This window comes from Sminthopsis crassicaudata, chromosome 1 (genome assembly GCF_048593235.1).
Source record: "Sminthopsis crassicaudata isolate SCR6 chromosome 1, ASM4859323v1, whole genome shotgun sequence".
Classification (NCBI taxonomy): domain Eukaryota; kingdom Metazoa; phylum Chordata; class Mammalia; order Dasyuromorphia; family Dasyuridae; genus Sminthopsis; species Sminthopsis crassicaudata.
The window spans coordinates 274,700,192-274,772,280 of record NC_133617.1 but is presented as its reverse complement, the minus strand read 5'-3'; the positions used below and the strand labels follow the sequence as shown (position 1 = coordinate 274,772,280).

At 33.9% G+C, this 72,089-nt stretch overlaps 2 protein-coding genes, 1 long non-coding RNA gene and 2 other non-coding genes across 6 annotated transcripts; 4 read left to right on the top strand and 1 right to left on the bottom strand.

The window, feature by feature from the left end:
- The first annotated feature begins 1,465 nt into the window (after window positions 1-1,465).
- TCF24 (transcription factor 24) lies at window positions 1,466-15,708 on the top strand. Its single transcript, XM_074278821.1, has 2 exons — window positions 1,466-1,855; window positions 13,389-15,708. Exons 1-2 carry the CDS (start codon window positions 1,466-1,468, stop codon window positions 13,500-13,502), a joined length of 504 nt encoding a protein of 167 aa, XP_074134922.1. The 3' UTR covers window positions 13,503-15,708.
- A 17,490-nt stretch (window positions 15,709-33,198) lies between these two features.
- On the top strand, window positions 33,199-36,788 carry LOC141549350 (uncharacterized). Of its 2 annotated transcripts, none has more exons than XR_012484333.1 (5): window positions 33,199-33,357; window positions 34,334-34,377; window positions 35,024-35,098; window positions 35,580-35,664; window positions 36,341-36,788. It is a non-coding gene; the product is annotated as an uncharacterized LOC141549350 (long non-coding RNA). The 2 variants fall into 2 exon arrangements; XR_012484334.1 differs by having other exon boundaries at window positions 33,200-33,357; window positions 35,033-35,098.
- LOC141552379 (small nucleolar RNA SNORD87) lies at window positions 34,180-34,262 on the top strand. Its single transcript, XR_012485174.1, has one exon. It is a non-coding gene; the product is annotated as a small nucleolar RNA SNORD87 (small nucleolar RNA).
- LOC141552378 (small nucleolar RNA SNORD87) lies at window positions 34,866-34,953 on the top strand. Its single transcript, XR_012485172.1, has one exon. It is a non-coding gene; the product is annotated as a small nucleolar RNA SNORD87 (small nucleolar RNA).
- A 322-nt stretch (window positions 36,789-37,110) lies between the features above and the next one.
- MCMDC2 (minichromosome maintenance domain containing 2) lies at window positions 37,111-71,362 on the bottom strand. Its single transcript, XM_074278812.1, has 15 exons — window positions 71,186-71,362; window positions 70,143-70,304; window positions 69,914-70,044; window positions 69,789-69,848; window positions 69,365-69,560; window positions 67,784-67,906; window positions 67,554-67,658; window positions 66,976-67,104; window positions 57,506-57,743; window positions 55,786-55,991; window positions 51,677-51,843; window positions 49,363-49,542; window positions 47,686-47,828; window positions 39,048-39,157; window positions 37,111-38,179 (listed from the first exon to the last, which is right to left on the bottom strand). Exons 2-15 carry the CDS (start codon window positions 70,234-70,236, stop codon window positions 38,013-38,015), a joined length of 2,049 nt encoding a protein of 682 aa, XP_074134913.1. The 5' UTR covers window positions 70,237-70,304; window positions 71,186-71,362; the 3' UTR covers window positions 37,111-38,012.
- Between the last annotated feature and the right edge of the window lie 727 nt (window positions 71,363-72,089).

Below are 72,089 nucleotides of genomic sequence, written 5' to 3'. Positions count from 1 at the left end.
TCATATCTTTTGCTATCTGTAAATGTGAACTCCAGGAAATAATTTCATATCTCTGAGAGACAATTTCCTCATCTATAATAAATGGGCATAATCTCTTTTACATTCAGTTCCTCAGACTTGTTGGGAAAGACACATTAGGCAATGGGTAAGAATTTTGGAAACACTGAATAAATTCATTTGGGTAGAATTGGTTGAAGGTACTAGTCAAATAAAGGCAGGAATTAACAGAATGAAATGAAAAAGTCAGCTTCGAAAATTTTATTTAAGATTATGAAGTTCCGTGGAACCTACAGTAACAGGACTAAGTTCACTATCTGGAATCGATCATGCATCTATAAGAGATATGAGACTTGTCAGTCAGATTTGGTGAGCTTTGTACCATACAAGTACCTTAATTATGCCTCCACTCAGTCTGTTACTTGCCCGTCATTCTGGGAATAACTGTCATCCCCCTACTTAAAGAGTGTAACCAAGTCTAGCTGTTCCGAGCCAGGATTTAGGTGTTTTTTCTTTCTGCGGATACGGCTCAGAGCTCTTTATCTCAGATAAAGTACTGCAGAGCCACCTTGAACCACTTTTACCCGGGAGGGAGAGGAAATGCTCAAAAGTTTCAATTAACTTTTTTTTTTTTTTTTTTTTTTTTTTTTTAATGCAAAGATAGCTTTCATCATTCACGTTTGACAAACCTTCCTAATTTTTCTCTTTCCCTTCTTTCCCCTTACCCTCTCCCCTAGAGATCAAACAATCCGACATCTTCCATATTCAAGACAGTTAATTTTTTTTTCACTAGAAGTTTGTCTCTCCAAAAGATCCAAATAAAAATGTCTCATTAAAATAATTTAATTTTTATCTTTTAAAGCAAGTACATGATGTGCAAATTTAGAGACAACTCCTTACCAAATATTCATATTGACGATTTGAGATCTACCTGGATAGAACTTTCCGACTTTGTGTAGTTTGATCCACTACAGTTAGACACACTGACCCAGACATCTTTTTGGTCCTCTTTAGATTATAAAAGAGAATTACTAACACGTAGCCTGAGGTGTTGGGTAGGTTTTCCTGTGCCTAGATAAATTGTTAACTGAATTTGCAATTCGGCTTTTCTCTGGATATCCAAGACTACGTATTTAAGAGTTATGTATTCGATATAAGATGGGACTTGAATTTACCAGGAAATTAACAAATTCAGAAACTTCTGGCTAATCCAGAAGCCTGAACTGTGCACGCCGGAAAAGGCCTAGTACTAGTAAGTTCTTTTATAGATCGGGGAATAGATGGGTGGCAGTGCAGGGGAGAGGGGCTCTGCTAGTCGGTCCACCTGCCATGCCACTCCAGCTCCAGCTCCCCTGAACGAGGAAGAGACCCAGGGGGCACTGACCCCAAAAGGAGCTCATTGCTGTTTCTGTCTGGCTGCAGGTTGCAAGTTTCAGGACGCTCAAGTTCAGTGCCTGAGAAGACACCTATGGACTGCAGTAGCAGTGGCTCTGGGAATAGCCAGCCCAACTCCAGCCCGGAGCCCGATCCACCGCTCTCCACCACGGCAGCCACCCGGGACGCTGGCAGTTCTCCGGCCGCTCCGGGGCCGGGGCCCCGGGCCGGGAGCGGGAGGCCGGCGGCTGCGAACGCTGCCCGGGAGCGTAGTCGGGTGCAGACTTTGCGGCACGCCTTCCTGGAGCTTCAGAGGACCCTGCCCTCTGTGCCTCCAGACACCAAGCTCTCCAAGCTAGACGTGCTGCTGCTGGCCACCACCTATATCGCCCACCTCACCCGCAGCCTTCAGGACGAGGACGACGCGCCTTCAGACCCGGGGCTGGGCGCTCTGCGCGGTGATGGCTACTTGCACCCGGTCAAGGTAGGCTCCCGCAGCCCCGGGTTCCATCTGGGAGCTTCAAAACCAGATCTCCTAGGAACGAGAGCGTTCAGTCGAGGCCCGTCCAATCAAAACCAATTCAGTTCAATAAATATTTCTTTAAGCTGCTCATGAGTGCCACGCTCACTGCCCGGAGCTGGGAGAGACCCAAAGCTTAGCTAAGATATTACTTTTAATTCTTAGTCTCAGCCTTCCAGGGAGAGTGAAATATTAATAGATCATATTAGGACTTCGAAAGGGGACAAAAGTAAAGCATTATGTTTGCCGGGCTTCTTCAGTAGGTTTTGTGTATTTTCAGGCTCTCACCTTAATATTCTGGGCCCCATCCCTTCCCTTGGAAGTATTTTTATGGTCATATCCTAGCTGTCCACAAGCAAGGAGCTAGCCGTTACCGCTGGGGTAAGGGTTGTTCTCTCAGGTGCTGTAAAGTACTATTACAGGTTTGAGCATCTCGTGGGCTGAGAGTTCTGATCCCATTTCTGCTACATAGAAACTAATTTTAACTAAGCTATTACCTTTCAGTGTTATTTCTTTAACTTCGATTTATTTTTAGATGACATTGGTTTCCAATATACATCGTCGGCTACCCGCAAGTTAACTTGTTGGCGGTTTTCACATTTGTTTTGTTTTTACGTATGACATTATTTCCTTTCGTTAGAATGTCATCGAAGCATTTAAATTTTCCAATATTTAAATGAAATATTGCTCACAGAATCCTAGCTATCCGAGAAAATTCCCTTTATCTAATGGAGCAGTTTAGAAACCAGAAGACACATGATATATTTAGTATTTCAAGCCATTCCTGCCACAGATTGGGAAAGCTCCAAGGACAAATTAAAACAGCGCTTTCTGTGGTAGTAATTATCAGTCACAACGGTAAGGAATTGAGATCTTGTTGATGAAGAAAAAACAACAAAGAAGTCACGAAGGTTTTTTGTTTTTTTTGTTTTTGTTTTTGTTTTTGTTTTTTTTAAATATTTTGTGCATATGTCTTGTCTTTACATTATAAACACTTACAAATTGCCCCACTCCAGGAGAGGTAAAACTAACAATCTAGTGATTTTATCAGAAAGTGCACAGTAAAATTCCACAGTTGTGGCACTTCCCTTTCTTTTTTAATTAATAGAAATCTATTTTTATTTCCTCCCACATCCCATCTCGTTTTAAATAAAAACAAGTTCCCTCATTGACTGTATAGAAACATACACACATATTTTCATTCTGCATAAAAAATCTATCACCTCTTAGGAGGTTTCATTATCTGTCTATTAAAACTCTGCATGCTCATTATATTTATGGTGTTATATAAATTGTTCTTTTGTTTCTCCTCATTTCATTGTTCATCAATGTTTGTTAAAATCTTCAGAATTGTTCATTTTTATAGTAAAGATGTTGTAATATACTACAACATAACAAGTCAATTATTTTCAGAGTATGATCCAGGGCACCCCTAATTGTCTTTAAGACTCTTAGGGGATCCCTGAAGTCAAAAATTATTATGATGATGATGCCAAGATGTTTTAATTTATAATAAAGTAAGTTTCGCTATATATAGCGCATTCAAACAAGAGTTTTTTGGAGTTCTCAATAATTTTTGAGGGTAAAGGGGTCTTAAGGCCAAAAAGTTTGAGTACAGGTGTTTAAATTGTTTTTCAGGTTTTAGTTACTTCACCCTGCATCAGTTCAATATATGTCTATCTGTATAAGTCTATATTCAATATAAGTCTATAATATCTATTTCTTCATTTCTTACAGCAAAATAGCATCACATTCTATACCACAGATTATTCTGCCATTCCTCAATTCACACATCTTTCAATGTATCATTTAAAGTAGAGACCTCCAGTTCTTCATCAATCTTCAATGCTGATGACATTATAGTACCAGAGATGATAGAGGACAATAAGGCCAAAAAGTTTGAGTACAGGTGTTTAAATTGTTTTTCAGGTTTTAGTTACTTCACCCTGCATCAGTTCAATATATGTCTATCTGTATAAGTCTATATTCAATATAAGTCTATAATATCTATTTCTTCATTTCTTACAGCAAAATAGCATCACATTCTATACCACAGATTATTCTGCCATTCCTCAATTCACACATCTTTCAATGTATCATTTAAAGTAGAGACCTCCAGTTCTTCATCAATCTTCAATGCTGATGACATTATAGTACCAGAGATGATAGAGGACAACATAGTGTAGAGGCTTCAAGAAAAGAGAGAATTCTTCCACATGTTCTACCAGCTTTTTTTTTTTTTAAATACCAATTATCTTGACTTTTCTGATAAATTCTGAAAATTTGGAACCTGTTATTTTCATTTTATTCCAAAAAGCTCTACAGGTTTAAAAAAAAAAAAGATATTTTCATAAAGTATGAAACTGTAAATATAGTAAAAAAAATTCTAAAAATCATTTATATCAGAATGTTAGTGCTCCTATCAGTTCAGGAGAAAATTGAATGAATGACTTGGAAGAATTTTTTATTTATGACATCTGTGTAACAAGCTGAAGCATATTTTAGATATATGGCAGTATCTTTTTTTTTTTTTTTTTTTTTTAGTTTTAAACAATTTCTGTAACAATTATTCTGTGGCACAATTGCATTCCTTTGCAAAATGAGCCAAAATAATTCTCTAAATACCATAATTACATATCCCAAAAATGCCCCAGCTTTTCAGTAAAATGGTATGACTCATTTAGTCACTGAATCCTACTCTTTCTCCTATTGATAATTTTTTAAAAGCCTTTATCTAGGTATTTGTCAAGAATATGTCATCTTCATAGGTTTTCCAAAGTTTAATTTTTAATTTTAGTTTTCCCATTTCAAATCTATTTTTTAGCAAAAAAAATTGAAGTCAATAGTTTAAAATATTCTATAATTTTCAATTTGGCATTGGATTCAATGAACAGAAGGAGAAGGGGATCAATGAATGATTCATAATGAAACTTTACAATCAGTGAATGAGGACTTGATGTTAAACAGTTCGTGGAGAAAGATCAAGTTCCTAACTTGTTTAACATCAAGTCCTCTGTCAGTGTTCAACCAGAAATAAGTAAGAACTAAACCTTTAATAATCACTACAGTTACTTCAAAGGAAAGCCACCAATGGGAACAGTGACCTCACATTATTGGTAAATTTTGATAAAAGGGCATTATGCAAATGGAATACAAGAGATTAATAAATTCAAGCCATTTTTTAAAAAGTATAGAAACTTGTGATATTTTGTTTGCTTAAGTGGGGGAAGGGTGAAGAGGAGAAGGGAAGCTTAGGCATAAGCATTCCAAGATGGTACAAATTTAACAATCATTGAATAATTCATAAAGAAATTATAATATTACATTGTAAATGTTTCCATATATGTTAGATTATTATTCAACCATATTACTGTTAGATATATTAAAATAGTATTGACATATAGTATAAAACAAAGTGTACTTAATATCAAATACACTTAAATAACAATCAAAAAGTATCCATTAAGCATATTCCTGCGCACAATGTAATTCGCTATAATAGCAAACATTTATCCAATAATTTCCTCAGATCAATCCTATGGGGGAGAAAGTAAAGTAACATGGTCTAAACTCGTGATTTCATTGCTGTGAAGTCTTTCTTCCACTTACAGAAATCTGCAACTCATCTATAATACATAATTTAAGAGAAATGACTGGGATCCTGAGAAATTAAGTAACTTGCAATGATTACACAGCAAATATGTCAGGACTTGAAGAGGCGGAACCAGAACCAGAAGCAGAAAATCTCTCTGTCTGAAGTAGTGTCCCCAAAATTTTAGTGCAGCTTTAAGCTCCAATAGCTAAAAACTGCACTAAGAATTTTGGTTCTCTCTGTATTATCTCCATTTTACAGGTGAGAAAACTGAGTTCAGAGAAGTTAAATGACTCACAGAGTAACAAAGCTAGTGGCAGAGCCAGAAATCTAATTCAAGTCTACTAACTCCATATTCTGTACTTTCTATTTACTGTCACCACCAAGTTTCCTTTCAAAAGAGTATTTTTTTCCTTGTTTACTTATAAATGTACTAATCATCTTCAGAAACAAAAAGTTAGGTTCTTGAGAACAGAGCTTGTTTCATTTTTTTGTATTTGTATAACCAGAACCTCCTAGCACAGTGGAGGAACTTAACAAATCTATGCTTTTTTTTTTTTTTTTTTTTTGATGATGTTGGTTATGATCTTTGTGTTTATACAATAATTGTTTGACATTTATGCACTATCTTTGTTATTTCAAATCAAAAAATCATATCTGACTTGTCGACTCTTTTTAGGGTTTTCTCGTTAAAGATACTGAAGTAGTTTGCCATTTTCTTCTCCAGTTCATCTTACAAATGAGGAACTAAGGCAAACAGGGTTAAATGATTTGCCCAGGATCATATAGTTAGTGTCTGAAGTCAAATTTAAATTCAAGACCAGCACTCTATCCACAGTTTTACCTAGCTACCCCATGCACTATATTATACTACCTTATAATTTTAGAAAAAAATTCAAATTGTTTTCACTTTTGATCTATATGCCAAATAATTTTTGTAGTCCTTTAATACTAGTCATTGATAGTTTTTTTTCTTTTCTTAATTCACTTGTGTTATTTCATAAGAAAATTGCTGACTTTTGGTGAATAGCAATAGTTATTTGTTATTAACACAGGAATTAATCTTGAAATAGGTTTATCCATTCAACAAATGTTTATTGAGCTTTATTAAGTACTTACACTGTGCTAGATCTTCTGAGAGTAAAGAAAATGAATGATTTATCTCTCCTCAAAATGCTGTTGATCTAACTGGGAAAACAAGACAAAAACCTCAGTAGTTGTAATACAAAAAAAGGAAGAAACCAAATACCATGGAGGTTCTGAGCAAGAAAATTTTACATACTTGAAATAAACTGTTATGAGGCTTGGCTTTTAAAATATATTTAAATAACCAGTGTAAGCCATTAGCTGTAATACTTAATGGTTGAGTATATTTCATTAACCTGAAATTTCCCATTTTACTGAGATCTCTTCTGTAAACCATGATAGATAGGAGTAAGTCATTTTATATTTTTAGTAAGTCATTTTGTATTCTTAGTATATGAAGGGAGATGAAGATGAATTCTTTTTTCTTGATTCTTGATAGTCTCATAGCTGCACAGGCCCTCATTAATCAACCAACAATTAAATTCAATGTGCCTATTATGCCCATCACCCTATGGGAGATATCCAGCAACTAGCAAAAAAATAGAAGAATTCTCATGGTAGAAATACCAGAGATATGATATAGAAGATGTAGGCTAGGTCTAGAGGCATATTCCTAAAGATTATTATTGATGTGGGTGATGTAGATACCAGATGATGGCAGTTTGGATCCAGGCATGTGAAGGATTCACAATGGACATTCTCTTTGGCAAAAGGTAGATTTATTTAGCAGAATAGGTTACAGGCAAAATGGAAAGATACAGATGAACTGGGGATGGTAAATATGAAATAGAGTGGGAGAGCATATGAAAGACAAGTTCCTCAACAGAACTCACAATTATCCAGTAGAAAGGGAGTGCCCCATGAGGTTGGGGCGTGTCCTTAGCTGTGAAGCTAAATCCTAGAAGGAACTTAGCACCCTGAAAGAACTAACCATAAGTAAGAAGTGGAGTTGAGAAGCATAATGGAGTTAGGGGAGATACCATATGTTGTGAGGGAGGGGTAAGGACAAAGACAGCATGAGGCAGAGTGCCATGGTGGGTTGACAAAAGAGGGCAGCATTGAAGTCATGGCCCATAAGTAGATTTTAGAGGGAAAATTTAATCTTAGAGACATGCTTGGGATTTCTGGCAGGGCATGGCAAGGTGAGACTGCTCAAGATCTCTATGAAGGGTGGGTCTCAAGGGTCTGACATAACTTGAATTCAGACTGGGCATCCTCCCCAGCAGGTGGAACTATGGAGCTAAATTCATCTCTATCAGAGCCTTCTGTCTGCTTGCCTCAGGGATCAATTCTTTAGTTTCTCTCTGTCCAACACACAATTCAGGCCTCATCAATTATTTTTGTTATTATCTGTGAATTTAAAATATTTTTCTGTGTTTTTTAACATCATTTGGCTTATCTAAAAGTACAGTGCATAAACATTTACAATATTTAAACACTTAAGTTGAATTCTGGACAATTAGAGAAATAATTCTGGAAACTTCCTCTACTAATTTAGAGCATCAACTACTCTGCATTTTATGTTCTGAGAAAATAGTCTGGGGCATTGAGAGGTTAAATGTTCAGAATCCCCAAACTCCCCAGTATGTGTCAAAAGAAATTCTTGAACCTAGTTAGCCTGAGTCAGACTGGCCCTTGAAGCACTAAAGCAGACTGCCTCTCAATTAGGGGTTTGCTTTATTTCAAAAAAGTATATGTCTTTCCAGGAAAAATTCCTATTGGGATTGTGCTCATTTATTTCATTTACATGGTTTCAAAGGTTTACAAGGTTTCAAAGTATATGGCACCTTTAACTTATGTGATTGAACTTCACAATAACCCCTTGAGAAAAACAATATAAATATTATCTCATACATATGGGGTGACCATTTGTTGTCACTAACAAAATGCAAACTCAGATTTTCTGGCTCCAAGTCGAACTTTTTTCCCCATGGTACGACTTCTGTCTACTGCTTCTCAAAATGATGCTAAATAATCATTTGAAGGGTGAAATTAGTTCGTTATTTTAAATCAGTTAGTTATTGTTGATAAAGACTAGCCAAAGTAGTGAATTCATTTTCTTTGAAATGTCTAGTTTAGAGTTTCCACATTTCTGGCTCATGATCAGTTTACTCAATTAACTGAAGAAAAAATAAACAAAGTTGTATTAAGCATTGGTACTAAATACTAACCACTTTGCTAAGCACTGAAGTTACAAAGAAAAGTGAAAATTATCCCAGTTCTCAAAAAGCTCACATTTTAGAGGAGATAATAAGTAGATAACTAGTGTTTTGTTGTTCAGTCTTGTCCTGCTCTTCATGACTCCAAAGGTAGTTAAGTGGTTTACTGTTTCCTTCTCCAGCTTTTTGGGTTTTTTAAACAAATGAGGTATTAAGGCAAACAGGGTTAAGTGATTTGCCCACAGTCACACAGCTAATGTCTAAGGTCAAATTTGAACTCCAGTCAGGCTCAGTGTTCTCTGTGCTGTCACTTAGTGGCCCTATAGCTAACTCAGTAGATGATTTATAAAGAAGAGACAGAAGGTAATCTCAGAAGGGAAGACTCTAGAGTGGGAGTGTTGGAAGTACAATTTGGGATCTAACTAAATCTTTTTTTTTTTTTTTTTTTTTTGTATTCATTTTTCCAAATTACCCCCCCTCCCTCTATTCCCTCCCCCCGATGACAGGCAATCCCATACATTTTACATGTGTTACAATATAGTCTAGGTACAATACATGTGTGTGAATATCATTTTCTTGTTGCACAATAAACATTAGAATCCGAAGGTACATGCAACCTGGGCAGACAGATATTAGTGCTAACAATTTACATTCACTTCCCAGTGTTTCTTCTCTGGGTGTAGCTACCTCTGTCCATCATTGATCAACTGGAAGTGAGTTGGATCTTCTTTATGTTGAAGATTTCCACTTCCATCAGAATACATCCTCATACAGTATTGTTGTTGAAGTGTACAGTGATCTTCTGGTTCTGCTCATTTCACTCAGCATCAGTTGATTTAAGTCTCTCCAGGCCTCTCTGTATTCCTCCTGCTGGTCATTTCTTACAGAGCAATAATATTCCATAACCTTCATATACCACAATTTACCCAACCATTCTCCAACTGATGGACATCCATTCATCTTCCAGTTTCTAGCTACAACAAAAAGAGCTGCCACAAACATTTTGGCACATATATGACTCTTTCCGCTCTTTAGTATTTCTTTGGGATATAATCCCAGTAGTAGCGCTGCTGGGTCAAAGGGTATGCACAGTTTGATAACTTTTTGGGCATAATTCCAGATTGCTCTCCAGAATGGCTGGATTCTTTCGCAACTCCACCAGCAATGTATTAGGATCTAACTAAATCTTGAAGGAAATCAGAGAAAGTGTAAGAGACTTAGATAAAAAGGGAAGTCAGCTAAGGCAGCTAAGATAGAAAATGGAGTGTCTTGTGCATAGAACAGTAAGGAGGTAAATCCCACTGTAGAGTAGCCAAAAAAAAAAAAAAAAAAAAAGCAAAAATATAAGAAGGTATCAAGATTATGAAAAGCTTTAAATGCTAAACTGCAGAAGTTATATTTGATCGTATTGGTTTGGTTTTAGGTGGGGTTTTTTTGCTGATTTTCTTTTTCTTTTCTTTTCTTTTTTTTTTTTCTCTGAGGCTGGGGTTAAGTGACTTGCCCAGGGTCACACAGCTAGGAAGTGTTAAGTGTCTGAGACCACATTTGAACTCGGGTCCTCCTGAACTCAAGTTGGTGCTCTACCCACTGCGCCACCTAGGTGCCCCCCTTGCTGATTGATTTTCAATCAATATGCATTTATTAAATACCCACTCTGTGCTATATGAAGGGCAATAAATGGCCCAGTGGATAGAGCCTGTGCTTGCAATCATAAAACCTCATCTTCATGAGTTCAAATCTGGCTTCAGACACTTAATAGCTCTCTGTAATCCTGGGCAACTCACTTAACATTCAGTTTCCTGTGTAAAATGGGCTGGAGAAAGAAGTGGCAAATTCTTTCCATTGTCCTTGCCAAAAAAAAAAAAAATCCCAAATGTGGACACAGAGAATTGAACATAACTGAACTGACTCAACAACAAAAAAATTATGTGAACTGGGCTGGAGTTGAAAACATGTTTGAAATAAAGTATATATCCATCCATTGGACAATGACTGAGTATGTATATATGTATGTACATACATATGTATATGTGCATCTATAAATATAAGAATGAGAAAAGCAATCGGTGAGTAAGCACCTATTATAAACTAGACATTGTCCATTGTAAATGAAAATGAAAATAACAGTAAAATTAAAATGAAGTTCCTCCTTCCTCTACTTGTAAAAAAATGAATATTTGATATCATCTAGTCCAAGAGTTCTCACTCTTTTCTCTGTCAAGAGACCCCTTTGGCAGTCTGGTGAAGCCTATAGATTCCTTTCCAGAATAGTGTTTTTTTTTATATATATTTTTTAATAATATTATCCCTTGTATTCATTTTTCCAAATTATCCCCCCCCTCCCTTTACTTCCTTCCCCCGATGACAGGCAGTCTCATACATTTTACATGTGTTACAATATAACCTAGATACAATACATGTGTGTAAATACCATTTTCTTGTTGCACAATAAGCATTAGATTCCGAAGGTATAAGTAACCTGGGCAGACAGATATTAGTGCTAACAATTTACATTCACTTCCCAGTGTTTCTTCTGGAAGTGAGTTGGATCTTCTTTATGTTGAAGATTTCCACTACCATCAGAATATATCCTCATACAGTATTGTTGTTGAAGTGTATAGTGATCTTCTGGTTCTGCTCATTTCACTCAGCATCAGTTGATGTAAGTCTCTCCAAGCCTCTCTGTATTCCTCCTGCTGGTCATTTCTTACAGAGTAATAATACAGAATAGTGTTTTTAAAAAGCATAAAATAAAATGCATAAGATTGCAAAGAAAATCAATTATATTGAAAGACAGTTGTTAATTTTTTTAAATGTATGCCCCACATTAAGAACCCCTTATCTAGTATAAGTCTTTCATTTTACAAATGAGGAGGTTGTAGAAAGACTTAGGTGAATTGAAGCAAAATGATATGGAAAAAAAAATGTTGTACATTACAACAATATTATTGTACAATGATCAGCTGCAATTAACTTAGCTATTCTTGGGAAAACAATGATCCTCACAACAGATATATGAAATAGATGCTAAAATTATCCCAAAATTATTGGGATATTTATCTCATATATCTTATTTGCAAATAAGGAAAGAGAAGCTGATAGAGATTAAGTGACTTACTTTCCAGATGAGGAAAAGACAAATTGTAAAAGCTAGGTGACTTACTTTCTCCATAGTCACACAGCTAGTAAATATTTGAAACAGGAGTCTTTCTGACTCTATCCTCAGCATTTTAAATGTTAATTAACATAAGCTGCTTCCTTAAAGCCTAAAATATTTTATTGGTATACTTTGTACAGTTTGTCCCTGGAAATGTATACCATTTTCAACCACATATTGGACTAATTTCCACCTTTTTGTATATATTTTTACATTTTAGTAGAATCATGCTACATAAAATTATGAGAGTTGATGACCCCTTTATATAATATAAAAAACACTTCTGTGGCATAATTGGAAAAATAATAGTTATATGAACTTTGTGGACTTCACTAATTGACAAAAGAATAGAAGTGTCTTATTTCTGCTCAGCATTCCCTGCTGCTTCATTTAGCATCCTATTTTTAGGTGGCATATGGAAAAATAACATCCAGAAAACTCTCCAAAGATGGTATTCATGAAAAATACTATAGGCATAGACTATTTCAAGTCACATTACATTATGATCTTTCCGATTATACAGATGTTTGCTATCAAGTGGATAAGACATCTGGATGATTAATTTTTTCATTTTAAAGGTTCAGTATTATGAAGACACCAGGTATAGTTTTAAAAGAGTTATGGGTAGTATTTTGTTGAAGTTTTTTGTTGTTATTGTTGTTGTTTATTATAAGTATGAATCTTTCTATTATACCTTGGCTGGAAGTACTACAATCTTTCCTGGGTCAGACCTCACTACTGATCAGCATGGAAGTTTTGACTTATTCAGTTTCTGACTTGGTCTGGTTTGCCTTTAAGCAGCCCAACGCAGCTCCACCATATGGTGTGTAATGGATCACCATATTGGTGTTAGACTTAGTGTGATCACCTAATCACTTAGTTCCTATCAAACTCAAGCAATTTACCAGTCTCAAACTCTCCAGCAGAAGAAATTTTGGGCCTGGACTACTCTCGGTCTCATTCAAGTCCTAGACATCTAAACGGAAGTTTTAGATCAGATATAGGAATAGGGCCTAGGCTTATGATGTCATTGGCAAAGGATATAATCAGATAAGAAAAGTCCCTCTACCAATGAAAATTAGCACTTTTTTGCAATTTATAATCTTTGAGAGTTGGCTAGGATTCTAAAGGATTAACTATATATGCAAAGGTCTTTCTTTCAACCAGGATGAGTCAGAGGTCTTCTGAGATCTTTCTGGGAAGGCTATTTCTCTATCCAATGTGCCATGTTGCCTTTCTGTCAATAGAACATATAATGAAGATTAAAATAAAAACATCTTGGTGCACATCTGTAAATACATTTGTATATAGTTTAGTTATAGGGGGTTAAAAAAAGATATTTATGATGGGAAAGTTTCCCAAACTGAACATTCTTCTTTCAGAGTTATTGAATATCAGTTACAAAATATATCTTGTTTATCTCAGGAATCAGTAAGCAATTTACATATACATTATAAGTGCTAATATTTTAATATTGTTTGTATATCTTTTTCTTTATTTTAGAAATGGCCTATGAGATCAAGATTATACATCGGTGCTACAGGCCAGTTTCTGAGTCATTCTGTACTGGAAGAAAAAAACAACCCAGGAGATGCTTCAGCAGACTCACAACCTTAGTCTCCCTTTTGCTCTGTAAAGTAGCAAGAAACTTTTATTTATTAGAAAGATGTGTTGAATACATATCTTCAGACAATAACAATTATAATTTCTCCAAGTTTATGAATGGTATTATGTGCTGGTGCTCCATTCTTTGTTTTCAAGCTAAGTAGAAATGAAATTAAATCTTTATTCTAATAAAATCCTCTATTCAGTGTTATCTGTCATAGCTTAGTACAATACGTAGCATTTAAAAACCAACTAAGATTCACATACAATAAAATATGTAAATATTTGTATGTATATATATTATATACACACAAATTCTACTAACTGTACTATATATGACAAATGAAAAGTTAATGTTTTTGCTCAATAATAAGCTGTGTTTATGGACACTCCAACTTTTATGAAGAGTGATTAGTGGCTGCAAGGGATCCAGTAAAACATTTCAATTAAATGTGCTATTGAAATCAGTTAGTTCATTGTATTTGGGTATATTTGAGAAGAAAAAAAAATTTCAGGTATAATAAGGGCACAGAGACCTTCATTTCAGGCTAATTATTTTCCCAGTAACCCCCCCCCCCCAATGAATACTCAATATGTCAGACATCAGAGGGAAAGATGCTTGGAGAAAAGAGTGTTAATGAGAAACCCTTGGGTGAAGAACCCTAATTCTCTTATAATAAGGCAGGAAAATTCTTACTTAGAAGATTGTTTGGTCTAAATAGGAAAATGAGTAGAAACAACCACCCTTGAAGATAGTGTTAACTCCTAAAACAGGGATAGGACCTTGCTTTGGTACACTTAAGTAAAACTTATTGATAAATTTATTGACTTGGTGGATCCCCAGTTTTTAATCTATGGATTTTCCTTCCATTTCTGAAGGTCATAATTCATCTAGGCCTTCTCAGCCTATGTAATTCTTGTCTATAACATTATATTAACCTTACAAATAATATCAACCCAATAGGCTAGAATGTTGTTAGTTTTTTATATTCATATTAAACATATTTGGTGGGCAGAGTTTTATACCAAGTCAATAAGCATTTATTAAAAGCTTACTAGTTGTTAGGCACTGTACTAAACTTTGGGAATACCAATACAAGCAAAAAGAAAACACCTGTTTTCAGGGAGTTTATATTCAAATAAGGGAAGACAAAATAGAAATGAAAATTATTAAGTAGGGAGCAAGGGGAGAGAAGATCCTTGCTGAAAGCATAGGGATAAAAAAAAGCCCAAGAGTCAAGAAAGGGCTGACAAAGGAATAAGGGTGAACATGGCTGGCTTGGACACCTTCCTTATCGTGGTGGTCTCTCAAAGAACTGACCAATCAGATGAAGGGGCCATAGGAGCATCATGATCTTCCTAGGTGAAAAGACTACTGGATTATTGTTCAGAAAAAAATCTGAAGAGTCAGGAGTGGAGCCCAGAGGGGACTGAAGGAGTATGTCAATATTAGCCACTCAAACTGTTCCCCTCTTGTCTGTAATTTTCCACATTTCACCAATCCACCACCTTTCATATATGTCCTTGATAATAGTATCTTTTATACAATAAGTGATTATGGGTAATATAACTTGCCACCTCCCACCATATAGTTTCCCATTACAAACTGTGATTTGAACTTGTAATTCTAACCAAATTTCTGGTTTTCCATAATTCCAAAAGTTCCTAGGAACTACTTAGGCAGATTTTAATCCATCAAAAAGCATGGAATGACCTCTAAGCTGTCAGTGACCAACAGCTTCTGGGATTGACTTGGTAGGATGATGGGAGCCATCATATTATGATATAGTAGTTATGTGTTAATCTGGTCACTGGTTTCAATTTTCTACTAGAACCACGGGAAGGAACAAAATCATAAAAGAGAGAGCCTTACAATCAATATTGCTAAGACAATATGAAAAATATCATCATTTGTTAGGATATTTTGCTGCCCAAAACAGTCACAGTTCAGTGTATTCCTTTCCTCATTTTCCTACTCAAGCTCCTTCCTACTCCCTTTCCTACCGACAAAGTCCTTTTTCATTTGTGGACAATCTTGGGCTTTTAAACTCCTGGCTCTCAATGTAGTTCTCTACTCAATGTTAGTTCTCTACTAGTGAATGGAGAACTGTTTTAAGAACACACATCTGGTCTGTTCCTTCATTTTCTTTAGGTCACCGAACTATTTAAAAACTACCTGGAGCAAAAACTGACTATAGGTATTACTTCACTGATTTGCAGAACCCAAATTTCTTTGTGATTTTAGATATTTAAATGTGAATGTATGTTGTTTACAAAATGACTCAAATCTTGTCTTATTTAAAAAAAAAACATATAGCATATAATAAAATTCTTCCTAGATGATTAAATGTGGTATATATGTTTACATATTTAAACATTGCATGTGTATCCATACATATGTAACATTGGAATAAAAATATAGTCAAATATGCTTTAATTTTTCAATATGAAATCTTATTATAAAAGTGTCAGGAAGAGTCTGCTTTTTGTTTAAAGGAATTCAATGTATTAAAGACTATGTAAGTATAATAACTAATTGGCTCACTGTATGTTTCTATCAAAGCACTTTTCTACAACCTAAAACTCAAATGTCAACTACCAAGGCAGCCACAGTGGTATGACTTGATGTCATGTTAAAAAAAAAAAAAAAAAAAAAAAAAAAAAAGTTCTGGATTTTTAAAAAATAGCATACCTTATTTTAAAACAAATGTTCCACAGAATTGTCATAGGGTACCTGAGACATTTTTTTAAAATCATGCTGTTAAATATTTTATGAAAGCTTTGTCATTTAAAAATACTGCTTGGTAGTGACAAAATCCATCAAAGGAAGTTAGCATTGCCACTGGAAGATGGACTGGATTTGTACCTATTACAAAGCCCAGGCTTGGGGATTCTAGAAGGTGAAATGGTAATTGGGGGAAGGGAATAGGGGAGAGAAGAGTGGAGGGAAAGTATGTGGGAATGTAGAGAATGTAAATAATTACCTAGGTATAAAAGAATTGTGCCTGGGGAAGACAGGAATGATAGAAAATATTATCACAAAGATTCCTTTGGGTATGTAATAAAAAATAAAAAATTAAAAATAATAAATTAAAAATCCCCAATTAAACACTAAATCGGAAATCCTAAAAATTAAAGGCAAAATTAATAAAATGGAATTGTAAGAAAAACATTGAATTAATAAATAAAACTAGGAGTTATGAAGAACCAATAAAATAAATAAATCATTGGTTAATATGATTTATAAAAGAGAATAAAACCAAATTACTAGTATCAAAAATGAAATGAAAAAAGTGAACATACCATTAAAGAAAATGAAATTAAAACAATTATAAGAATTTTGTACAATAAAATGCCAATAAATTGAACAAAATTGAAATGGAAGAATATTTACAAAAATAAAAATTGCTTAGATTAGCAAAAGAGGAAATATAATAAATAGATTTATTTTAATTGAATAAGCCATAAATGAGCTTCCCAAGAAAAAAAAGCATCAGGATCAGATAGATTTACAAGTAATTCTATCAAACCTTATTAAGTATCCATGAAATAATGAAGAATCTAATGAGTAGAACTCTGTATACATAGCAGTATTGTTTTGAGAACAACTTTGATTAAGTTATTCTGACTGTGATAAATATCCAAATTAGCTACAAAGATGAAGAAAGATGTGATCTGCATCTAGAAAAATAACTGTGATATATTGAAATTGGGGGGGAGGGGAAAAAGATATATAATTTTGTAGTATATTTGAAAGGGATAGCAAGTTGTACCATAATAGATCTGCAATTTCCCAATGCAATCTTCTGTTTTTTCTAATTCATGTTGTTACAGAAATGCTTGTTTTATTTCTTAAATTCAGAATAAGACTTAAAAAAAAGAAAAAAAAAAAAAAGGAAAAAAAAACAACCCAAAAGGTGTCATAAAGAGTCGTATACAATCAAAAAATAACTGAACAACAAGAAACCTATTCCGTTGATGCAATGGAGGGAAAAATAAAGACAAAAATCCTTGCAACAAACACTCATAGTTATCCGTATTCATATCACCATACAATTTCAAAATTGAACTACTAGACAGGTCTAACTCCTGAAAAGTGTCAGTAGCTCTCTATTGTCTTTAAACAATAAACCCCTCTGTTCAGTTGTTAAAAATCTTTTTTGATCTGGCACCTATCTTTTTTGTCTAATTACACATTACTTACTACCCCTGGCACAAATGACTTGTTTGCTGTTTCCCATATATGACATTTATTGCTTCCAGCTTTTCCTCTATGCCTGGAATACTTTTCTTTTTCACCTCTGCCTCTTAGAAAATAGGCCCTTTCAAGGCCTTAAAGTGCCTTGACTTAAAGAAATCTTAAAAAAAAAAAATTTTAATTTAATTAAAAAAAAATCTTTTCTTATTTGTAAACATGTCGAATCCTTGTAATACATTGGTTCTCAATCGTTTTAGTTATAAGAACCCTTCACATTCTTGAAAAAAATTGTTGAGGATATTTTGAGCCTTCTGTTGGGAAATTTTTTCTATGGGTTAAATCTATCAGTATTTACCATACTTGAAATTAAAACATCTTATTGTTCTTTTCTTTTTTTTAACTAAAGCTTTTAATTTTTCAGAACATATGCATGGACAATTCTTCAACATTAGCCCTGTATTCCAATCCCCCCCCCACCTTCCCTTATGGGAATCCCCTAGAGGGCAAGTCTTAATATTGTTGTGAAAATAATTTTTACCTTAGAGACCTCTTGAAATTGGGATTCTAAACAATATTTTGGGATCCACTACTTCTTTGTATAATATAAATTCCTTGAAGACAGGGACCCTTACTTTTATATTTATATTCCTAGCCAAACACAATGCTTGGCACATAGCAGTTATCTTAAATACTTATTGATTGATGATTTCAATATCATAATTAAAAGGATTTACAATAAAAATGAATGAGAATAAACAAACTGTTGAATGGATTAAAAAAAAAAAAACCAAACCAACAACATAGGAGCAACATAATCAGACCCATGCTTTATTTAATGTCAATCTAAGGATACTGAGAATCTAAGAACGTCAGTTAGAATCCTGCTTCCATTTACAATCTTCATAGCCTTGGGCATGACCCTTAACCTTAGTTTCCTCAACAATGAAATGAGTGGGTTGGAGAGATGGCCCTCAGTTCCCCTTTAATTCTAAATCTATATTTCTAATCCTTTGATCTCTGAGTAAAGTCTACAATTAAACTAAATAGGGAATTGAAATAACATTTAATAATGAACCAGCCTCAGAATCAGGAAATCCTGTGTTCAAATTCCACCTTTGGTACATACCGACAGTGTGACCCACACAGCTCTTTACAAGTTGAACAGATGTGGCTGACATGTAAGGGTAGCAGAGCATTCCTCACTGGGGGCCCCTTCTACCAATGATGTGTTGCTGTTGTGCAATCATTTCAGTCCTGTCTGACTCTGACCCATTTGGGGTTTCTTGGCAGAAATACTGGAGTGATTGTCATTTCCTTCTCTAGTTCACTTTAAAGATGAGGAAACTGAGGCAAACAGACTTGCTCAGGGTCATACAGACAGGCAGTATCTGAAACCACATTTGAACTTGAGATGATGAGTCTTTCTGACTCTATACACTGTGCCACCTAGATACCCCTAATGAAGTCATGGAGGGGGGAGAAAGGAAGAGAGACAATGACATAATTGGCAATATATAACACTGAGTGCAATTTCTCAATACATAAGTCAAAGGAAATAAGCAGTTTTCAGAAGAATTGGAAATTCTCAATAAACAAATGAAGATAGTCCCTAAGCCATTAATCAAAGAAATACAAATGAAAACAACTGAATTTTTACTCAGCAAACGGACAAAAATGACCCAAAATGCAATATCAATGTTAGAGGGAAGATCAGAAGACAAGTTCACTGCTCTATTATTGGCAGAGCTACAAATTCATCCAAGTGATCTAGAAAACAATTTGAAATTACCCAAGAAAAGTGACTAAACTTCTCATATCCTTTTTTCTCAATAATCCCATTTAGGCATAAATCTATGAAGGTCAAAAACAAGAGCAAATATTCCATACAAAACAAAATGTTCATAGACCTTTTTATGATAGCAAAATAAGTGAAAACAAAGGTTGGTACCCTTCAATTGGGGAGTGCCATAGGACCATTTTGGGAATGTTGCAGTATTACATGAAAGAGGAAAACTTTATAGAAATCTGGGGAGATTTGTAAGAACTGTTGCACAAAAAGATAAGCAGAACCAATAGAATACTAATACCAATAACAATGATGTAAATGAAAAGAAACCCAAAAGTAGATGAGATTCTAAGTGGTCCTAATGACCAAGGTTGGTCTCGGAGAACAGGTAATGAAATATTCCTCTCAGCTCCTAACAAACATGACAGAAGGGAGCCAGGGAATGTTGCAGGGACAGACACCATGAATGTGGGAGTAAATCTAACTTGGTTGCTTTTCTTTGTTTGTTTATCTGAAAATGATTACTGAAAAAACAAAAGCTATAAATAGATATATTTTTTAAAAAGTAATGAAGTAAATCAATAATGGGAGCTTACATTTATGTGATGCTTTAAAATTCACAAAAGCTTTCCTCCCAATCACATTGTAAGATAAACTAGTGTCATTGCCCTCAATGACAATGATCAAAGATCAAGAAACTGAGGCTCAAAGAGAAAAGCTGGACCATGGTCACATAGATAATGATTTGTTTCCTCCTGACTCCAAATCCAGGTTCTTTCCACTATACTAAGCTATTTTGGCACTTTAAAATTTGGCACAAATTTAGAAATTTGTGTGTAGATAGAGGGCTGAAACTCTTAAAAGGTGTGTGTTAGGATTCTTACAAGGTACTAAATCACTGGAATGGATGGAGAAAATAGTTATTTAATTTAGTATGCTTCAGTATGATTGATTTAATCCTACAAGGAGATGTTATGGGTGAGAACTTGAAACAAGGTACTGAGTGGAATTGAGGAGACAATAGTTAAATCTAGTTTAGCATTGATTTAATCCTACAACAAATAATGGTTTTCTAATGATATAATGATTGGTGTGTACTCAGTGTACAGCATATAAGCAAGAAGCTCTCAGGGCCAGACACACAACCTCAAACTTAAGGCTAATTAGCTTTTAAGAAAAAGAGGGGCCAGAGGGTCATTTGGTGGCAGGATGAGGAGGAGAGAGGCTGGACTGGGAACTCCAAAATCTAGGAGAGATCTTTGGCAAGTCTTGTGGCAGTTTGCTTGCCTCCTTCATTTCTCCCCCTAAAGACCAAGGACTTTAATTTATCCTGACTCTGGCTGATCCCGAGGCATTCTAAGGAACTTCACATTTGTGGATGTCACATTTCACAGGAGTGAAAATATTCATTTTTTCACACATATTTGTCAATAAGTTATTACTACAAAGAGCAAAATAGATGCACGATGCAGTTTTAAATATCTTTTAATATTCTAATACAGCCATGTAGTCATCAGTGTGATTAATTTTTCCACAGTAGAGATCACCTCTATTCCCTCTCCACCTTTAGGTCTTTAAACATTTTTGAATACTGGGGTAACATTCAGGCTATTGTTCTATTATGCTGTGCTCTTGCTCCATTATTAGCCGATTTCCTAGACAATATTTTTTACACCATTTCTTGTAGGTGATATTTATAGTCTATTTGCCCAATTTCTTAAATCAATCTTTTAGGTATATAAAGATATTTTGCAACCAGCTACAAGGCTCCAAGTGGCTGGGCCACTTCCCAACTTCTAAGAAATGTGCCACTATGATATCTATTTCCTTATTATACTGTCAAGTTTGGGACAAAGGCTTTGACAAAGAAATATTAAATGTCTATTACTTTTGCTTGATTTATTAGTTGGAGGAGGAAATTGAGAGCAGTAATTTTCTACACATATAGGATCACTGTGTAATGTTTATGTTAATATGCAGCCAGAATGTTTCCCATTGATTAACCATTCCCCGTTAGACTTAATGATTGACAGTAAGCACAGATTTCTAGGCTCTATTCCCTCTCTGAGAGAAATCACTTAAGTCATCAAACACTCCATCTTCTTGATAAGCAGTGAGACATGACAGCCAAAGGCAACTCTGGCTTAGAATATAAATTCTTATAGAACATAATGGTGAAAGACTATGAACCATTTGACTTCATAAAAATAGAAACCTGAGACCAAACTATGATCCCTGTGCACAGAATGTTTCCCACCCTCATCAGAGATGGCTACCATGTAAAAGAAATGGCAGAGCCTCTTGATCCAAGAAAGAACAGTAATTAAGAGGAATGGTGGAGATGCAAGAACTTGAGCCTGAGTTCTTGGTTTAACTATAGAAAGACAAGTAACGACAATTCATTGTGTGTACGCTCATCTATCAGGACCAAGAAGAGGCTGGGAGGGTCAGTGGAAGAGTCTTAACTTTATAGCCTTAGATTGGTCAGAGCCATTTGACTAGACTACTATCCAGAGAATGAGGGATTTTCTGAACAATGTCAACTTCCAAAAACTTATCACACAGCATCTAGAAAGAAAAAGGAAAGTGGTATAGGTATAGGTAGATATAGGTATATAGAGAACACTCTGCAAAGTCAAAGAGCTTCCCTAAGAAGGAACTCCCAAGTTCATTTATCCACCAAAGAAAAGCAGAATTAAAATCACAAAAGCAACCAATCATCTTTCCCCTGCCCCCATTTCTCTTGCTGCTTTTGAGGAAGATAATGAAGAATTAAGCTTCACTGTGACCTCTTATTCCTCCATCTCCCTGAAAGATCAGGCCTAAATTATTCATATTGCCACTACACAAAGAGCTGCCACAAATATTTTTACACATGTGGATCCCTTTCTCTGCTTTAAGATTTCTTTGGGATATAAGCCCAGTACAAACACTGCTGGGTCAAAGGGTGTGCACAGTTTGATAACTTTTTGAGGATAGTTCCAGATTGCTCTCCAGAATGGTAGAATCAGTTCACAACTCCACTTACAATGTGTTAGCACTCCAGTTTTCCCACATCCCCTCCATCATTTGTCCTTATTTTTTCCTGTCATCATAGCCAATCTGAGAGGTATGCACCTTAGAATTGTCTTAATTTGCATTTCTTTGATTAATAGTAATTTAGAGCACATTTTCAAATGACTAGAAATGGTTTCAATATTTTCATCTGAAAATTATCTGTTCATATCCTTTGACCATTTATTAATTGGGGAATGGCTTGAATTCTTATAAATTTGAGTCAATTCTCTATATATTTTAGAAATGAGAACTTTGTCAGAACCCTTGAATGTAAAAAAAAAAAAAAAAAAAATTCCCCGTGTATTGCTTCCCTTCTAATCTTATCTTTGTTTGTACAAAAACATTTTAACTTAATATAATCAAAATTATCCATTTTGCATTCTATAATATACTCCAATTCTTCTTTGGCCAAAAATTCTTTTCTTCTTCACAGATCTGAGAGGTAGACTATCTCTTGTTCTTCTAATTTGCTTATACTATCACTCTTTACGTCTAAATCATGAACCCGTTTTTGATCTTATCTTGGTGTAGGGTGGGAGGTGTGGGTAAAGGGTTAGTTTCTGCCATACTAATTTCCAATTTTCCCAGCAGTTTTTGTCAAAAGTGAGTTATTATCCCAGAAACTTGGGTTTATCGAACACTAGATTACTATAGTCATTGCATGTCTAATTTTTTTGTGTCCTTCTTGGTCGTTTCTTGGTGAAAGTATTGGAGTAGTTTGCCATTTTCTTCTCCAGCTCATTTTCCAGATGAGGAAACTGAGATAAACAGGATTAGTGACTTTTCTCAGAGTCACACTTCTAGAAAGTGTCTGAGGCCATATTGAATTCATGTTTTCCTGACTCTGGGCCCAGTGCTCTATCCACTGTACCACCTCACTGTCCCAACATACAACCTAGTTAGAGAGATAAACTATACAGACCTAAAGGAGCAAATAAGGCAGGTCTTTCTAGGTCCAAGTTCCAAGCTTTATCCCCTGCATCACCTATCCAACTATATTCAAGATGTCTATGTATATCTAACTCAAAATATCTAATAGGCAATTTGAAATGTAAGACTGGAAGTTAGATCTGGATAAATACATCTGAGAATTAGCTGCATAGAAATGATAATTGAATTCATGGGAAACTAAGGAGATCAACAAATGAAATAGTGTAGACAGGACAAAGCCTTGGTGCATATCCATACTTAGTGGGTTCAATCACTAATATAGTCAGAAAATATTAAGAGAAAAAAATGGAGAGGTAATAGTTGCTGAGACTTCTGCCAAAGTCCTGTTTGGGGAAGGGGTATTAGCAGAGTATCCCTGTTGCTAAGACTTTGGTACGAAAAAAGAAGAAAGTGGACAAGTTTCTAATGTGCATCCATGTGATATCAGGTGAATATTGATATCTATCTTCAATAGGCGTGGAGAATACTCAGATCTGTGCTAATAAGTTCATGGTAAAGAGTCATGGCTAGGATGATCTTCATATCTATGTGAGACTGGACTTTATTCTTTTTATGTCATCATGTCCTCTGCCAATAGCCTCCAGATTGTCATGAAACAAGCTTTTGGGAAGCCCCAGGGCATTGAAACTATTGGTCAGGTCATCATGTTTATTCACACAAATCCAAAATAAAGAACATGAGGCAGCCATTTGGTGTAATGGAGAAAGCACTGGGCCTGGTCTCAGGAAGTCAAATTTGACCTTGGACACTTACTAGCTACGTGACCTGGGCTAGTCACTTTACCTCAGTTTAATAAATAAATATTTACTGTTTGATTGACTACTTCAGAGAGTTGTTTTGGAGATCAAATGAAATAACAATAATAGCTAGTGTGTCTATATCATTTACTGTGTCCCAGGAACTCATTTGAGATAATATTTGTAAGACTTAGCACAATGTCCAGAACATAATAATCATTATATAAAAGCTTATTAATGTCCCTTCCCCTTTCTCATTTATACTTTATGCAGAGTTGAATTCAAGTTCCCTGGGTGCCAGTGAACATGAAGTAAGGAGCTATCACTAAGTTCATCACTGATGGGTTGGCGGATATGATATTTGAGAAGCAACTCATTATTGATGGTTGTAGAGATAAGTATATCCTCATTCTGGGCTCCTTTGCCAATGGCAGACATTTTACTCATGAAAAGTGCTAGCTTTAGCACAAATCAAACTATATGCTACTAAAAGAAAAGAATGGAAAAAGGAAAAGCCTTAAATGTTGCACAGCAGAGTCTAACTCATCTTGTAAGCAAAGGGAGCTATGAGTAGAAAAGTGTCATGGAGAAAGTGGTATTTTAGGAAAATCTTACTATGTGTGTGATGGATTCATTAGGACAGAAACAGATCAAGGAGGGTGGTTAGAAATGTAATACAATAGTTTAAGCAAGAGGTGATAAGGGTCTGAACTGAAATGGTATCAATCAAAATTAAAAGAAAAGGATATAAGACAAAGGATGAATCACTAGAACTTTGTTGCTTTATATAGCACAAGGAAGAGAGGGGAATCAGAAAGTGCTGGAGGGTTGAGCCAAATTATTAATAGTGAAGATGATTTTATAGCACACACACATATACATATATGTATATATATATATAATTTTATATAGCGAATATATTATTTTAAGGTCCTACACACTTAACATACATTGTCACAAATGGGAAGAAGGAAAGATTACGTACTTGGTGTCAGACATGTCAAATTTGAAGTGTTAAAGGAAATGTCAGCAGCATCTATGTAGCAATATCCCATGAAAATGTTCTGGAAGCTGGATCTCAGATGTAGAATTCTGTGGGAATTTAGAGAGTAGAACTTAAGAGAGAGATCAGGGTTTTGAATTTAAGTGTCCTTCATTGAGAGGAGATAATTGAAACTATGAAAATTAGTAAGAACTTATAATGTCAAAAGAGAAGGTGAGGACTAATAAAACTTAGTAAATGTTGACCTTTAGGGGTTCCCCTCCCCTATGGTTAGTTCCTTCCCTCTGAAACTACTTCCCACTTATATTGTATATATCTTTCATATGTATGGAATATATAGGGTATTCAGAAGAACAAGCACCTCTAGTTCAAGAGCTTCCTGAGTCCTTTTCAGGACTGCTCATCAAGTTTGGTGTCCACATGATTCACCCAATTCTCACCTGTGACTTGAAGGAATTATAGCATGCACAATGGTCACACCTAGTAAAACCATCTCAGCCGGTGGGCTAAACAAGGTTGAGGCTAATCAATAGGCCTCAAACTCATGGGTGAATTAGGAAGATGTCCACCCCAAGCATGTGAAGACTTTCCCCAGGAGAAAGAGAGGATGAGAATAATTTGTTAGAGTTTGGTCAAACATCAAAGACACCAAGGTCATCTACTGCAGCCTGGGCCACTGATAGTCACCCTGACTGGCCTGCCATTGGACTTAGATAACTCTGGGAGAGTGAGACTGATGAGTGTGCATCTCTGTCTCACTTGAACCCAGTTCACCCCTAAGTGAAGAGCTCACTCCATGATGTTATTGACCCTCTTTAAAAATGAAGGATAAATAACAATAACATGGAATCTTTCCCATTAGATGGTGAGCTCCTTAAGGGCTCTTTTTTCTTTTCTCTGTGTCCCTAAAGTGCCTAACACATAGTAGATACTTAATAAATGTCTATTAAAATGTTGATATCTTGTTTCTAGATGGATTTTTAAAAATAATTTTTAGTTTCTTTTCTCCACATTTGAAATCATTTTCCCCCTTGCACATTTTTAAGTGTTTTATCTATTACAAGATCTAGAGGAGAAAAATAATCTCCAGTGAGAATCATTAGCAATATAGGAGAAAGAAAGGGTCCAATTTTTCTGGGAACCATTTCTATCAGTAGAAAGTATTTCCCTAGACCTTGTGGGCCCACATCACTCTCCAAGAAGTTGCAGCAGGGGGCCAAAGACTGGATGAAAAGTAAAATAGATTAGAAAGTGTCAACCCCAAGCCACTGTAGGGTTTTGGACTGCATTGATTCCACTGTCTATATCTAACAATTATCAGATTTCTTTCTTTCTTTTTTCTTTCTTTCTCCTTTTTTTTTTTTTTTCAGCCAACCATTCCCTTATGTACATGGTGATCTGCATTTTAGAAAGTTTGAAGGGGAGGAAGTTGGTACTGACCTACTTAACTATCCTTGGAAATATTTTCTAAATTTCTAGGTGAGGAAGAGCTCAACTCTGGAGAAGTATGGTATCCTTAAGAGGAAACTGGGATCCCTTGTATCATGGAGATCTTTGACAAAAAGCTTACACGTGCATATGCATACACATAAAGGTATGTGTATAAATATGCACACACTGGAAATATTCAAATGAGTTCACTGCACAGCTGTAATTACAACATTATGCCCTCAGGTTAACTATTCCTCTCAGTTAATATATTCCCTGCCAATCACCAATATTTTCCTTGGAGACATTTAAGAACAGTATATCCATTGTCCTTTTAAAGTGTAACACTGGTAAAAATTGACTAACAAAAGAATCGTTTCTATGAGATTTATTATAACCATTACTAAATTGAATGGAGTGATAATTTCTCAATATAATCTGGATTTAACCCTGATTTAACCTGTTAAGTTAATTTTAAAATTACTTTCACTTTTTGAGCTCTCAAGGTCACTGATATTCTGTTGTAGCTTTTCATTTGTATACTCTATTACGGCTGAATAATTGTTTGTAAAGTTAATTTTGTTTAAGTAAAAGATTAATGAAAAAGTAAAATCCAAATGAATCTGTCACATTGGTTATATAAGCCATGTAAAGCAGTTAGAAATCACAAGTCATGTGAGTAATTTTTACAGAAATGAACTCTGTAAAGTTCATGTACTTTGACTATTTAGGGATTAATTTTTAGCCTAATCAGTGCCTTGTTTTATGACAGATCCAGGTTGCCTTAAACAGATTTGAAACTTTAACCATGAAGAGAAGTCTAAATGGTATTATTGTCTCAAAGTCAATATTGTGTTTTAAAATAATCTCACCTGAAGTAAAAGGATCTTACATAGAAATGCTGTGCAGTTCTGACTAAGGTCACCTTGCTGGCCTAGCACTACTAATGCTGCTTTGACATGCTTAATACTGCACATGGGAAACACCAGGAAATAGTAATCATGCTCTGCTGCCTTCCAGTTACAGCTCAACTTTTTGTAGTGGGCACCTTGGGGACCAGGGAGTTCTTCAAGCCATTCACTAACATGAAAACAGACTGTTGTCTTGTTGGCCAAAGGTATTAATTTACTAATGAGATTTACATATGTCACTACAATTCTCATGTTCTACAGTAACAGCTCACAGGAAAAATAAACACTGTATATAATGGTGTGTGTGTGTGTGTGTATGTGTGTGTGTGTGTGTGTGTGTGTGTGTAAAAGAGACAGAGGGACAAAGACAGACAGAAATAGATAAACATACAATGACAGAGACAAGGAGAGAGAGAAGATTATTTGGAATAAGTTGGAATCTCTAATTTATTTCAACTTTCCAGTGCTTTGCCTGCTCACATTATTCAGAAAGACTTTTTTCCTCTCATCTACTTGTGGAAAATCAGCTACAATAAATACAAACATGTAAAATCTGGAAAGTACTTTATTTGTTCATACAAAGAAAAATTATTCTCTTAATTACCATCTCATATCTATCAGATTGGTTTAAATAACATAAGGGGAAAATGGCAAATGCTTGAGGAGATGTAGAAAAATTGAGACATTAATACATGTTGGTGGAATTGTGGGCTGATCCACTCATTTCGGAGAATAAATTTGAATTATGCCTAAAGAGATATAAAACTTCATATGCCCTTTAATTCAGCAAAATCACTATTAGGCTGTTTCCCATGGTGACCAAGAAAAAAAGGACAAGAACTTATATACTCTAAAATATTTATTACAAACTCTTTATGATGGCAAAGAACTGGAAATTGAGAGGATACTCATCAATTGGGAAATAGCTGATCAGTTCACAACTGGGTGATAGAATACTACTGTGCAGTGAGAAATGATAAGCAAGTTGATTTTAGACAAACTTGGAAAGACTTGCATAAAGCTGGAGGAAAAGAGCAGAACCAATAGAGAATGTTGTATATAGTAACAGCTATATTTTTAAAAAATACCTGTGAATGATTAAGCTATTCTGAGAATGTGATCATTCAAATTAACTGCTTCCAGAGAAAGAACTGATGATATATGGAAGTATGTATTATATGGTTCCACATATATATCTATATCAAATGTTCATCTTCTCTAATGCAGATGTGGGAGGGAGGAAGACAACTCAGAACTCAAAATGCAACTAAATGAATGAATGAATAAATGAATAAAATAAATAAAGAAAATAAAAATTATCATATTGGCTCAGCTCAATGAGTAAGGAATGAGTCTTATGTGAATATGGATAACAATTAGAATTTGGTTTTCTCCATGGAAAATGCTGGACTATTTCCTAACTGAAGTTAGACTATTAAGTAGAGAGAAGAGGGATATTTGGAGCATTGAAGACAGTCCATTCTACGCATTACATAGAAACTGTTTGGGTTTAATGATTGGGGCTGAGAAATCTTCCCCAGTGTCTACCTATAGATGAGAAAAAAGAGCACAATTGTGAGAGGTGTGCTGGAGGTGAAATTGCCCATTCTTGGTAACTATTAGGAAATAAAAATGGAAGTAGACAGAAGAATAAAAAAGTAACACTAGGGTTTTGAACATGGGAGTCTCAGTGAATAGTAATACCAGAAGAGAAAACAGTGAAGCCAGAAGAGGAATAATAGGAAAGGAAATAATTTTAATTTTGAATATATGAGCATAGCTCTACCTCTATATTTTACAAATGAGAAAATTGAGCTCCAGGAAGTAAATGACTCATATAAAGTCACAAAGATTAGTAAATAGTGAAGAAAAATTCAAAGTCCTTTCCAGTTTACCATTTATGTGGAACTTGAAGTGAAAGGAAAGGAGAACAAAATTTAATTACGCATTTACTCTCTCTACTACATTTACTATATTGTGCTAAGGTCTTTAAAATATTAGTTCATCCGATCCTGAAAGATAGTTACTATCATTATCCCCATTTTACAGTTAAAAAGTTGAGTTATACAGAGGATAAGTGATTTACTCTGGGTTACAAACTAAAATGACTGAACAATATTATAAGTCTTTCAAAATTATCTTTACAATATTGTTATTTTATAATTTTTTCTAATTCTGTTTGATGCAGTTTGAGTGGTCTCAATTTCTAGTGGTAATGAGGTTAGTGGCAATAAGAGAGTTGTTAAGAATCCCCTTTAGGGACCTGTATGTGCCAAAATATTTGTGGCAGCTCTTTTTGTTGTAGCTAGAAACTGGAAGTTGAATGGATGTCCATCAATTGGAGAATGGTTGGGTAAATTGTGGTATATGAAGGTTATGGAATATTATTGCTCTGTAAGAAATGACCAGCAGGAGGAATACAGAGAGGCTTGGAGAGACTTACATCAACTGTTGCTGAGTGAAATGAGCAGAACCAGAAGATCACTATACACTTCAACAACAATACTGTATGAGGATATATTCTGATGGAAGTGGAAATCTTCAACATAAAGAAGATCCAACTCACTTCCAGTTGATCAATGATGGACAGAAATAACTACACCCAGAGAAGGAACACTGGGAAGTGAATGTAAATTGTTAGCACTACTGTCTATCTACCCAGGTTACTTATACCTTCCGAAGCTAATAATTAATGTGCAACAAGAAAATGGTATTTACACACATATATTGTATCTAGGTTATATTGTAACACATGTAAAATGTATGGGATTACCTGTCATCGGGGGGAGGGAGTGGAGGGAGGGAGGGGATAATTTGGAAAAATGAATAAAAAAAATAAATAAATAAAATTTAAAAAAAGAATCCCCTTTAAATCAGCCGCAGATTTAGGAGTGAAAGAATTCACTCATTCCCGAATTATCAGTTGCAAAATGAAAGTTAATTGTTAGATAGAAATCAGTTTCTAGTGGGTAATGAAGTTTTGGCACTAAGAATACTTTCTCAATGGGCAGAATGGTCCAGCAAATTGCTTAGGCCATCTGCAAAGACCTTGGTTGAGGAAGCTGCTATATTGGCTATCTTAATCGGGGCTGGGACAGCCCGAGCAGATCAGACCAGGATTCTTGGTGGGGGCTTCAGGAGCCGAGGTTCTCCGGCTTAGATTCTTGTCAGTTTTCAACCCGGATCTTCTATGGGAATTAATAACACTTCAAAGGGGTGCTTTTTGACCAGGATTTCTAATTGAATCAAAGACTCTGGCATCCTGGAAAGATAACTTATCTGGGGGATATGCCTTCCCCAGAAAGGACTGAGATGTTGAAAGGGATCACAGATCAAAAGGCAAAAGGAAATAGTTTCTTAAAGGGACCACTACTTATATTAAAGGAAACAGTCCCTCCCGTTTCATGTTCACTTCACTTTACATCTGTTCATATATCTCTTCCCAGTTTTCCTGAACATCTTTGAACCTTCTCCATCTGAAACCAATCTTCTTTTTTTTTTTTTTTTTTAAGGTTAAATATGTGCAGTTCTTCTAAACATTTTCCTGTATGTCATGTTGCACAAGACAAATCAGATTAAAAGGGGAAAAAATAAAAGAAAGAGAAAAAATCCAGGCAAACAAACAACAACAAACATCTGAAAATACTATTCTCTGAACCACATCCTGTCTTCATAGTCTCTCTCTGGTTGTGGATGTCACTTCCTATTAAAAGTCTTGGATCATCTCACTGTTGAAAAGAGCCAAGCCCATAACAGTTGATCATCACATAATCTTGCTGTTACTGTGTACAACATTCTCTTGGTTCTGCTCACTTCACTCCGCATCAGTTCGTGTAAGTCTCTCCAGGTTTTTATGAAATCAGTCTGGTCATCATTTTTCATAGAACAATAATAGTCCATTACAATTTATTCAGCCATTTTCCAACTGACTGGCATCCATTCAATTTCCAGTTTCTGGCCACTCTCGAAAAGGGCTGCTAAAACATTTTTGCACATGTGGGTCCTTTCCCCTCTTTTATGATTTCCTTGGGGTACAGACTCAAAGGGGATGTACAATTTGGTAGCCCTTTGGGCATAGCTCCAAATCATCTTCCAGAATGATTGGATCAGATCACAATTCCACTAACAATGCATTAGTGTCCCATGAAAAGGAGGGGTTTAGACTATTAATTCAATTCAGTAAACATTTATTATGTGCCAGGTGCGAAATGCCAGGGTTACAAAAAGAGACAAAAGTCCCTGCCCTCAAGTAGCTTACAATCTAACAACAAACAAACGGATAAAAACAAAGCAAACTATATACAGGATAAAAAGGAATAATTACTAGAAGGAAAGCAGGAAATTAGAGGCACAGAGAAAGGAACAGCTAGAAATCAGGCAAGAAGCCATGCCCATTGGATAGGGTTTTGAAAAAAAAAAAAAAGGGAGCGGGGTAGGAAAGCCTAGATAAAATTGTTTTCATGATACATATTTATTTGTGCTATTACAGGTTAGTGAACTTGGCTATATTATTGGTGGGCCTATGAATTGTTCTAATTATTCTGTAAAGTAATTTAGATTTCATATCCTTTGACCTAGAGATCCCACATAGAAAGATCCCATATATCCAAATATTCCTACCATTATTTTAACACTAATAAAGAACTGGAAGGAAAGTAGGTGTCCTTCAATTTGGGAATGACTGGACAAAAACTGTGATATGGATGTAATGGAATATTATTACATCAAAAGAAATGAAGAATTTAGATAAACACGGGAAATTTTGCATAAACTGATGTTGAGTAATTAAAAAGAACAAGGAAAAAGTATACTGTGACTATATAATAATGTAATTTTTTTTAAAAAACGAAGTTGAATTCTAAGTAACTGCAATGAAAACATGCTGGTCTCCGAGAACTGATAATGAAACATTTCTTTTCTCTCAGCAGAGAAAGACCAACATTGGAGCTTTATTCTGCTTCACTCTTTCTGTCAGAACTTGGTTCTTCTTTTCCCCACTGATATTTTGGGGAAGTCACTTGTTCCATTAGCTTTCCTGCAGCTTCTGGCCTTTCCCATGACACCTTTAGCCAGGTCAGTTCCGGCACATTGTTCCAAGATCTTCACACACTCCTCGGAGTTGCAGCGACCCCTCTGGCGATCCCAGTCAAACCCGAGCTGAGGTTACATTGGTTCATCTAAGTTAGTTCCCTGAGTTTGGTACCAACAATGAGAAATACGTGGTTAGTATCTTTGCCAGTTGCCAGTGCTCCCTTCTTCTAGAACCTTCTCTCTCCAGTCTTCCTCATTTTCTTTGGTTCTTGCAGCCCACGTCTCTAGATCACCGGGGGAAGGGGGGAGGGGGAGACAGTGTTTATCTCTTCGGCAACGTAGCCGACGTGGTCCCGATTATAGGCGGCGTTGCTGCGTCTGCCGAGAAGACTCCAGAGGAAAGACTCCACACTTCTACCCCCAGACGAAATTTAAAGAGCGCGCCTCTGGGGCCTTCCACTTAACGCCTGCGCAGTTCTAAAACTACCTAGACAGTGAGGGCAGGGCTTCTCCACACGGCTCCCGGCCGGAAAAGGAGGAGCATCGCCGCTGGAGAAGGCGGAGCCCTGCCCCGGAAAGGGCGGAGCATAATCACGGCGGTTTAAATGCAGGCGTGCTGGACGATGTTCTTCCTTTCTGGTTTGGGAGACTCCTGGTGCGAAATGGATGAACGAGACTGTGGCCTACTGCGCACGGCCGGGCTCCCGGGAAAGCTCGGGGGCCGGGGCCCTCCCTCCTGTTCCTATCAGGACCGATAGGCCTTAAGTGAGTAATGACCCGGGACGGTTCCTGGCATGGGCGGCAGTCCGAGAGCGGTGGGGCAGGTGCCGGCGGTGCCCTCTGAGGGAGGAGGACTGAGATCTGTTTTCGCCCCGGCCCTGCAGGGTTCCGCCGCGGGGCGCGATGGCGAGAAGGGGCCGAGGCCGAGTTAGAGCTGGGATGTCGCGCAGAGTCCTGCTTAAGCGGAGCAACGGGTTGCCTCCGAAGGGGCCTGCTGGGACTGTGATTTGTAAGATTTTTATTCACACAGAAGTTGTATTTTAAATGTTCACGTTTTTAGTTTTATACATGGGCATATTTTCTGTGTATATATACATCATAAACCATGTGCCTTGTGTCGTACATGGCGTCTATTTTCTCCCGCGATGCTCTTTGGCAGTACTTGCACCGGGCACGTGCCATAGTAAAGTCCCTTATATCCGACGCTCTTTTAAATTTAAACTTTACAGATTGGGAGGCGATCGTACGTACTCGACCGCATGGCTCAAAAACTACTTAATTTTCACGTGTGACTAGTTTTAATCAAGTTGAAATCACCAGTTGTCCTAGTAAAACTGCCCATTGAAAGTTAATATTGGCTTTCTTATTCCGGGATTTTGAACTAGAACTTCCACGTGTTAGGTCTGTTGATAATGTGGGATTGCTTAATTGACCCAGAAACAGGGTTTAATTCATTTTGGTTTTTAAAGTGTTAACAAGTTGGTCATATTGCTTTTGAAATTGACCTTTTATGTGCAAGCTGATTAGATTCTAAAACTTAAGAATCTCTTTGTTTTTGAACAAAAAAGGTGGAATCTTAAAGTATTCATTGGCATAATGATGATTTAAAAAAAATGCCGTTTACCCAACTGAGTGCTTCCTTGAAGTAACTTGAAATCTGATGTGCCATATGATTACTTTGAGTAAACTTATCAATCCAAGAAAATTCAAAATTTAAAATGTGTTGTTTTTTTCCTTTTAGAAAATCAAGAGATCTTGCCCAGGATCTGAACCTAAAATGTTGAGGTAAATGTTGTCAGATACTCAAATTTTTCTTGTGTTAATAATAGTTTGGATATTGTAATTTTTTTTTCTTAATTTAAGACAAAACAATTTCCTAATACAATTAGTTAGAAAGGATTTTGCATGTGTAACCTATCTTATCAAAGGACCTACTTCAGGCAGCCCATTCTATAGTTTTTAAATAGGAAGATTTTCCTAGACATCATTATAGAAGCTATTATATACAATAGTCATTCATATGTTAGTTTCAGTGTGACCTTGGAAGTCATTTAACTTGGGTCTCATGTGTAAAATGGATTTATTACACTCAATCTGTGATCCTAAGGTGCAATTCCCTTGTTCCTGCTTCTATCCTCTAGGGCCAGATAATAGAATATGTCAATGCTCTTCAAATAATATATTTGCATTATTGATTTAGATCTGGCTCTAAACCCTCTATTTCCATCCTGCCTTTTTGCCTAAACAGCAGATTAATATTATAATTTAATAGCAATGGTACTATGATGGCCTAATTACTACCTTTTGCCGTTTACCCAACTGAGTATTACTTTGATGCAAATCTAAAGACTGAGTACCAGTAATTTTGAATTATCATATGTAAGTAGCTGGAATAAGATTTTTGTTAAAATAGATATTTTTCTTCCCTGAGATGTCTTAGGTGGTTGTGGATGGATATTCAGATCTTTATACCTTTACAAGACTTCCATTTGTTTTATTTCAGCAGGTGAGTCAAAATAGCTCAGTTTATTCCTTGAATTCTTTTAAAAATTAGACAAATCTGAACTTTATTGCAGGGCACTTGGTAAATAGATATGCCACAATGTACTGTGGTGTTTTTATGTCTTACCTTGGATGATCTTGGGCACGCTGATTTACCTGTCTTGTTCTTCCCATCTTATTTCCCATGGAAATAAGTCAAGTGGGATGTCTTAAGTACTTTGCAACTCTTTAAAGCACTATAAATGCCTATTTCATGTGTTTTGCTTAATTTTTTTGGAGACTCAAGTCTCAACTTGTTTCCTCATTTTTTAAATGAGGCTGTACTGGTCCACTTTAGCTATAGATTTATATCAATTTGTAATTGGAAAAAGTAGATGATTTTGTATGTAAAATATGTAATGTGCACAAACTACTAGTAAAGCCTTGATTTTTATTGTCAGGAAAAAATGGCATAGTGTTGACCAAAATCATTTTTATTCAAACAGATGTTTTTGAAGCTGTGTCAATGAATAGATTCGGGATCTGAATCAACACTTCATAATTTTGTGTACATTTGCATGAACTCATGAGGTAATTTTGAATGTAAACTTTAAGTATTATAAAAAATTGATAACAAAATTAATGTTTCAAGGAAGAAACTTTGCTGGTTTAATGATGATTTGACAAGTTTTTGCCGTTTACCCTCCTGAATATTTTGATGACTTGATAAATCTGAACACCAGCAAAAGCTTTAAACAATACCACCACCTGCTCTGTCTCCATCTTATATTTTTTCTCAGATTTTAATAAACCTACAAAACCTTTAATTACCAGACACCATATAGATTTGCTGATAGATTGGTTTCATGCCCATTAAGATAATTATTCCTTCCATGTAAGAAATTTGTTATACTTAGAAATTCTGATATAACTAGGGAAAGTGTTGAAAGAGGCAGAGGATAAGTGAAATATAGAAGATTAGCTGATAAAAGGGGAATTTATGCTGATACCATCTTTATTCTGGTCCTCATCATTTAATAATGTGGATTATTCCACAGTCCTTCCTTTGTTTTTTTACTTCAAATTGTTTGGCTTTCTAGGCCTTTCATATTCTGGCATCCTCCCAGTACACTGGTTATTGTAACTTCTATCCCTGCTTTAAGTTATTAACTGACATAGCTTCCTTTTATTTTGAAATTGCCAAATTTATTTTAAACTAAAAAGATGTTTCTACTGAATTTTGTCAACTTAATGTTTTCTTCCACAGACTTTCAGCTCGTGATGATATGTAGTAGCAGTAATGCAGTGGGAAATAGAAGACTCAAGATACTTGAATCATGATGTATATTTGATACTGTTATCTTCAACTCCTACACCATTGTCTTGTCTGACAGACTCATGACCCTATGGACCAATGCATGCTAGGCATTTTATCCACTATCTTCTGAAGTCTGTCCAACATGTTGCTTTCATAACACATTCCATCTATTCTCTAATGTCTCCTCAACCTTCCTTTCAGGCTTTCCCAACATCTTTTAAATGTTCAAGGTAGTTTTTCACTCTCATCAAAAAGCTTAATAGTTTGCTTTCTGCCATGATCTGAGATTGATTATTCTGCATTCTGGATTTTGTTTTCCAGACTTTTTTTTGCATGATATACTCTGCAAATTAATAGTGATAATAATAAATAAAGAAGATAAAGTCTTCTAATCCAATTATAGTGTCTTTGGTGTTATTTCTTGACACAGACAGGTTCTTTTATGTATGTATGTACCCAAGTTTGCTGATTTGATGTTAAGTGGTTTGCCCAAGGGCCCAACTATTAAGTGTCTAACATACCTGGAGAGGGATTTGAATTTTTTGACTCTAAGGTCAGTGTCCCATTAAACTTCCATAAGCATTAGCCAGATCTGATCCCATAAAGCATATTATATTAAAGTTATGCCTATAAATATATTCAGTGATTTTGCAATAAGCTTATCTAAACCAGTTAAACACATCAAGTAAATCAATTACTGAGAGAAGGAAATCTTGGGACAATTGCACAAAAGTAATCTTTTATTGAATCTAGAAATTAAGCTTACCAAAGTACAAAATGCACATCAATAGACCACAAGGAATGATTTGCAATATTCTCAACTTTGCAAGGCTGAAGTAACAGCTAACACAAAGGGCAAGCACAGTTCTATGACTGGCGTTGTCATTCAAGATCAATGGAGTGAGATGAGAATTTAAATTTGTTCTCAAACATCTGAATATTTCTAGGATGGGATTTCTAGGTGCGATGTTCAGATTGCACCCCTGTTTTTTTGTTCAATAACTACATAGAAAGCTAGCCTTTGAAACCACGAAGGTCTTTTTAAAGAATTCTACCAATGAAATGTTAGGTCAGGGTTCCCAGAAAATAAGGATATAATTTTGGTTTTTCTAAGTGGAACCATAATTAGAGTTACTTGGAAGCCCTTTTAGTAAATGTGAAATTTAAATTTTGCTATATACCCTAATGTTTTAAGATGACATTTTTTGTCTTAACTGGTTTATCTACATAATTTTTATTTTTTGACTATCTAAAACTAAGATCTTATTCCATTTGGTACTTCAGTTAACAATACATGAAAATTCCACAAATGTTAAGCTTTAGGAATTTGTCTCCTTTTTCGTGTAAATATAAAGTGTAATAATTTCACAATTTAAATGATTCCATCTTGTGGTAGAGATCATAAATTGCAACTTTTAAAACATCCTTTTCATTCTTATACTATCCAGAAATGTTTCTGTTGCAGGCTTATATGTGGCAACTTTGCTTATTCATTGACTTGTCAATTGTAGTGGTCTTGTCATTACATACCATATTTTGATCACTACAAACAGTACCGCTATTTATAGTCTTGCCCTCTCCTCCCCCAACAAACCTCAGAATAAACTTTCACCAAACAAGATTATTCTTCATTTGTAGCAATAACTGATCCTGGTCCATATGCTTCAATAAATTCTTGAAGCTGTTGTTGGCACTGAATTAGATAAGCATCCCTTTCCTCTAAGTGCTCTTCATCACAGAGATCAAATGGAAATAATGCATTTGGAGCTATACAAAATACAGCAGCCCCTAAATTAAGAAACGAAATGGTAGTGTACAACTTTTGAATTACAAATATTCTCCTTAAATGTAAATTGTTTATACCTTTTTTAAACTAAACTGCTAATTGTAACTATGTGACAAAAGTATGTGTGTATAGGTTATAACTTATATACTGAATAGCTCCAACCTTGAATAGCTGATGCTAATAATTAACTCATCTGTATTAAAGGCAGGTTAGTATAATAGAGGTTGACTTTCATTGGTTGAGGGGGTTTCATTACACTAATAAAATCAGGTCAGGTATGGACCAAAAAAAGCAAATCGTAAAAAAAACCATGGACAGCTGAGAAAATTATGGCGGTTTTACTTTGAGTTGAGGGACAGTTTTTAGTATAAATTAATCATAAGATAATATACCCATCATCGAAATACCTTTCTTAAGTGAGAAATTTATGAGAATGAAATGCTTATCTGATTTTATTAAAATTTTTCATTAGAAAAGGATGTCATTTTAAGATGATTGTAGTCTCAATATAAGTTGAGTATAGAAAGTACTAAGGTACCTACTCTGCATACAAAGTGCAATTAGTTATTTTACGACCTTTGTCTAACTTGGGCTGGACTCATAAATGTGTTAAATGCATTCATTACTCAAAAAAAAATGCATATATTCAATTAAGCAAATTAACAGATTTATAGTAATCTACAACTGGTTTTAATAAAGACCTTACTGTTAAGATAGTGATGATTTCTATAAGAGAAAAAATTCATTAAAGTTCACATAATAAATCTAATTTTATGACTTTATTTTTATATAACAGTATGCATTTATAAATACACCACTGTTAAGAAAATTTAAATATATAAAAGTATATAGTTTTTAAAAACTCGTTACCATATTTCAATGTCAGAGATGTTTCAAATAATAAAACTGCAATTAAGACGTCTTCTTTAAGCACCTTATTCCTTAAACTCAGCCTAGCATGGGCTTCAGATAAAGAAACTCTAAAAGAAAAAAAAATAATTATTTTAATCAAGAGTCAAAAGTATTTTAACATTTAGTGTCTTAAAGATCAAAATAATTTTTCTCCTTTTCCAACTTTTAATTATTTCAATTATTTCAAAAGCTAGTTCTAAAATCTCAGCACCAAGAACCCAGTGAGATTTAAAATTATAAACAATTGGTCAAGTGAAAGAACACAATGTGAACATAATTTGACTGACTCCCCCATCAATTTTCTTTACATATATCTACCAAAATTTAATTTTTGTTTCAAAACAGTTTTATTTATTATATTCTGATTTTTCATTCTGCATTATTTCAATCTTTCCAGATTTGTTTTTATTCTTAATACTTATGAATTTTAATTTCCCTATAGATTTTCTTTATATTAATATTCCATAATGTAACCATTTTAGTTATTTATTTTAAAAAGCAGTTAAAGATCATATTGCTATAAATATATTTAAATGGGCAGCTCTTTTTCTTTTTAACACTCTCCTTAAGGCTTATTTCTAGCAGTAGAATTCTTGAGTCAAAGGTATGGTTATCTTGTTAAGTTTGCTAAATTACTTTTAAAATGATTCTTTCAAATGGAAATTCCATTGGTGATATGTTTCTCCACAAGCTTTACAACACTGAGTTTTGAAATTTTTAATTATTTTTGCCAGTTAGATAGGATCTAGTATTTAAAAAGCTTTCCTCCCCCCTCCCCCCAGTTTGCCTGAAGGGAATTTTCTAAAACAGATATCCCAATTATCATTAGTTGCTATTTTCCCAATTCTAATTTTTAAGGAATTATTTTCTTTTGTTCTTTTTATTGGTTTTTTGTGTCTCTTTTACTGTTTGGTCCATTCTATTTTTGTCTTTTTCCTTTTTAAAATTAGATTTATTTAATATTTTATTTTTCCTGATTACATATAAAAATACTTTTGAACATTCATTAAAAATTTTTTTGAGTTCCAAATTCTCCCCTTCCTTCATCTCCCTGTCACTGAGAATGTAAGCAATTTGTTAGAGATTTTACATGTATGGTCATCCAAAATATTTTCATATTATTCATGTGAAAGAAAACAGACAAAAAAAAAGAAAGTTTAAGAGTATGCTTTAATATGTGATCATACTCCATCAATTTTTTTTCTTCAGAGATGGATAGCATTTTTTTCTTTCTTTCTTTTTTTTTTTTTTTATAGCTTTTTATTTACAAGATATATGCATGGGTAATTTTTCAGCGTTGACAGTTGCAAATTTTTTTTGTTCCAACTTTTCCCCTTCTTCACCCACCCCCTTCCCCAGATGGCAGGTTGACCAATACATGTTAAATATGTTAAGTATAAGTTAAATACAATATATGTATACATGTCCTTACAGTTATTTTGCTGTACAAAAAGAATCGGACTTTAAAATAGTATACAATTAGCCTGTGAAGGAAATCCAAAATGCAGGCAGACAAAAATAGAGGGATTGGGAATTCTATGTAGTGGTTCATAGTCATCTCCCAGAGTTCTCTTGTTGGGTGTAGCTGGTTCAGTTCATTACTGCTCCATTGGAACTGATTTGGTTCATCTAATTGTTGAAGATGGCCACATCCATTAGAATTGTTCATCATACAGTATTGTTGTTGAAGTATATAATGATCTCCTGGTCCTGTTCATTTCACTCAGCATCAGTTCATGTAAGTCTCTCCAGGCCTTTCTGAAATCTGGATAGCATTTTTTATCAAAAATCCTTTGGAATTTTCTTGGATTACTATATTGCAGAGAACAGCCAAGTCATTCCTAGGTGATCATTATGCAATATTGCTGCTATTGTGTACCACATTCTTCTAGCTCTGCTTATTTCATTCTGTATCAGTTTATGTACATCCTGCTCATCATTTATAGCACAATGGCATTTCATCTCAATCACATTTTACAACTTATTCAGCATTCCCTAATTGATAGTTACCTCCTCAATTTCTAATTCTTTGCTACCACTAAGAGTGATATAAATGTTTTTATACATATAGATTCTTTTCTGTTATGTGTTTTATATCTTTCAATTACAAATCTAATAATGGTATTACTGGGTCAAAGGGTCAAGTTGCTCTATAGAATGGTTGAATCAATTCCCATTTCCAGTATTTCAATTTTCCCACATCCTCTCTATCATCGGTCATTTTCCTTTTTATCATATTAGCCAATCTGATTGGTGTGCGGTTGTACCTCAGGGTTGTTTTAATGCTTAGAGCATTAGTAATTTATTGAGTATTTTCCTATGATTATAGATAACTTTTATTATTTTGGTTGAAAACTGCCTGTAGTCATATTCTATGGCCATTTATTATTTGGAGAATGGTTCTTTTTATAAATTTTATATATTTGAGAAATAAGATCTTTGTCAGAGAAATTTGCTATAAAAACCTTTTCACAGTTATGATTACTATCTTTCCTTCCATAATATTATTTCTCCTGTTTATCTTTCTCCTTTCACTCTATCTTCAAAAGTGTTTTGCTTCTGATTACTACTTCCTTCAATCTGCTTTGCCCCCTTTTATCTTATCTCCTTCCCGTCTTTCTCTCCAGAGGGGTAAGATAGCTGAATCTGTATGTTTCTCACTCTTAAGCCTATCCTGATGAGAATTAAATTCATGTGCTCCTGCCCACCTCCATCAACTCCCCCTACACTTTGAAAGCTCTTTTGTGCCTCTTTTATATGAGAAAATTTATCCCATTCTACTTCTCCTTTTATACTTCTCCCAGTACATTCATCTTTCTTACCCCTTAACTTTTTTTTTTTTAAGGTAATCATTTTATCATATTCAACTCATACTTCTACCCTCTCTCTATTAAACTCTTTTTAATGTTCTGATGTAGGAATATAAAAGATTTATCCTTACTTTAATGCCCTATGATTTCTCTTTGCCTTTTTAGGTTTCTCTACAGTCTTATATTTGAAAATCAAATTTTCTATTCAACTTTAGTCTTTTTATCAGGAATACTTGAAAGTCCTTTAATTATTTAATATAATTAATTATCTAATTAAATAATTATTCTAAATATTATTAAATATTACTATCCATTCCCCCCCTGGAAGGACAATATTTTTTGCTGAGAAGGTTTTTCTTGGTAGTAATCATAGCTCCTTAGCCCTCTGGAATTTCACAAACAAAGCCCTCTGGCCCTTTAATATGAAAACTTCTAAATCTTGTATAAACTTAACTATAGCCTTGATACTTGAATTGTTCCTGGCTGTGTACACAGTATTTCCTATTTGATCTGGTAACTTCAGAATTTGAATGAAACATTGTTGCACCTCATCCTTTTGTGTATTCTGCTACTCCAGAATTTGTTTTGAGGCATTGTATAAAGTTATTCAAAGGGGAATTTGGGAAAGCTTTTTCTCTATCATCTTTTTTTTTTTTTTTCCCTGAGGCAATGGGAGTTAAGTGACTTGCCCAGGGTCACATAGCTAGTTTTCTATCATCTTAAATCTATCCATACCTATTTAATTTTTGAAGCTGTTATTTTTTTCATGTTTTTTGTACCTTTTTGATCATCATTGACTTCATAATTTTCTTGCATTATTTGCATTATCTTTTCCCAGATTTTCTTCTTTCTCTCATATGTTTTTTAAATCTTTTTTGAGTTCTTCCAAGATCTCTTTGAGCAGACAGTTGGTATAGCAGATGGAGTGCTGGGCTTGGAGACAGGAAAATTCCTCTTCCTGAATTCAAATGTGGCCTCAGACACAGCTGTGTGACTCTGGGCAAATCATTTAATCCTGTTTGTCTCAGTTTCCTCATCTATAAAATGAGCTGGAGAAGGAAATGGCAAACCACTTCAATATCTTTGCCTAGAAAACCCAATTTACATTTTTCTTTTTTTTTTTTTTTAAAGCATTTCCCCCCAAAAAATATCAGGGAACTTAGAAACAGATTTTTAAAAATCTATACTCTTGTAAATTTATAAAAGAAAGTAGACGGATTTAATTTTTTCCTATTAACAGAGAGAGTCTGATGAAACAATAAAATAAAACATTTTAAAATGTTATTAAATGAGATATATTTGAAGTACATATGTTTTTTCTTTTTATAAAATATATAGACAAATACATATTATATAATCATAAATATAAGATAGAAACATGTAATTATTTAGATGGATTTTTAGTGAGGACCTAAAATTCATTGAGAAATCTAGAATTTTTACTTTGATAGCCTAATTTTTAAAGGAAAATTTCTTAAAATCCTTTAGCTTATATTTTTTGTTTTACTCTGCCTTATTTAAAATCTTTGTACCTAATAAGACAATTTTAACAGTATTCCAAAATGGTTCTATAAAGTTTCCAATGTAAAATCCCTCTATATCTGAGCCTTAATTTTTTCTTCTTCTTCTTTTTTTTTTTTTATTAAAAACATTTGGAGATTCCTAGTATCTTCCTTGTTCTACCAAGGATTACAGTGTAAAACTAGGAGTTCAAGCACTCTATTTTCAATATGGAAGTTGTTTATGAATTCCTGAAGCTGACTTCTAGTCAAATAATGAAAATCATTTAATCCCAAAACAAACAAATATATAATTGAACTCAAAATTTCCAAAGATGGTATATTTTCCTTTCTTCTACTCTCCCTTTTTTCCTCCCCTCCCAGAACTGAGCCTTCAAATTCACCAGTAATTTTCCATATTTATTCTATTCTATAGCTTTTATTTCATTGTGCTTTCATTGTAACTGAATATTTGTTTTTGACCTTCTCCTATGGGATTTTAAATTCCCTGAAGATAGGAATTTAGTTTATTCATTTTATATCATCATCCTTTCGAGGGGAATGTGCTTCTGAAACAATAGAGCTGAAAAAAAGTGTTGCAATTCACATTTTTTTTGAGGCTTTGCATGTAGCTATTTTGACTTTGTTGTCTTCTTCTGAATTTGTGTCTTGATCTTCCCTTGTCACTATAGTAACTTGTTATGGTCAGACTCATGTTTCCAAGTCTATTTCTTAATTTTTAACTTAACGTTAAATTTGATCTCTGCTTCTAGGGTGAAGGAGGCACTGTCCTAAGCTCCAAGTCTTTCTTGCAGGAGTTTTGTTTTTTTTTTTTTTTTTTAAGACTTAGTTCTAGGGACTGTAGGTTTTCAGTGCTTCCAAGGTGGTATGATCTAAGATGAGGTGTAGTCATTGCTTTCCTGACTTGTACACTGTTCTTTACTCAGAAAGGGACCTTGTAGCCACCAGTGCTAGCACTTCTCCTGGTCCTGGATTTGTAACTAGGCCCCTTATCCTCTTTCAGTTGAAATTGCTAGTGTTCCTCTCTATCTGGGAATCAAGACCAGAATCCCCACTCTTCTGTAAATAACCACAAGCACTCCTCTCTTCCCTAGAAGAGAATCACTCCTTTTGGTTCTGGGACTGTGCCAGCAAAAGATTTTCTTCAGTCTTCTTCCAACTAGCTGTTTACCTATACCCCTACCTGTGGTCTGAGAGTTCTCCTAAGGCCTGCTGCAGGCACCCTGGTGTAGCCTTTGTTGCTCAGTTGGGTGCTGCTGCTCCAGGCTGGACCGCCACTCTGGTAGGCATTCTTACCAATCTCCTAAGTTGTCTTGGGTTGGAAAATTGTTTCATTGGGATCTTTTGTTGATTCTGCTGTTCTAGAATTCATTTTGAAGCCTTATTTTTAATTTGTTTGGAAAGGAACTTGGGAGAGGTCATCTGAGTGTTTCCATTGATAGCACCATTTTGGCTATCCCTAATTAGCTCTTTTTTTCCCCCTAGTAAATTTATTTATTTTTAATACACATTATTTTATGAATCATGTTGGAAGAGAAAAATCAGAGCAAAAGGGAAAAACCTTGGGAGAGATAAAACAGAAAAAAGAAGTGAACATAGCATGTATTGATTTACATTCAGTCTCCTTAGTTCTCTTTCTGGAAGCAGTTGGCATTTTCTGTCCATAGTCTATTGTGATTCCTTTGGATCACTGAACCATGGAGAAGAACCAAGTCTTTCATAGTTGGTCATAGCACATTCTTACTGTTATCATGTATAATATATTCCTGATTCTGCTTGTTTCATTCAGCATCAGTTTCTGTAAATATTTTCAGACTTTTCTAAAATCACCTTGTTTATCATTTTTTATAGAACAATAATATTCCATTACCTTCATATGCCACAACTTGTTCAATTGATGGGCATCTACTCATTTTTCCAGTTCTTTACTACCATAAAAAGGGCTGTTACCAACATTTCCCTCCTTTAAGATTTACTTGGGATACAGATCCAGTAATGGCACTGCTGGGTCAAAGGGTAGCATAGTTTTATAGCACTTTGGGCTTAGTTCCAAATTGCTCTCCAGAATGGTTGGATCATTTTCCAATTCCATCAATAATACATTAGTATCCCTGTTTTCCCAACATCCCCTCCAATATTTATCATTATCTGACAAGAAGTCATCTTAGCCAACCTGAGAAGTGCGAGACAGTACTTCAGAGTTGTTTTAATGTGCATTTCTCTATTCATTAGTGATTTAACATTTTTTAATATAACTATAAATGACTCCTAATTAGCTCTTAATGAACAAGGTTTTTACTTGATGTCTTTTTTTTTAACATCTTTACAATAAGGAAAGAGTTTTCTGGAAATGCTTCTCATAGATCCACCCTTAAAAGCCTTTCAGTTTTCTACAAGTGTGAAGATCTATCCAACCTCAGAAGTGCAAGAATTAAGTTCCTTCCTACTAAAGCAAAAATAATTTTTATTTTCATGATTCTGTTATGTGTATACGTGGGGAATGGGAGAGATGGGAGAAAGAATTTCAGGGCCTATTTTGAACTATAATGTGAACCAATATAAAATCATCATAATAAAATCACTTGTGCTTAATTTAAATCAATAAGGTAATCTATAAATTAAGGCTATGATAGTTTTAATTCAAAATACTTTTCTATTGTGAAGAAAAATATGAGCAAATATAAGTTTCTCATTTATTTTCAAACTAAAGTCAGAAAGACTGTGGTAAGGTAGAAAGAAAACTCAGTGAGAAAGAAGAGACCTAAGTCTGCCACTAATTAACCGTGGTTTGATACTATGAGCTAATCACTTTGCTCTCTGTACTTCATTTTACTCACATTTAAAACGATGGAGTTGAACTAAATATCTTAAGTTCTCTTCCCTCTTTTATACCCACTGATTTAAGTATTTTTTTCTGTTATTTGAAAATATGAAACATCATGGATTCCATCATATTAAAACACTTTATTTTTGTTTATTATACATGATTATGTTACTATGTCCAGTATTATTCATGTTGTGGATTATTTTCAATTTTTAAATAATTCCAAATTTCAATTTCAACTCCATAATTTAAATGAAATGATGTTTTAATATCATATTAAATATCATATTCTATCTCCGTATTTCAAAATAAAGTGAAGCAATAAAATTCAGGAGAACTGATAATGATTTTTAGAGAACTGACAATGATTTTTATATTAAAGTGAATTACAGGGGTGTGTGTGTGTGTGTATGTAAATACACATATGCTAATGAAGGCAGCTTATTTGCATCTGGAGTCAGGAAGACCTGAGTTAAAATCTGGCCTCAAATGCTTATTGGCTTTGTGACCCTGGGCCAGTCATTTACCCTCTATTTGTCTCAATTTTTCCTCAATTGTAAAATGGGGACATTAATAGTACTTACCTCTCAGAGTTGTTGTGAAGATCAGATGAGATGACATTTGTAAAAAGTGCTCAGCATAGTGCCTGACTAGAGTAGGCACTATTATATAAATGTTTATTTTCTTTCCTTCTTTAACTAAATGTATTAGCCTTTCAATTATATGCCTTAGTTGGAGAATAGGCATTTTTCATCCAGTTATTTTTCCCTTTAGAGAATATTAGTCTGATCTCTTTGGAGTTGTCATGAAATTGTTGCTGAGGAAGTCGTGGAATGTTCTGGGACATGGTGAAATTAGCACAATTATCTGCAAAAAGGAGCTTATAAAAGGCCTCTACAATTGGGAATGTCTTTTTCATTTTAACCCTGAAGTAGATATTCTTTATGATAGTAGCAAATTCCTTTGCTTTTTTTAATGATACAATAACATCAATAATGGGAAGCTGTTGGAGAATTATTTTTGTGGTTGCGTTTATCAAGAAAAAATTTACATGATTTAAATGCACAAGAGAAATCTTATTGAAGAAGAGCCTTTAAATCTTCACTTTCTTCTATTGCCAAATGTTTTTTGTAATCAACAAACAATAACATCAGGATATTATATTTTCTGCACTTTTCAGAAGAACTATATTTAAATGAAGAACTCAAACATGGAGATGATTTTAGAATATATTTCAGTTATTTCATCTGTTATTTCATTCATTTCATCCATGTGGGTTCTCCTCTTTGGTCTTTTAAATTCTATATAATTATTTACTGTGCTTTTATAAAGGAGTATCTTCTAGATGGACCCATCATTGTTAAAAGTTTTTAACATTTTAGTAGGTGGCATAAAATACCTACATGAATTAAGACTTTAAAATATGAAAATTAAATACCTACAAACATTTCAATGCTGATGCCGATAGCTTTGATCCATGTATAGAATCTGTTCTGATTCTCCGACTTGCTAGGTAATAGCCATGAATCATATTTTCTGCCTCCAAACTGATCTCCACATGAAGATTCTTTGCAAAAGCAATGAGCTAAAATTTAAAAATAGTTTAAAAAGGTTGAAATTTTATAAATCGTATAAAAATCCAAAGTAGTCATTTCTAATAAATGTTCATTTATGCAATTTATATTAATTTCTAGAGGTGATATGAAATTGCTATTTAATTTCAATAAAATGAAGAATACTGATGTGTTGCAGTAGAAAGAAAGAGCACTGGATATGGAATCTGAGTCTTTCTTCCTCACTTCTTACTGGTGTAGTACAATGAAAAGATGGGAATTAGAGAACCTAAGTTCAAGTTCCAGATCTGCCACTTTATATTTCTGTATCCTCAAACATATTACTTAACTCCTCTGGGCCTCAGTTATGTCATCTGAAGAATGAGGGGATCAGACTAGAAGATCTTGGAGGTCTCTTGCAATTATATGATCTTATGACTCAACATCTGGCCTTCCTGACTTCACACCTGAATTACCATAACTGCCTCCTAGCCAATATCTCTCTCTCAAATTATCTTACATGTTGTTGCCAGCCTGAGCTCACCTAACACTGTTGAACTCACTAAGCATTATTAAGTATTTATTACATTCCAAGTTCTATGCTAGGTACTATGAATACAAAATCAAAATAGTCCCTGATATCAAATCTACATTTGTTTGCCTGGCTTTAACAATTTCTCAAAGACTTATCTCATATACTGATTCAACTTATTTCCCATGACTTGTCAATGTACACCTTTCAATTTAGTTAAGTAGGTAGGTACACAATTCACTTGACATGCTCATTCCTGCAACCATATCATTATTTATATAAAACTATTCCCTGAAATAACTTCTTGTTGAAAGTTATACTTCACAGAATCTAGACAAGGTCTGTGTATACCCTGGCCAGTTTTCTTATCCCAATGTGGAGATATTTTCAATTGAAATAATTTAATAGTGAAATTCTTCAATCCTTAAAAAAATTAGAGATATCATCATCAGATTCACATTGATTCTACTTTCAAAATTAAACTATTTCTTTAAGCATACTAGGCTTGTTTTCATCATAGCAGATATAGGATTTAATAATTACTTGCTTCGCTAATCAAATAAAATTTTTGTAGAATAATTTAACAATTCTCTTTCATGTCTTTATTTATAAATATGTATATGTTATTTGTCAAACAGATTTGTCAAGTTTTCTAGATGTACAGATAGTAATTTTTGACATTTTGCTCTGTTTTTAATTTTTATAATACTATCAAGACTTTGGTGATTAAGTGCTTTATTTTAAAAATGAATGGACTTATAAAAACCCACCTCCTGAAAACTTTAATTCTTACCTGATACAGTTAATTTTTTATTATATTAATTTTAAATAATATATTAATATTCTAAAATTAAAAATAAAGATATTGGGAAATAGGATCCATATCAAACACTAAAAATCAGTGAAATACATGCTAAAATAAAGAAGCGCAGGGAGAGCCTAAATGAAAAGAAATAGATCTTTAAAGAAAGTCTAGTTTTAAAATCTGAGAGTCATTACTAAGAATCTTCTATGTAGTCCATTTATTCAGTTACCTTTTCATAATCTTGTTCTGAAAACTTTTTAGAAGTTTCATAAAGTACTTTTTCAGGATCAATGGATTTTTTTAAACCATGTTGTACAGAAGGAAGAACTGGGTGGCAAGGAGATGATTCATTACAATAAATCAACAGTCCAAATGCATCCATAAGGTTAGCTGGAATCAAACTGAAATCCTATGTCAAATAATAAAATTTTATAAGTCCAAGATTTTTCTCAATTTATAAATCATATAATTAGGTGTAACTACCTAATACTACTAAAATGTAGATAACATTTTTCAGGTTTTAACCTGATTTTGTGATTTCATAACTGTAAGGAATTCCCTTTATAGAAGCTCTTCTCATGAATATGACATATTGGCCTTTTATGTTGGGCTTGAATGTGAGGAACATCTGCCTCAGACATATTTTGTAACCCTCAGCAAGCCACAATTTAATTGCTCTCAACTTCAGTTTTCTCATCTGTAAAATGGGGCTTACAAGGGAATCCACATTACAAGGTTGTTGTAAAGATGAAATGCTGTAAGTATGCAGTAGCTTTGCAAATATTAATGCCTTATATAAATGAGAGCCATTATTTCAGATCAGCAACTCCTGAATTGAGGCTCTGAAAGGATTAATAACTTGTTCCTGATCATATAACTATGTGTCAGAGGCAAGGCTTGGACCCAGTGCTTCTTGCTCAAAGACCATACTTATATCTACTATTCCATGCTTGTTATATGTCTTCAGTATAATAGTCTTAGTGTATTTAATTGATCTAGACTTATTTATTAAGAAGACAAGTTTAAAGAATTATTGAGAGTGTTGACTATTAAGTTTCAAAATTGCCTTGCACATAAATATTAGAATTTCAACAGCATAAGAACAAGTCCTATGAATAAATTAAGTAGGTTACAATAATTGTAGTGTGACTTGGGAGACCCCATAAGCCTGTCCTCTAAAATATCAATTCCATTCAACATATTCTCCAAAATCCCCATTGCATTAGCCTACCTAAAAATTTCACTTAAGATATACATATTTGGGATAAAGCAAAACAACTTTTCTTTCTTTGGTTATGAAGAACCTTTTTATTTTCATAAAAAGTGTTCATGTACACTCTCAGATAATAATAGTTGTACTATCAGTATTTGTGATTGAGTAACTGCAAATGGCTGCTAGGAATTCAGTAACACTTTAAAATGAATTTCTATTTTTAGCAATGACACATTTGAAAAACATTCATACATATATCATGAGATGTTTTACTCAGTCCATAGAAAGTATCTTTATTTTACCAAATTAGAACAGATGCTTTGTTGGATCAAAATAAAGATCAAAATAACTATGCCTAGTGAATATATACTGTGTTCATGGACTTCAGATCACAGATGAGAAACATTAGATTAAAGCACTATCTTCAGAAAGTCTTTAATTATGTTTCCAAGGAAGGATAATATATTAACAGAGTAAAACCCATTATTATCTTATCAAAGAACTGGGAATATATGATATGTACATATGAGTGAATATATCTATTATATATATATATATATATATATTTTTTTTTTTTTTTGATTGGGCATAGGGGTAAGGATGTACATAAGTAGATAGTGAGGAAGGGCTAACCTAGGGTATTGTCAAGAGTGGCTAGTCAAGACTAGATGATATCTAAAGGGACTATAAGTAGCAATGAACATGAAATCATTAAGTATCTAGAATGGGACTCTAAAATTAAGGAGACCAGCAATGAAGAACTTTGCTTTCTTCAGAATTTTGCTTAAGGATAACATTAAAGGTGAATAATTTCCAGAAATTATTCATATTCATCTGTGTTGCTGGTGCAAGCATTTTTATTTTCTATTAGATTCTTTCCACTCTTTATTAATGTTGGGTATTATTTTGCAAGAAGCGTTATTTCACTTTAGACAGAGAATTGGTCCCCTCCAAAAAATACTTCTAATATATACATACTGATTGTGTGACTGGACCAATCACTTAACCTCTCAACCCTCGGCAAATCAAGAGTATAAATTGTAGGGAAAGTATTCACCTGCATTGATAAAGACAATTTCCTTACGAAGGCATCATAGTAAAATCATAAATGTAGTCTCTAAAACTCATTTTTTACTTACTCTTCATTAATATGATTCACTACCTGTTCAAAATAGCTAGAAACATCTGAAATAGTTTTTAATCCCAATTTTACTATTATTCATCTGTAATGTTTCAAAGATATGGAAGAATTTTATACTGAAAGGAACAAATATATAAGCTGTAACTAAATCTACTTGTAAAGCATTATAAGAAAAAAGGTTATACTCACCACTTGACCAATTAAAGTGCTGTTTCTATGAACATGTCTCTTTGAGGATGAGTCCACATCAATAAAAGACCAAAAACTGGATTGAACTGAAAAAGTAACTTGCTGATCAACACCATCTCCATACTTCTTTCCAGGAATATATACTGTAATGTTTCTGCTTTCTAAAACTGATTTCAGACATATTAATAATTTGTGATTTAAGAATAACACTTTAATTTCCCAAAGCTCTGATTACATGCTTCTTGGATTATGTTTCTGTAATCCAAGTACCAGTATTACCAAATTTGCAAAAGTCACCAGAGGGTTGACTACCAAGTGATAAACATTTTTTTATTCACAACTCATGAAGATATCCTATTAAAATGGAGGCAGGGACTGAGAGCTAAGTGGAAGAATACATATACTAATGTAATCAAACTCAGGTTAGTGTGATTATGCATATTTGGTACAAAGGTTATTATTCTGGGGGGGGGTTGTTCCTTCTTTCCCCCCATCTCCCTCAACTAAGAGTTTGGGGCAAAATGGGTTAGGTTGCATTCCCAAAAGGGAAAAAAACCAAATTTTAAATTATTATTCATATTTTTATTTTTAATATCACCTTCATTTAAGAACATAATTTCTTTCTCTTTTCCTCCCCAATGAAACATCTCTTATACCAAAAAAACTAAAAAATAAAAGAAAAAAAAAAGCTTAGTAAAACTAATGTATTGAGGATCAGCTGACAGTATCAGCTATGTTTTATATTCACAGTTCCTAACCTCTGCAATCAAGGGAAGTTGGTACTCGTGTCTTCTTTGAGAACAAATTTAATACTTATGATTTTAGACAAATATTCTCCCAAATTATGAAACGTAATTTTTCAAATATTCAAGTGGAACTGTGACCTTATCAATTTTATCAATATAAAAGTGCCTTCTGTTATGAAGATATCAACCCAGTCATGCTTTCCCATACCATCTGACTCTTTTCCATATTCCCATATAAGTTTGCCACAGAGAGTCAAATTAATATGCTGCAGGTTTTCCTTACTTCAGACATTGTGAAGGTACTGTTGTTCCCCGTCATCCCTTCCCCTTGCCACATGACAAGTCCATCTTCTCTTCCTATTCTACAATTTCTTGGCTATATTTTTCATATCTATTCTTTGAAATTCCTTAGTGGTTTTTACAGCTTGCTCATACCCACAATGTGCCTTTTATTGCTCACTATGTGACTTTCATTCTTGGTTTTTTTAAAAATGTATTTACTTATTTATTTAAAACTTAAATGCAAAATAAGAAAAAACAAAATAGAAAAAGATGGAAAAAGAAAACAAAACCAAAATATTTTCATGTAGCTAGCAGAACAATGAGGATGATTCATAAATTTCCATTTCAAGAAAGCATATATAATAGAAGACATTGTATCCATAACTGTCCATTTTTTCTTTGCTTTCTTGTACATTTTCTTTTGTTTTTTGCTATGCATTTTTACTTTTTTTTTTTTTTTTTCTTTTCCATCCCTACTTCCCCCAAGAAGGCTACAGATAAGCACAGGTATATTTATGTGTATGTGTATATATATATATATATATATATATATATATATATATATATATATATATATATATACACAAACCTGCACTCACGTATATCTACCTACATACACACACATATATATATGCACATTAATATGACTGACATACAATATAAATTTCTCTCGACTTAACCTTTGTTTGACTTTGAAATCAATGATTACTAGTCGTACTTTTTTTCCTAATAAATTCTACTCCTGATTATTGTTATTGTATTTGTATATATATCTTATTTCCTATGCCTGCTAATTCTTCTACTTAACTTCTATCTGTTAACTTTTCTTGTTCTTATATAACCTTCACACTGTACCCCCCATCATAAATCCCTCCCTTATCTTTTCCCCCACTTTTTCCCTCCTTCTTTATCCCATTCTTATTAATCTACACAACTTATCCCACTCTCATTAATTTAAACACTCTTCCATTAATCTAAATATCCTATCTTAAACTATTCCCCCTTTCCCTCCCTCTTTATCCCTTTTCCATCATTTTTAATTGTTCAGAAACTGTTGTTTTCTGTTTTACTACCAAATTTTAACAGTGTAGAACATTGGTACTTTTTTAGATGGCCTTTGCTTTTTGTGAGAATCTTATCATCATTAAAGGAGATTGCAATTTATTGAAGACAATACAGCCTGCTCTTTTTCTCTTGTTCAACTCTGAATCTAACCTATCTACCTACCTACATATATATATATATATATATATCTTTAAATTTATTTATTGTATCGAATATAAAATAAGAAAAAATAATAGAAAAAAGAGAGAAAAGGAAAATGAAAACAAAACAAAACATTGTCATGTAACAGAAGAAAATCAGGGAGGATTCAAAATATATAACAATAAATTTCCATTTCAAAGAAACACATCATATAATGATAGAAGAATGACCATCTTTTTAGTTTCCTTGTAGATTATTCTTTTGTTCTCTGCTATGCACTTTTTTTTACTTTATTCTTTTTTCCCCTTTCATTCCCCCAGACCTTCCCCAAGCAGGGGGAGCCTGCTTAAGCACAGATATTTTTATATATATACATACCCATATATATACATATATATTCATATTCACACACGTACATATCGCTATATATATGCATATATATATACATATATACACATACCTAGAACTGCATGTATAATACCTATATATACTCACACACATATATACATGCATTTACCCATATGTAAACATGTATCTAAAACAATATTAATATGGCTGACAGATTTCTCTTTTGATTAAATCTTTAAGTTTGACTTTGCTAAAATCAATGATCATTAGCCCTCCTTTTTTTTTTCTAATAAATTGTACTCATGATCCTTCTTATAATGTTTGTTATTTCCTAACCCTGCTAACTCTTCTACCCATTCCTGATGTAAGTTTTCAAAACTATTAGCCCTTCTTCCCACCTAATACGTCTGTATTGGTTCTTCTTCTGCACCTTATTTGTAAATACTATTTTTACCTTTTCCTAGACAGTATTGCTTTTTAGAATCAGATCATACTCAATTCTGTCCCAAACTTTCTTTTGAGCTACCCACTTACTGTTGTCATTCTTAAACATATGGTATACATTTCCATGCATAACATATAAATGTTGAGTTTTTTGATATTATCCATACTGAGTTCTTTGAAATTAATCTTTGATATTGACTCTTATATGTTAAATTTTCTATTAAGTTCAGGTTTGGGTGAGACAAGTCCTGAAAATCTGCAAGTTTAGTGTCCATTTTTTCATTCAGTATTATAGATGATTTTGCTGGATATGACATTTTTGATTACAGGTCTAGTTTTGTTTGTTTGTTTGTTTGTTTGTTTGCAGAGGCAATTGGGGTTAAGTGACTTGCCCAGGGTCACACAGCTAGGAAATATTAAGTGTCTGAGGCCAGAGATGAACTCAGGTCCTCCTGACTTCGGGGCTAGTGCTCTATCCACTGTGCCACCTAGTTGCCCCCTAAGGTCTGGTTCTTTTGATTGGATTGCTAATATTTAATATTGTGGCTGCTGATAAGTCCTGACAACTCTAATTATAGTTCCAGCATATTTGAATTGTTTTTTGTTTATTTGTTTCTTGCAAAATTTTCTCTTTGATCTGGGGGTTTTGAAATTTGGCAATAATGTTTCTATGTATTTTCCACAAAGGATCTCTTTTAGATAGTAATCAGTGGATTTTTTTCTACTTCTACTTTATCTCATGTTCTATCACTCTAGAACAATTTTCTTGCATTATTGTGCAGAAGAAAAGAAAAGACTTGGTATTTCCTTTTCTAGTTGGTTAACTTTTTTTTTCATAACTTTCTTATTTTTCTTGGATTTTTAAAAAATTTTTCCTCAATCTCTTTCACTTGATTTTGAAAATCTTTTCCAAGTTCTAAAAATTCTCCCTAAGTAGATAGCCATTTAACATTACTCTTTGAGATAGAAGAGGTTTGGTTTTTTTTTTTTTTTACTTCACTGTCCTCCTCTGAAGATGAACCCCAGTTTTCCTTATTTCCATAGTTGGCCAAGAAGCAACTCCTTAAAAGAATATGGACTTACCAGATTGAAGAAGGTCAAGTTTATCTTTTCTATGTGATAACAAATCTCCTATGTAGCATATACCATCTTTAGCTAGTAAGGCACTGCAGGCTTGAATGCTAGCAACTCCAGTTCCATATTTATCTCTGGATAGAGTAGGAAAAATTTCACTAGATGTTGGATGACGTATACCTCGAGGCACAAGACATACACAGAAATTCAAAAGCCTGGGGGGGGGAAAATTGACATTGAGGTCTACATGACAATCTCCTTGTATGTTCCACTGACTTATATATATATATTATCAATAAGTAGTCAGATCAGTTTCATGTAAAGCCCTCCCTCTTTTGCCTAAAATTCCAACCTGACTAGAACAAAGGTTCCTGAAGGCAGGAGTCATTTTATTTATATTTATATTCCTTCTATTCATTTAAAAATCCTATCACAATGAATTTATTATACATTTTGTTGTTCAATTGTTTTTCAGTCATTTCTTATCTTTACAACTCCATTTGGAGTTTTACTGGTAAAGATACTGGATTGATTTGTCATTTCCTTCCCCAGCTCATTCCACAAATGAGGAAATTGAGGCAAACTTGCTTAAGTGACTTGCCCAGAGTCACACAAGTGTCCATATATTATCATATAAGAGGCCATATTTGAACTCAGGAAGATGAATGTATCTAACTTCAGGCCTTGAATTTTATCCATTGTGCAACATAGCCTTACACATATTATGTGTTTTATGTGTTGAATGAAATTTCTAATAATAGTTGACATTTATAGAGTTCTTTAATGTTTTCAAAGAACTCTATAAATTATCTTATTTTTTCCTCTCAACAATCCTGCCAGATATTTGCTATTATTATTATTATCCTAATTTTTCCACTTAAGAGAAAAGGAAGCTAAGAGAAAATAAGTGAGCTAATATCAAAGGAATTCTACGAATTAAGATTTTCCTGAATCCAAGTCCATCATTTTATCCATTGTATCACCTGGATGTTTTATTATAAGTTAGATAGAATGACTTAAACCATTCTAGTCAGGTGAAACAGCCCTATTTTAGATTCTACATTTTCTTTGGGATTCCAGTATTTACCAATTATCATTGTCATATTCTTTATACCTAACTTAACCTTTCTTCATGTTGTAATATATATATATAATTTTATCTATAATAAAATTGGAGAACAGTTAGTTAAGCTATCCACTAACCCTTTTTTTCAGCTAAATATTTTTCAGTTTTCCTTTTTCATAACTGTTATTTTCTCTATAAGTATCTCTATGTTTTCTCTCTGAACCTCTCCAAATTCTCTTACATAGTGAAATTCATCTATTATTTCCATTCTAATTTCCAATTCACTATTTATTTCTTATGTGAAGGCAATTAAGAAAAAAAAACCTAACATCTTCCTAGGAGGGAAAAGAAAAGGATGAGGGAGAAAGAAAATATGTATTTGATTGGAAGAAGGAAAATAAATTGAGAAAAGATGTATGCAAGAATGAAGTGATGAAATTCGTAAACATTTAAAGACCATTTCTTATATCTCAGCTTCTTAAAAAAAAAAAACAACTTTCTTTAATGACAGTAGCAGAAAGATTTTGAATGCTTTTAATATTTAAATAATTTAAAGTTATTCTGTATTAATACTTATTAAAATTGCAAATATTTTTTAATATTTCAGACTATAATTTTATAAAAACATCATGCATCTTTACCTGTAACATCATGCATCTTTACCTGTCTACAAGTAATGTATCACTTGTTACAATTAAAATGTCCAGGCAGTCTTCAACTTCCTTGTTTCTATCATTTGTCTGTACTAGACTCATCAATAAACAAAGTTTTAACATGTTGTAAGTCCCTGGAGGAACGATCTGTGATGCAAAAATGTTGGCTAAGATAGCTGTAAATTTCCAGCATGAGTGTGAAGTCAAGGACAGGAGATACCTGAAGTTGTCACTAATACCAGAAGGCACTGAAAGTAAATATTAACTATTAAATAGTGTTTTAAAACAAAAAAAATGAACATTCTATTTAATCTATTTAAAACTGATATAAAGCTTTAAATATCATGAAAGGTATTCTATTAATTTACTTGTATCAATACTGCCCAAAAGTTCTAAGAAATTATTTGATATAAGGAAAAATTCATTGCTATGGCTATAGCAACCTGATTTTATTTTCTGTGGGAAAAATAAATCCCTTAAAACTTAAAAACTTAAATTAGGACAGGAAGTTTTATTAGTAATGGCATTATATAATTTATCTGAAATGTTAAAAGAATCTGCCACTCAAATACCATCCAAAGCTATACTTTGAAGGCTACATTGGAATAATCCAAGTTTTGGCAGATCATACCAAGCTGAAAAAGTTTTGAATACAGGCTTTGACAAATCGAAGGGCGTGGCTGTCATTAAAGGACCAGTCTTACAAAGTTTGGGGAAGATGTCACCAGAGGATTGGCCACTAGGTAAAGAATTGTTTTTACCCACAGTAACTCTTAAGCAGTCTATTAAGGCATGAATAAGGTATTACAATCTGTATCAGTGGAAGAAGGTGAAATCATATATTCTTGAAGTACTGAAAAGAAATGAAAGGATAATAATGGAATTTTCCAACTTAAGGAATATAATTCTACAGAGTCTTACTCTAATGTTTTGAATATGACTCAACAATAGTTTGACTGCTGTTTGAGAAACAACCCTACTAGATGTGGAAAGAGATTCATACCATAAGTTGGCCACTAGGTATACAAACTTTGAAAAAGAACAATCCATTAAATCAAGAACAATTTTAAAATATTTAGTCCTGTGTGACCCTTTTCAACTTTCACAGGCTGATAGTAATGTAATAGAAGAAAAGTGAAAGAGGATTATAAAGAGCACATATTTTTCAGACAATCTATAAATATTTAACTTACCTTTTGGTACTCTGCAAGATCTTTATCAAATGACCAGTGATTTGATATACAGTCTAAAAAACTGAACCACATCATTATCAATGATGTAACTATTAGGCAAAAGGAAGTAAATGGAATATAGCTAAATGGGAAAATGGCCATAGTTTTCCTTAAAAATGCAAAAGAGCTGAATTTTTATTTTCCAACAAAGTCTTTAGGAAATAGCAATGATGAGATACTTAGTCATCTTATCTTGTGGTACTCACAATTATCATGGATTAAAAAAAAAAGCAATATGATGCCTTGCAAATACAAAAATATTATTATAAAACCATAGTAAAGTCCTCCAAACCAAATGTCCTAGTTTTGAGAAGCTAATTCTAACGATTGAAGATCAGTCTCTTCCACTCATTCCTAAATACAGCAAATTGTATTTAAATGATAGCTATGGGGTACTACCACTAGATCATTAAAAGATGGAAACAAAATACAACACATAATTCATTTATATGGAGTTATATTAAAGATTATAGTACAGTTGGATGAACTTCAGTAAATACAGAAGTGGTGAAAGCTGCCAATACTTCTTGGGTTCTCCCATATGAGGAGTATGTTCTTCTAGACCTACAGAATTACTGGTCCTATGTCAACTAGTAACATATTGATAACAAGTACCAACGTAAATGTCAGGATTCCAGGATAAATTATTTATCTAAGAGTGAACTAGCACACATTCAGCAAAAATGACAAATTTTTTTTCTCTATGATTTTTCTTTGTAATTTTACAGTCTTTTAATTTACAGTGTTTCCCTTATGTCAGTTGGTATAATTTTGCAGACTTTTTTGTATTTATTGATTCATTTAATATCTAAATATTGTTATTTACTATCATACAATACAGAATTGATGTTGAGACTAATATGAGAAGCATGGAATTTCTATCACTAGATTGCTTGTGCCTAATTTTAAAAAGTTAATATTTTTCTTTTAGATCTGTTTAAATAGACCTAGATGGCTTATCTTATTGTGACGTCCATATGTACTACAAGTCCATGGAGTAAGGTTTATCTATGTACCTAGATACTGAAGTAATTAATCCATACTGCTTAATTCCTTTCTGGGGGATTATTACTCATTTTTGGGGCTTATTTGACCTTATTTTCTCTAAGTCTATTTGTCCTTTAATAGGGCGAGTTTAGAAATGGGGTACCCTTCATTGGCAGGGATCCATTGAGGAAAATTTTAGATGCTCTTTGGAATAGGGGCCCAGAGAAAAATTGCCAATACATCTAAGGTGATTATTAATGGTAAAGGAAAGGGACACTTAGGAAAATTTGGCCTGTCTCCAATTGGATGACCTTATGTGCTCTGAGGGGATTATGGAAGTGTTTTCAACTGGAACAGTTGATTTTGCAATTGAGAATGAGGGTCTCTAAAATTCAAGTGAAGAATCCTGCATACTCTAGGACTGCTGAAGGAATCCAGAAATTTGATCTTATTTTCCTTTGCAGTTAATAAAACCACTGTATAATAGAGCTTGAGTCATTCTCTTTAGCTGCTTTATCTTATTAGATTTTTGTCCTTAGTTTGATTCCTTTGCTGATGATATAAATGAAGGAAATTAATTTGGAGGCATAGACCTTTAGAAAACCAGGAAAATGAATCATCAGGACATACTCTTAAGGAGTCCAGAAGTGAGTTCATGTTGGTTTTGTAGCCAGCCCAGTGTTGATGCCCCAAGGAACAGAGAATAACTTTTGGGATCCAACTGAGTGAGAGTCTCATCTGGCAGTCATACTGCAACTTGGTTGGATCAGTACTAGATAGAAATGTTGCTAAGTTTGGGTCACTTGCCCCAGAGACTGAGGTGGCAAAGAGAAGAATGTGCTCTTGAAAAAAGTGGTTTTTTTCTTTTTTTTTTGTACTATACATTTGAAGCTAAACAATGTTAAGTGGTTAAAAGGAACCTTAGTTCCTTAGAGATAATCACTGGTGGCTAACAGTGGGGGAAATGGAGACAGGCTTGACCTAATAGCATCAGATATCCTAATCTTTTAAGGTACCCCTTAAAGCCAGCCTAGTTCTAGGATATTGAAGGCAGAGAGTACTAACTACATTTACATAGATAATAGCCTCTGCTTCGGACTTCATTAACAATAAAAAGTTTCTTTTTGTGATAAGCTTAAGGTTTTAGAGTAATAATTGACCAGGACACTCTTGGATGAACTCATGTCTTTCAAAAGTCATGATAGATCATATGGACAACTCATTTTGGGCATATTTTCAACACCCTTAGAAGCCTCAGCTGCCATTGGCTGATATCTGTAGAGATGGTAGTGGAGAGAAGGGAATCCATAATAGACTCATAAGGATGATATATATTTAGTATTCTATAAAGGTAGTTAAATCAGGTAAATAGCCTTGTCCAATTCAGATATATAATTTTGTAAGAAGCTAATATATTTCTGAGTGGGAAAGCAGGTTAAGTAAATCCAGTAATATTTCAAAGAAGAAAAAAGAAAATGTATTAAACTTCTGAGAAATGGATAAGATTACAATAGTCTATGCTTCAAAAAAACTATTAAAGCAACAAGATTTACTATAACCTATACTTAATTCAAGAAAAACATTTCCTCAAATGAATGTTATAATTCAATCACATTTAATAGCCTACTTTCTACAGGTAGACATTCATTTAATAGCTTCTCAAACCACGAAGTAGGTCAAAGCAGTCAATTAAAAAAACTGGCACTGACACTGGCAGCATCTACTTTGGTGCTTGGTGACCAAGTGAAGGTAGGCATTGAGTAGAATGATAAAAATGTTGGAAAATATGGCTCAGGTATAAGAAATGAAATGGGCCAAAGGATTGTAGATTACTCAGATGCAAAAAAATACTGTGCTCTGCCTTAGAAAATAAGTGAGGGAAAAACCTATCCATTTTCTTTTCATATTTTCATTAGAGATATCCCTAACATATATATATATATATATATATATATATATATATATATATATGTGCATATATATATATATATATATAAATCATTTTTATCACAATTTTATAAAAATGAGAAAATAATGTATAGGTTGCTATATGTAGTATATAGTCAATAGAAACTTTTAAAAATAGACATTGTGGAACTGATGAAATATAAATTTCAAAAATATTACTAAGGTACTAATAACTGTATAATACTATTATAGATGCTTTAAGTAGAAGAGATCTTAGAGACTAGCCCGATCTATTTTAAAAGATGAGGAAATTGAGTTGTGACTTGCCCAAGGTTGTATATGTAGGTGGTAAGTAGAAGAGCTAGGGTTTAAGCCTAAGAACATATGATCTTCTGATTGAAAATTCATCAGTCTTTCCACTTCATTATATACCATATTTAAAATGATGAAACATTAAATGCAGTGGTCTGATAGTGAATGTAGTAATCCCTTACGAATCTACTTGCACAACTCCCACTTTTATTAACAGGTCAAGTCCCCAGAACATGACTGCTCTGCCTAAATATTTTAAGAATAACCCTGAGGATTACTGGAATTTCTGGTGCTATTGCATCATGAGCCCCACTAATGTCCTCCACATTATCAATTTTTGGAAAGGTTATTTACTAAGTAGTTATAGCAAGAAATGTTATAGAACTAGTCCCTTCAAACAATGGGCATTGCATTCATCTCCTTGTACAGATAAGGTCCCTGAGAGTGGGATCAAATTTAGGGAGCACATATGGACATGGTATGAACTTATAACTCGTTTTCTGAGAATCCTTCTAGTCTTTATGAAGTCTTCATAAAATTCCCCTCAAGTGCATCTGTTCGGCTCAGTGGCTTATAGAATCCTAAATTTGCTTTTTAGTATATCTTTCTATTTGATATATACTCTGCCATCAACCATTTTTGTTCCATGGACGTTGCCAATAATAGCATTGTGTTCTCTAGATCTTCCCAGTTTTCACACTTCACAAGGTTGTCACATGTCAAGATTGAGAGAAAAGGGAAACAAATCTTTCTCAATTATAACTTCCTTTCCTGTGTCTTTCACCACTGGACTAAACTGATACTAGTTCCAAAGTAGCCTATTTTTGTACATATCCCCACAAAGTATAGAAGGAAACAATTAAGCATCTACAATATTAGGCACTAAGCTAATGTTTTACCAATCTCATTTGATTCTCACAATGACTCTGAGATAGCTATTATCTTCATTTTACAGTTGAAGAAACTGAGTCAGAGGTTAAATGACTTACATAGCTAGTGTCATATTTGTACTTATCTTCTGACTCTGGGGTTGGTTGAGTGGATAGAGTGCAAGAGCTTAGAGTCAGGAAGACCTAAATTCAAATTTGGCCTCAGATACTTAGCTGTATGACCCCACACACTTTTTACTTTAATCCACTGGAGAAAAATGACAAACCTTATGAGGATCTTTGCCAAAAAAACATAGATAGTCCATGGAGTCATGAATCAGATATAACTAAACACCTTCCAGACTCATCTACTCCTTAAATTGTGATTCATAACCTCATATGGCTCTCATAAGTGAATGTGGGGGTTGCAAAATTATGACTTATCAGTTATATGTATATATTTTATATACCTATAGACCTGGGGGTCACATAAAAATCTTAGGTGAAAAGGGGTCATGAATAGAAAAAGCTCTGATATAGGATAACTTCTTAAACAGGTAAGTACTGAGAGCCAGCAGCCATATTTTTAACCTCACCATGTATGGTTTCTGGTGATTCTAAATATCTTTCAATAAACTTTACTAGAATATAATAAATTTTACCTGCATGAACTATCATTCCTTTGGTATGCTGGCAGCCTTAACTTATCATTTTAGAGAATATTTGCTATTAATAGTTGGCAAGATTAACTGTGTCTCTATTTGAAAATAAGCCTTAGACTTGGTACAACTTATTTTGGGCACAAAAGCTATAAGTCATTAACCCATGCCTTAGTTACTTAAATCATCTCTGAAAATTTTCACTATTTTTGACATAGCTTACCTTCTTTTTTGAATGACTCATGTTACATTTGTTATAAGGAACATGGAAATTGGCCTTTGAAGGCCAACAGATCATTTGTTTCCTTTCACAAAAGACTATGTGTGTGTGTGTGTGTGTGTGTGTGTGTGTGTGTGTGTGTGTGTGTGTGTGCGCGCGCACATACATACACGCATAAATTTATTGACTATACAAGATCTTCAGGGGGATGACTAGCCCCTTTTCTAGAGGAGTAACTTTCCTAGATGATGGCTATAAAGAACTGGATTATAATTAAAATTCCTGTGCCTATCTTGATTATTGGGTTCAAATCTCACTTTTGATGCTTACTGCCTATGAGTACTTAGGTAAGTTACCTAACTTCCATGGGTGTCGGTTTTCTCATCTGTAAAATGAAAGATTAATTAGCTTCAGAGATCCCTTCAAACTCTGATACTTTGACTTAAAAATACTTTTATATAGCTTCAAATGTTCAGTGATCCTTTTTGTTACATTCATCTACTTTCTAAACTTCTAAACTCACACAAAACAGGATTCCATTTTGTCTATTTAGATTTTTTTTGCCTCTGACATTTTTCCAATTCTTTTAAAAAAATTGTTTTTATTTTTTAATCACCATATTTTCCCCTTTGCCTCCCCATCCAAGAGAACCATTTCATTTAACAATACTTTTAAAGACAATAGAAATTGATCTGTATAGCTGATCAACATATCAAAGATAGTCTGAAAATATATGCCATGTACATTACTTGTAGACATTTTATTTCTGAAAAAGAGTGGGGTAGGAATCTTCATTATCTCTTCTTTCAACTTTTGTTCCTTCTAATTGCAACTTTGAGTGTTGATTTTGTGTGTGATTGTTCTTTCCAGCTTTATTGTTGGTTAATGTGTACCTTATTTTCTTGATTCTACTTATTTCATCTGGTATAAATTTATGTAAATCTTCATATACTTACCTGTATTCATCCCATTCATCATTTATTGCAGAGCCTTTTTGTTAGTGATGTCTTTGGGGTATATATCTAGCAGGGTCAAAGGGCAAAGGCATTTTAGTCCTTTATTTGTATAATTCCAAAACGTTTTCCAAAAACTGGTTGCTCTTATTCATAGTTCTACCAACAATGCAGTACTGCCCCTATCTTTTGACAGCCCTTCCAATATTGACTATTTCTATCTTTGGTCATCGTTGCCAATTTGTAGGGCATGAAATAAAACCTCAGGATTGTTATGATTTGCACTCTTAATTTTAGTGATTTAGAGCATTTCTACAGTCTTTTAAGTAATGTTTCATTCTCACTAATAAGTAAAGAATTATTTCTTTAGTTCTTTTAGCTTTTCCTCCAGAAGGAAACATCAATGTGCACTGTGTGCATATGTAGCTGTTATTTGTTATCAGGAAAAAAAGCACGTAAAACACTCTCTTCAGATCGGCAAAATTCCCTTTGCCCATAGTTGGTAGAAACAAAGACTCTCAGATCTGCTGTCCTTTTGGCTGCTCTCTCCTGTGGACAATATCTGCTTACTTCTTGCTTTGAGGACTTTGTAGTCCTCAAGCTTCATAGTAAAGGTACTTAGCATAAATTAAATGTTTAATAAATGCTTGTTTATTGATGCTAGTTGATCCCTGTTTGCCTTGCAAGAAGTTATGTCACTTAGCCACCTTAAATTGGAAATTAGATTCCTGCCAAGATCTAAAGTAAAAAGTAGCACTCTCAGGTGTGATCTGACAGAAGTTTTAAGCCAACATCTAATTAGCAGCAAGAGTTTAAATCTAATTTGTTACCTTTCCTCCCTGCTGGATTTCAGTTCCCATGTCGTTGCTTCTCTAACCTAGAATCCCTTTGTTCAGTACTGGAAGCAAAATACTTATCTTATATTTCTGATTCATACTGCAGAATGGTAGGTACCCCTGCAAGTTCCTGTGCTTCTATGGGAAGGATAGAAAATTCCATTAGACTGTTAGCTTCAGGAGAATGTAAGCTTATTGAGGCCAGACTGGTTTTTAGTTTACATTTTTAAATTAAAAACTTGGCAAATATCAATGAATATCAGCATTTCACTATCCAAAGAAATTGTGAACTTCTCTTTTATAGTTTTAATTTTTTTTGAGGCAATTGGGGTTAAGTAACTTGCCCAGGGTCACACAGCTAGGAAATGTTGTGTCTGAGGTAAGATTTGAACACAGGTCCTCCTGACTTGAGGGCTGGTGCTCTATCCACTGAGTCACCTAGCTGCCCTCTTTTATACTTTTAAAATTAATATTAAATTTTAAATCATAGTAACAAAACTATCCTGTTTGTCTGTCCTCCTTCTGAATTATCTGCTCTGTTCTGTGTATTTGAAAAATGTTCATTGATGTTCTTTTTATGCATCACTGTAACTACCCACCAAATTCTCCCCCAACCATCTTTACCACACTTCCTTACATCCTCCTTCATAATACAGTCAAACAAATAAATTCACATATTAACCATTTGGCACAGTATGTCTCATTCTACACTTCTAGTCCATCCCTTGTCAGAATGCAGGGACAGTTTTTCATTTTGGTTTTGTATCTCCAGTTCTTAGCGGAGTACCTTGAATAATAAATGGTGCTTGAATTGGGTTGAATATAATAAGTTCTGTTAAAGAACAATGAGGTTTTGCAGTGTTTCTATGATTCACTCAATCTCCTGAAAAGGTAAACTCTCTTCTTTCCTCCTTTTTGTTAAGATAAAGAAAAAAAGTATAGTAACATTTTGAAATTCTATTGGCAAGAGTTATAATTTTTTTATAAGTATACTTTTTTTGAGCCTTGGAGGAATTGATGATATATTATGATTCATGTTTTGCTTAAGTTTTATTATGTTTAGTTTTTTTTAATACTTTGATCCATTTATATGGAGTATCCACTTTTCCAAACTTGTCTCTTTAATCCATAGCAATCTTCTAAAAGCATAGATATTTTACAGGCTACAACCCTTGTACACCTTACAGAATTAATACCTTCATGGGTTTTTGTGGCTAAAAATAATAAATGTGGTAGCCCTCTGGTAATGAATCTCCCTGAACTTAATTAAGCTGGTCCCTTGAGAAGAATTATCTCTGGCCAAGACTATATAGGAAGCTTTTTCAGCTTGGCAGGAACTACCACATCTTGTTCTTTGTCAGTATTTTGATCGAAAATATTACTTCTGTTCTGTGATGTAATCTTAAAATAGAACTTTAATGCCTTTACCATTGTAAAAATTCAAAAATATTTATTGATTGAAGTATATTAAAATTTATAAAATTTATGATGATATTTTTCTTACCTTTTGGACTGTACAAATTTATGCTGTTGGCCTCTATACAAACAATGGTTTGTGAAGAGTTTTTAACACAAGTTGGAATTCCAATAATTACATATTCACTTCCTATTTTGATTTTATTGCTCAATTCATCTAAAAATTATGAAGGAAATAAAAGATTTATTCATTAAATAAACTTTGTATATATTTTATGCCTAAGGGATTCATAATTAGTACCAATTCATGGTAAACTAGCTATGGAGAATGATTTTTTTTACTATCTATAAATGAGAGATTTAAAAAAAGTTTGCCAATTAACTTTAGTATTTAATTTGAAGGAGCAACTAATGATATTCAGTAAAACTGAACCAAGAGGACAAAAATGTGAAATAACTATACTCAGATTCTTCATTCTACAAGAAGTTTGGATGGTTGTAAAACTATAAAATTCAATGAAGGTTTACAAGGAAATAGAAGAATTCAATGATAAGAAACTTAAATTTACAAGCTTTTTTTTTTTTTTTTTTTAATAGAAATACCAAGTAATATAAGGATCTTTAAGCAACTTAGTTAATTGTTAAGTTCAAAATAAGCTTACCAACCTCTTAGGAAAACTGTAAGAGACTGAAATCTCATTGGCTGATTGTTGGGACATCCTTGAAAAGCAGTAAGTGACTTTGCTGTAATTATTTCAGCTATCTGTTTATCTTAATACCAAATAACACAGTTATTATTGGAATATCTTTCAAACTTAATTTTGACACTAATAAGTTTAAAGACATAAAATATATTTTAAATACTATTACTGAAAATTTTTAAATTATATTTTTACCACCAAGTACTCTAAATTTTCTGTCTTCTCGAAGTGGGGAAGTACAGAGATTACAGGAAAAATCACTTCTCACTGTTGTAGATTCTGTGGCACCAGGCACATGCACTCTTATATATCGAAATCCTGAAATACAATATAAATTAAATCTTTTGGAGGGCTTAGTCATTTGTCCATAATTATTTAAAATGTATGTCAAATTTGCACTCATATATAGGGAACTGCCAGTCATAGAAAGTTATTCTTTTCTAGCTGCTGAATATTAAAAAAGACAAAGCAAAACCATTATTATTTTTTTTTGATTACCTAAAGTTTTAGCATGGCACAAAGGTGCTTTTTGCTTACTATTTACTAGTTTTACTCTTGAGGCCTATTTCTTCTTTGGTGTTTAGGTAGATAGATATATATGGAGGGGAGATCCTCAGTTTTCAAATCTCCATTATTCTTCCCTTTAAGATTCATCAGTGAGGGTATTAAGAGAAGAAATGCTTTTTGAAATCGCTTTTCTTTTCTGTTGATTTTGATCCAGCAAGCCCTCGATATGCTCTTGATCATATTCTTTCTCTTTTGGTACATCATAATATATTTGTCAGAAGGAAACACATTTAGTGATTTTTGAACATGTAAAAAATGTATCTTTAGATTATACAAATTCTTAATTAGTTATGATTTTGGCAATGAAGAACAAAAATAATTACTGGAAGCTTTGTGAAGTTTTCAGAATGTGATCCTGTCTATTTCTCCTTTCTGTTTCAATTCTGAGTCCATAATGGCATCTCTTAGATAAATATTTTTGAAGATAATTGGGAAAGCCTAAGTTCAAGTTCATCCTCTGACAAATACTTGCTGTGTGTACATGAGTAAGTTGTTATCTTCTTAGTGCACTAAAGACAGGTAGCAGTGTTTCTTTTTTGAAGTTCTCTATACACAAAAAGCTTATCTGAGCTACTGAAGGAAATGGCAAACCACACCAGTATCTTTGCCATAAAAACCCCAAATGGGTCATGAAGAGTCAAGACACATTCAAACTGATTGAACATCAATATCCTGAATAAATTAGAGAGCTGGTCCAAAAATAATCATTCATACTTATATTGTACTTTAAAACTTATAAGATATTCTCCTTACAATAACCTGTGAGCTAAGTAATAACCCAAGTGCTATTCATTATTCATGTTTTGTTTTAGTTGAGGAAATAGAATATCAAAGAAGTGTGTGACTTGTTTATGGTCACATGGGTCATACTACATGTGTGCCCAAGTATCCTGACTTCAAATCCAACATTTTTAGCTTACTGTAAAATATTGCTGGGGGCAGCTAGATGGTGCAGTGGATTAAGCACCAACCCAGAAGTGAGGAGGACCTCAGTTCAAATCCAGACTCAAACATTTAACACTGTCTAGCTGAGTGACCCTGGTCAAGGCACTTAACCCAAATGCCTCAGGGGAAAAAAAAAAAAAAAATATATATATATATATATATATATATATATATATATATATAATATATAGCTACTCCAACTACATAACACGATCTAAACTTAACTTAGATAAAGTTTTTAGTTCCTTATTTTGAATACTTTACCTTCAGAAAGAGGGCATGTTTCATCTGAACAAAGAAATCTTGCTCCTTGTGTATATTTAGTTACTGTTGTCATTGCAATTATTATTCCTTGTATCATATAAAACCTCTGAGACAGGTAATCAAATGGAAACTCACAAAGATCAAGCCCATAATTTGGCAGAAGAGGCAAATGTGTTAATTTCAGCACTATATTAATCTAATAAAAAAGAAAACTATATTAATAAAATTGCATATTCAAATATATTTGAATTAAAATTTTAATTGATAGAAAATTAAATACATACTTGTAAAACATTACATTGAGTTTTGAGAAAAATAGTGATTTTAACAACATGGAAATAGGAAAACATTTTTATATATGCTATTTTAAAACTGTTGTTATTTTAGCTTTGTTTGTTAGATTTAAAAAAAAAAAAAAACTTACTTGAGTTTCAGTCTGTAATTGTTCGATTAAGGAAAGAGTTTTAACAGCAACAAAACAAACCTGCAATTGAAAACGAAATTTTTATAAAGAAAAAATTGATCTAACAAAAATTATCTTTAACTTACTGATTGAAAAAGTTGAGCAGCTTTCAAAGGTTCATGCAAAATATGATTTCCAAGAACTGCATCCAATTCAACAATGTCAGAAGGATTTATTGAAATATTGAACCGATATACAGCATAACTTTGTTTTGAATCTGTAAATAAAGATCAATATAATGTCATCAATAATCCGAAAGTACATTTTAAAATAGTGAGTCTAAAAGCCATTAAAAATTAATTTTGATGAATATACCATTGTAGACCTTGCAGTCTTCTATAAATTTCTGAAGGCCTCCGCTTCTATCAAGGTAGACAAGAGCTGCCTCTTTCAGCTGTAGGTTAGACATTCTTTCTAAAGCTGATTTTTCTCTTATCAAAAAGAGAAAATGAAGAATGTAAGGAAAACCTAGAAATCCTGTAATAAAATCACAGATTGCTTGATTGACAAAATTCTCCTAATAAACTTTTTAAGGCTTAGTCAAATAGTTGTTTAAACACCGTCTACTTAGAAAAAAAAAATTTTTTTCCTGGAATTGAAATATAAATGTTCTCCACTACATAGAATTCCCAATCCCTCTATTGTTGTCCGCCTGCATTTTGGATTTTCTTCACAGGTTAATTGTACACTATTTCAAAGTCCGATTCTTTTTGTTCAGCAAAATAACTGTTTGGACATGTATACATATATTGTATTTAACTTATACTTTAATATATTTAACATGTATTGGTCAACCTGCCATCTGGGGGAGGGGCAAGGATGGGAAAAATTAGAACAAAAGGTTTGGCAATTATCAATGTCTTAAAATTACCCATGCATATATCTGGTAAATAAAAACTATTAAAATATTTTTAAAAATAAAAATAATTTAAAAAATAAATTAATTAAAAAAAAAAAATATAAATGTTGTCCTGAGATCAGGATCTGGGAGAAGTCTTAAAGGTTATGGGGTGCAACAGAAATTTTAGAGATGAGGAAACTTCCTGTGAGGCTCAGAGAGAGGTCGACCTCCATCTCCAACCCCCACAAATTACTGGAACAGGATTTGAAGCCATCTACTAAAGGTCCATTAACGTCAGGAACCAGAGGCCTAGATTTTGGGCAATCATTGCAAAGGATTTTTAGGCCTTAAAAAAAAAAGTGACACAGGATGCAGGGATTATTTAAAAGCAAAGCAACATGGGCTGTCCCATGAGTTTTGTATGAGTGTAGTATCGAAAATAATGCGCGAAGGTTCGGAATCTTTGTGGAAAATACTTTAAAAAAAGAGAATGTGGCAGTGTGATCCCACTCCTTACAGGCTACACCCGGAACGCCAAACAGTCTCTGACTTGAGCTTTCCCCTACGTCAGCCGCAGAGAAAAGAGAAGTAATAATAATAATAATAATAATAATAAATTGTAGTGCAGCTCCGTCCCGCCCGCTCCCGCGACTCTCTCAAAGCTCCTCGCGCAGGCGGCAGCGCGGCCCAAGACTCCGCCCCCTAGCTTGGCACGAGCGCGCGCCAGGCCTGGAGGAGGCTGTCCCGTGACTTCGGGAGCGCGCGCTGTCACTTCTCAGAGAGTGAGGAAAGTTCTCCCCGCTTCCACAGGCTCTCACTGACAGATCTTTGTGTAGCTGGGCGTCGAAGAGGTTCTCCTATGAGGATCTAGGACTTTAGACCCTTCCCCATCCTCCCTTGGTGTGACAGCTCGAAAAATGACTGTCTTTCCTCAGGTTAAATACACATTAATACCAATCCTGGAAAAGAAATTTGCCTTCAGCAAAATTCAAAGAAAAACTTCTTCAAAAACAATTTTTTTCCTTATTGCAGTTTTCATGGTGCTGAATTTTGCCATTTCCTGAAGATTGGAAATCCTTCTGTTATTCAGAAATTTGAGATGTAAAGGTGTTTTGATTCCTCCTTTATTTTCTATTCTCATTCCCACTGTCTTGGGCAAGACTTTTATCACTTCATATCTGACTTAATTCAACAGCCTGTGATTACTCCCCGCTCTCCCATTCTAAACTTGTTTCACGGCCAAACATCCCAGAAATATTGCTTTCTTTCATACTTAAGTGCTCCACAACCTAGTGTTTCCCCATTCTCTATGAAATCGAATCCAAACTCCCCCCTTGTCTAGTTTCCAAGGTCCTCTGACCTTGCTGCATCTTATTTAGCTCCAGTTTCCACAAATTTATGTTCTTAATCATTTTCAGAAA

Bases quoted from the DNA above. Each gene is read 5' to 3' on its own strand.
- TCF24 (XM_074278821.1), top strand. From the start codon at position 1,466: ATGGACTGCAGTAGCAGTGGCTCTGGGAATAGCCAGCCCAACTCCAGC. The intron at 1,856-13,388 runs GTAGGCTCCCGC...TCTTTATTTTAG, and splicing joins GCTACTTGCACCCGGTCAAG to AAATGGCCTATGAGATCAAG.
- MCMDC2 (XM_074278812.1), bottom strand. From the start codon at position 70,236: ATGTCTAACCTACAGCTGAAAGAGGCAGCTCTTGTCTACCTTGATAGA. The intron at 70,045-70,142 runs GTATATTCATCA...CTTTATTTACAG, and splicing joins AGACTGCAAGGTCTACAATG to ATTCAAAACAAAGTTATGCT. The intron at 39,158-47,685 runs GTAGGTATTTAA...TTTTTCTTTTAG, and splicing joins GCATCAGCATTGAAATGTTT to AGTTTCTTTATCTGAAGCCC.